The sequence below is a fragment of the Rattus norvegicus genome, chromosome 20, assembly GCF_021556685.1.
Source record: "Rattus norvegicus strain SHRSP/BbbUtx chromosome 20, alternate assembly SHRSP_T2T, whole genome shotgun sequence".
Taxonomy (NCBI): Eukaryota; Metazoa; Chordata; class Mammalia; order Rodentia; family Muridae; genus Rattus; species Rattus norvegicus.
In genome coordinates, this window is record NC_141553.1 from 50289878 (window position 1) to 50360574 (window position 70697).

Sequence of the window (70697 nt, forward strand, 5' to 3'; positions counted from 1 at the left end):
AAAAGGGCATCAGATCTCATTACAGATGGTTGTGAGCCACCATGTGGGTGCTGGGATTTGAACTCAGGACCTCTGGAAGAGCAGTCAGTGCCCTTAACCACTGAGCCATCTCTCCAGCCCGCAGGGTCTTCCCATCTTAAAAAGGAAACAAAACCCTCACAGGTGTGCCCAGCTGCTGGAGTTTTAGTTAATTCCAGATGTGGTCAAGTTGATAACCGAAAATGTCCGTCGCAGTCTCATTTGTCGCAGATATAAATTCCGGCCGTGCTGGGACACACGAGGCGGCAATAATTATTAAATTATGAAATGAATTAAGTCTATCTATTCCCTCTGGATATTGTTTTAATGATGGACATGGGGTAACACTTGCCCACCTCCCTCAGGCCTGTGATAGGGCAAGCAGGATGGCGAAGACCGCAAACACTATCTGAGATGGTTTTGGTTGGTCGCCTTTTGGTTTTGCTTTCCTATTTTGAAACAAAGCCTTTTGTGTCCCAGGCTAGGCTGGCCTCAAACTCTCAGTGGGCCAGGATGACTTCTGATCCTCTGCATCCCCTGGGATTATCCTGGGAGTTGAACCTGGGCTTCATGCGTGCTGAGCTTGCTAAGCAAGCGCTCACTAACGGAGCCACATCCTGACCACACTTCTTTCTTTCCTTTTCTTTACATGTAGTCTCCCGAAGTCTTCCGAACTCTCAATGGAGAATGACTTTGAACTGCAGATCCCCTGCCTCAAGAGGCGTGCATAACCATGCTGAGTTAAAAACCCACCACACCAGCCAAGCCGTGGCCGTGCATGCTGTCATTTTGTCTGTGTGTGATGTATGACCACGTGTACAGGAAGAGCTGAGTTACGGCTAGACACTTGCTGAGGGTGCTGGGAACCGATCTCTCTGGTCTTCTGCAAGAGCAGCAAAAAATCCTTTGCAGTCTTACTAGGTGGCTCTGGCTGACCTGGAACTCAACAGAGATCTGCTTGCCTCTGCCTCTGCCCTGCCCCTGCCCCTGGCCAGCCCCTGCCTCTGCCTCCTGCGTGCTGAGGTTAAATGCATGTGCCAAGATGCCTGGCACGATCACAGTAATAAGCGCTCTTCTCCTGACTGGGCCACCCCACAGCTTAACATGGCTGCTTTATAGCAGACCGCAGACCTATTGGATCGGGGCTCTAGCTTTATGGCCGCGTTCAAGTTCCTATTATCTTCATCACAGCTGTTATCTCCAAATATTGTTACAATCTCAGGTGTACTGGGGTTAGGACTTAAGCAGGGGAATTCTGGGAGACACAACTCAGCCACATAGTGTTCAGACAGGGACATTACGAACTGCCAAGGGAATGTAGAGCGCGCGCCTTGAATTGAAACACAAGACACTGGAGGCCTCTTGAGGAAACCAATAGATGGGGCTGGAGATGGTGCTCACTGATGGACGCAGTTTTGTGACGCATCAACCTTCCATCTTTCACAGCCTCACGACTAATGATTATTGTGTTTGATGACAAGTACCTTTACCCACGGAGGCGTCCGGGCAACTGACCGTTGTATGTGAGACAGTTCTCACTCTGTAGCCGGTGGTACAGCAGCCGTAGCCGTGAAGGCCCATTATGGGAAACTGATTTCCTTTTAATCGAGAGAATGAAATCTCTGGCCTGGGTGGAGGAGACTTAGATGCTCTGGTTGGGCAGGCCAGTCACCTAGTTAAGGCGGGAAGGCGGGGTCAGTCTCTGGAAGGCGGGGCCAGACCTCGGGAGGGCGGGGCCAGTCCTCCGGAAGGCGGGGCCAGTCCTCCGGAAGGCAGGTTCACATTAAGCCATAATAAAGAGATGGGAAGAGTAATTGTTCTTTTAATGGGATCATACACTTTCCTCCCCAGTCCCCACCCCTACCGCAGTTGATCCAGACCTGAGGTGAGGATCTTCCAGGTCTGCAGGTCTTCGAGTCAGAACCTTCTTTCCTCCTGTCTCTTTCAGATGCTGGGCACAGCCTGAGTATGCTTTCTCTAGTACTTTGGGCTTTCTAATTTTCTCTGAAGCTCCCTTCCCACCTCCTCATCTACGAGCTTACAAGTGTGTGTGGCTTTCTCTCTCTTCCCCGTTCCTCTTCTCCAGGCAGCGGCTGAAGCCCACAGCTTGCCTGACCTATTTTTACTGTTTTGGTTGCTGTTCTTGTTTTAACTCCCAATAAAGTTGTCCCACAGCTTCCTTTGGGGTTCATTCTCAAATGTCTTTATTAAGGAAACTAAGAACCCCACGGAGGGACACTGATTTCCCTGGTTACATGCTGCAACTCTGGCAGGACTCATCAGAATTTTTGGTTCTCTCAGGTTGGCCTTCAACTCATTTCGTAGCCCAGCCTGACTGCTAACGCAGCGCTTCTCAAACGATGGGTCGCGACCTCCTCGGGTTTGAACGACTCTTTTACAGGTGTCACAGAGCAGATACATACATAATGTTTCATAACAGTTGTGTTTATAAAAGGATAAAGAGAGGGGGGATATGTTCTATGGAGGTCTGGGTGAGGTATGAGATATCCCTTCCCACTGAGGGACCAGCGACAGGACAGTATAGTATAGAATAGAGTTTAATCAGGGCATGGGGGGTCGGAGTTAAGAGGGTATTAGGGAGAAAGAGAGAGAGAGAGAGAGAGAGAGAGAGAGAGAGAGAGAGAGAGAGGAGGCCAGCCATGAGCACGTGAAGAGAGAGAAGGGGGAAGGAAATGGGGAGAGAGGGGATAAACGGGGAAGAGGGTAAGAGCAAGAGAGGAACAAGAGAGAGGAGGGGGCAAGCAGCCCCTTTTAAAGTGAGTCAGGCATACCTGGCTGTTGCCAGAAACTGAGAGGGAGCATACGTGGCTGTTGCCAGGTAACTGTGGGGGTGGAGCTTAGACAGAATGTTAACAACAGTAGCAAAGTTACAGTTATGAAGTAGCAAGATGGGGTCACCACAACACGAGGGACTGTATTAAAGGGTCACAGCATTAGGAAAGTTAAGAACCACTGGTCTAACGTTTAGCAATCTGCCTCAGCTCCCTGAATGTTAGGATTTCAAGAACCCACTATTTACACTGGCAGCCTACAATGCGTGCCTTAAGTGGAAGAGCTGTCCCTCTGGGAGGGCCAGCTACTACCTGGTTGATCCTGTCTGCTGTTCTGTCTGTGAATGCCACATACAGTTTTGGCTACTTGTTTCGTTGAATTTCTTTTGTTTAAGGATTTATTTTTATTTATATACACGTGTGTATATATGCCAGAAGAGACTGTCAGATCCCTTGGAGCTGGAGTTACAGGTGGTTGTGAACCAGACTCAGGACTTCTCCAAGAGCAGCCAGTGCTGTTAACTGCTGAGCCATCTCTCCAGCCCAGTTTTTTTTTTTTTTTTTTTAAGATTTATTTATTATATACAAGTACACTGTAGCTGTCTTCAGACACACCAGAAGAGGGCATCAGGTCCCATTACAGATTGTGAGCCACCATGTGGTTGCTGGGATTTGACCTCAGGACCTCTGGAAGAGAAGTCAGTGCTCTTAACCACTGAGCCATCTCTCCAGCCCGTTTTCTTTATTTAAAAATATAGAAAGAAGGACCTGGAACATTTGTTCCAGGTGCCCCTGAGCACTGGGTCTCATTCCTCCTGTACGCTGTATTGACACTTCAGAAGCTTGAAGAATGGGAGCCACGGTCATGTTTACTTAGGGACATCATTAACCTGGAACGTTACTGAGTCACACACTGCAGGTAGAGGGGCCTGGTGTGCCCAGAGCAGCCAGTCCCTGCTGTGAACTGGGCGTTTAGACTTTTATTTTCCAAACCATGGTTACAACTCTAACTTTAGTCTGTGGGAGGGGAAAGAATTTCACACCAAATGCCTGGCTCTGTATTTCCTAGACTTTTCCCTGTAGACCAGGCTAGCCTCCAACTTGCAGCAACCTTCCTAGCTCACCTTAGCATGGACCAGGGATTATGGCCCTTGTTATCACAGGGGCTCTTGGCCTGGTTTTGTTTTCAGTTGGATTACACTGCACATAATCTACACATTCCTTTCTTTCCACTAGACACATTAACTATTGCAACTCTGTAAAGACCCTCCGAGGTATACTTTAGCAGGCATCACAACTAATTTCCTGTTTTATTTAGTTTTTCCCCCCTCGAGATGCAGTTACGTAAATAATTTTCAGTAGTTTCTAGAACAAGTGATCTGAGAGTAAGCACCCTGTGTGTGGAGCCTGAATATTTCTCCAGACTGGATGCTCAACTTGCTATGCCTTAAGTTTAGTTTTTCTTTCTATTTAGTCCTGGCTGTCCTGGATTGGAGATGTAGACCAGGCTGGCTTTGATGTAGACCAAGTTAGCCCTGAACTTCAGCTGTGTGTCACCACAAACAACTTTCTTGTTCTCTTTTCTAGTTTTTTATTTTTTGAGACAGGGTCTCATTATAGCAGCCCAGGTGGCTAATAAATCACCATGTAGCCCAGGCTACCCTCAAACTCTTGCTCATCCTTCTGCCTCAACCTCCTGAGTGTTGGGATCACAGTTGTGAAACCCAGTTCTTGACTTCATTTCTATGCGATGCTTTCCTTAATGTGTCTGTGTGCATATACTCCTTTGGGGGAGTGGATTCAAGACAGGGTTTCTCTGTGTAGCCTTGGCTACCCTGGAACTCACTCTGTAGACCAGGCTAGCCCGAACTGAGATTCATCCGCCTCTGCCTCCCTCCGCTGTGATTAAGTGCATGCACCATTAATAGCTTTGACACTTATAGACCACTGCACTTTGTCTTTTAAAAAGATTGACTTTTATTCTTTTTAATCATGTGTCTGTGTGTAAACAAAGGCACACGAGTGTGGGTGCCTGTAGAACTCAGAAGAGCACGTTGGACCCCCCTATAGCTGGAGTTTCAAGTGCTTCTGAGCTTCCAGCATGGGTGCTCAGAACAGAATCCAGGTCCTCTCCAAGACCAGTACCTTTTCTCAACCCTGAGCCCTCTCTCCAGCCCCTCCTTTACCATTTTTCAAACTATACTTGTTTTTTAAGAATGTGTGTGTGCCTGTATGTTGAGGCCTGTGCACAAATGCCACGCTGTGCATGTGGGATTCAGGGGATTGTTTCTCTCTTCCTACCCTGTGGATCCCAGGGATCAATTCCGGGTCAGCAGTCTTCATGACACGTGACTTTATCTGCTGAGCCAGCTCATGGGCACCGCTGGGGGGCGGGGGAGGGAAGCCCGACAACCTGAGTTTGCTTTCCCAGGACACATGATAGAGAGAACAGACTTCTGCTAGTTCTCTTCTGATCTCTATGCGCCCAGCCGTTGCACGTGTGTACGAACACGCAGAACATCAAGACATCAAAGTGAAAACGAACAAAAGCTGGCTGTGGCGCGGCACGACTTTAACCCCCGCCCCCAGAACGCACAGGCAGGCAGACCTCTGAGTTCATGGCCAGTCTCGTCTACACAGTGAGGTCCAGGACAGCCAGGGCTGTTAACAGAGAAACCCTGTCTTGGGAAAAAGAAAAAGAAAAAGGAGAGAGAGAGAGAGAGAGAGAGAGAGAGAGAGAGAGAGAGAGAGAGAGAGAGAGAGAGAGAGAGAGAGAGAGAATATGAATCAAGAAACCCCAACATTTATATTGTGTGTGTGTGTGTGTGCGTGCATGCGTGTGTGTATGTGTGTGTGTGTGTGTGTGTGTGTGTGTACACTTGCCACAGTAGTCATGGGAAAGTGTGAAAACAACTTGCAGAGCTGTCCCAAGTCCTCCTTAATAGGCCTGGACAACTCAGTTCATCTGTGAGCCATTTAATTTAGTTTTTTGATTCACAACATAAAATATCTATCTATCTATCTATCTATCTATCTATCTATCTATCTATGTTTCTATCTATCTATCTACCAATCAACCTATTTATTGAAGCTGTTCTTTGCTACTTTGAGGGTTCGTTTTTCCCCTTTATTTCCCCACCACACCAGGTTTCACCTTCTATCACTAGATAGGGAGAGAAAGAAGGGTGGGGGAGGGGGGAAATCCCTGAATCTGATTTCCTTCCTTTTGTTCCTTCTTTGACCATGGCTACTAACAAATCAAAACCAACCTCCCTAAACAACCACCAACCACCAACCCTGCCTCTCACTTATGTACCCTCTGAAAAGGTCCCAGAGTACAAACCTCACACAACGGCAGAAACTGTCTGCAGCCGACAGGATCGCGCCTCTGCTAGAGCTTGAGGCAAATCATAGTCATGAAAACATGGTTTTGTAATGTTGTGATTGTGAAGGAATCTAAGATTCCAGATTTCTTACTACAATCTATATCTGTCTATTCATCCATCTATGAATGGACTCACTATGTTGCCTAGCTCAATCTTAAGCTGGTCTCAAATGGTCCTCCTGCCTCAGCCTTCTATGTAGGTAGGGATTCAAGCATGTGCCACCACAGCCTGATTAAGTAATGGTTAAAAAAAGGGGGGGGGGGTTGGGGATTTAGCTCAGTGGTAGAGCGCTTGCCTAGCAAGCGGAAGGCCCTGGGTTCGGTCCCCAGCTCCGAAAAAAAAAAAAAATCAGTCGGCATCACCAGCATTGGAAGAACACAAAGTAATCCCAGTTTATAGAAATCCCAGCAGGAAGTAGGATCAGAAGTTCAAGGCTAGGGCTGGAGAGATGGCTCAGTGGTTAAGAGCACTGACTGCTCTTCCAGAGGTCCTGAGTTCAAATTCCAGCAACTGCATGGTGGCTCACAACCATTTGTAATGGGACCTGATGCCCTCTTCTGGTGTGTGTCTGAAGACAGCAACACATACAAGAAATAAATAAATAATCTTTAAAAAAAAAAAGATGGTTCAAGGGCTAGCCTTGAATACACAGCAAGTTTGAGGTCAGTTTGGGCTACATGAGACCTTGTCTCAAGAAAACAACCAACCAAAGAAAACCTGTCCCGTTTGAGTCAAGTGTGGTGACAAATGCCCGCTGGCTCAGTCTTCTGCAGCCTAGAGCAGGCGCCTTGAATTTAAGGGCGTCTTAAGGTGCACAGCAAGTTCCAGGGTGCCAGGGTTTTACAGCAAGAATGTTTAAACCAAAACAAAAAAATAAAAAAATTCTGTCAATCAACTTGGGCATGTCTCCTATCACTTTATTTTTCCTTTTAAGTGGGTTTGATTGGCAAGGAAGCCCTCGTCCTCCAGCGGCTGCTGCTGGTCTGTCTTTCCGATATGTCATCAGTGTAACGGAGCCTGCGTCAGGCCCGTGAGCGCCCCCCTGGGCACGGGGCCTTCGGGGCTGTAGAGCCTTAGGCAGCAGTCTCTGCTCAGAATGAGTTCCGGTTCAGATTGGCCCTTGTTTTCTCAAGGGCTCGAAACTGAGCGGGAGGGACTGGAGCCGTGTTTATGCTTCGTGGTGTTTTACCTGGTGGAATCGTAGCGTGCTGCTAACGAGGTTTCAGTTAAAACCAGAGCTTAATAGCTGTGTTAGGTGCTTAAAATCTCAGACTTATAAATCAGCCAGCCCTTCTCCTCGTGAACGAAGTGCCCAGGTGAAGTTTTCGTAGCTTTTCTTTCCTAGTCTCATTTTGGTGGTAGCAGATGTAGCTAGCTGGTAGAGCATGTGCTTGACTCGTACAAAGTACCAGTGTCCGCTGGGGAGATATGGCTCAGCGGTTAGGAGCACTGACTGCTCTTCCAGAGGTCCTGAGTTCAAATCCCAGCAACCACATGGTGGCTCACAACCATCTGTAATGAGATCTGACGCCCTCTTCTGTGTACTACAGTGTACTTATATATAATAAGTAAATAAAAGAAAGAAAAAACAAAGTCCCCATGTCTGAATAGCAATAAAGCCATTAAGGGAACACTCCTGGTCAAGAGACTAGAATTTCTGGCCTGGGTGGAGACCTAACATTCCAGTTGGGTAGGTCAATCCCCTGGACAAGGGGCCAACCCTCGGGAAGGAGCGACTGCCCCTAGGTAGCCGGGCTAACCTTAAGCCACGCTAATGGAGGGGGGATAATTATTAGACAAGAAACTACTGGGGTTGGGGATTTAGCTCAGTGGTAGAGCGCTTGCCTAGCAAGCGCAAGGCCCTGGGTTCGGTCCCCAGCTCTGAAAAAAAAAACAAAAAACAACAAAAAAAAAAACCTACTTTTTCTTCCCTGGGTGCTTGCCTGCTCCTGCAGACCCCACAGTGTACCCCGAGTTTGCCTTAAGGTTCATGATCCTGACTCAGAAACACTCGACTTTTCCTCTTCCTGTCCACCAAGTTTCTGCTTTCTGTTTCTTTGGCCTTCACTCTTACTCTAAAACTCCCCTTCCACTGCATGGCTGTGTGTCTGCCATCTGGTTGACCTGCATGCCAGCCTAACTGGCCTGGATCACCCCCCCCACACACACACACACACCTCTCCTCTCTAGGCATCTGCCAAAATGTATAGCTTGCCTGTCCTGATGTTTTTCACTTAAACTCTAATGAAACTGGCCTTGAGCTTTCATTGGAGTCTGTTTTTTGAGACAGGATTTCTCTAATGTAACCCTGTCTTAGATAAACTTGCTGTATAGATCAGGCTGGCCTCCAACTCAGAGATCCACCTGCCTCCGCCCAGGGATTGAAGTGTGTGCCACCACGTCCAGCTAAATCTGTGATTTTATTAATGAGACTAGGAATCCAAGCGGGAGCTGTGATTTCCCAGGTATCACTCGGTTCTATCCCAGAGCTGACTTTCTGTTTTCCTACAGTAGGCAATAATGTCTATTATCTGCCCATCCTTTCACTGATAAAGACTTCCCTCCCCCACGCCCTAACACAGTGGGTCTGTCTTAAGGTGTGTCCGTTAGTATTGTCCTGTTGTGCCCCTCCACACCACCCCTCGGTAACCACAGAGTCTGGATCTGGCAGCTTCTTTGGTTTGAAGTTGAAGACTTGGCAAAATTATACATCCAGCCGGCGAGAAATAAAGTAAGAAATGTCTTACAAGGAACAGCAAAATCTGTTTCCTTGTTTTAAGACCTAACTACAAAAAAGAAAAAAAAATCCCACTAAATATTGTATTGGCAACTATAAATACGTTTTAGCAGTGGCTGAAAACCTGGAATAACAGTTAAAACTATTTGAAACCTAATGTGTGCTATTGTGTGTCTGTGTGTGTGATGTACTTATATCCTTTGCTACAGTAAACGACGTGTAATTTTCACCAACACTCCCCCCATCTGATGGTTTTTCTACTGTTTGAAGTGGCCAAGGAAGCAATTTGCCCCTCGCAGTACTTAGGTTAAAATGAGGGGCTGGGAATATTCATTAGGGGTAGAGCCTACTTAGCATGAACTTAGCACACTCTGGTACTGAGGGAAACAAGATTTTTTTTCCTAAACCAGGTGTGCTTGAAATCTCGGGGTTTGGGAGGCAGAGGCAGGAGGGTCTGAAGGTTAAGGATTCTCTGCTAGCACGGAGATGTTAAACTGTCTCAAAAAACAAACAAACCAACAATACCAGTCAACCAAAAACCTAACAACAAAAAGCTTTCTAAATAAAAAACCTTCGGAAACCCCAGGTATGGTGGTCTACAGCTTTTATTCCAGCATTCCTGAGGGGGAGGCAGGTGGAATTCTGTGAGCTGGAGGTAGTTAGAGTTCAGCTACAGTTCCAGGCCAGTGAGACTTTGTCTCAACAACGACAACTAAAAGGTAAAGGTCGGGGGAGGCAGCCAGAGAAATGGCTCAACACCCACAAGGAAGTTTACCACCTTTTTTTGTAACTCTAGTTCCAGGCGCTCTAACTCCCTCTTCTGGCATATGTGGGTACTGCATGCACATGTGCTTTCGCTGAAGTCAAAACACTTAAAAATAAAAACTACACCCCACCCCCACCCCCAGCAAGCAGCTCTCCCAGAAGCTGGGAGGCCCTTTTTCCTTTTCTTTTTTTCCCCCCAAGGCAAGCTCTCAAAGCAAGGCTGGCCTGACTATGAATGTAGCCCAGGCTGGCCTCAAACCCATGATCTTACGTTCCCTACCATGGAATGCTGGGATTATTTGCAGGACTAGACTTATTTATTTTAATATTTTGGGTTTTTAGCTTAGTTTTTGTGTTTTGAAACAGGGCTGAAACTCCGTCTGTAGACCAGTCTGGCCTTCAGCTCAGAAATCAGCCTGCCTCTGCCTTGAGATTAAAGGTGTGTGCGACTAACGCCCCGATCAGATTTATTTTCGAGCACCTCCACACATGGGGACACAAGGTGGGAAATATGGCTCCGTGCTTTATGGACACTTTCTGCTCTTCCACTGGGCCAGAATTCATTTCTGTACCCACGTTCAGTGACTTAAAACAGCCCGTAAGTTCAGTTTTTCTGGTTTCCTTAGGCACCCCAACACTTATGGTTTACAAAACATGTACATACACATGAATCAAAAAAAAACAAACACAAAGTGCTCATAAAAAACATGAAACTAAGTTTCTTTTATAGATAGCAATGAATTCCACTTGTTAATTTTTTTCACACACCCTCTTTAAAAACACCACCTTTTGTTTGTTTCTGGGAACAAGATATCACCATGTAGTGAAGTCTGGCCTGGCACTTTGCAAAGAAAAATCCCACCGCCTGTCTCCACCGTGCTGGGAGCAGAGGTGGGCACCCCCCGCGGCAGCTCTGCTAATCACTTATTTGGGACACACAACTTGCTCCACTTTCCTTGAATGCTAAAACCAAAACCAAAACAAAACACCTAGTATTTGACACAAGCTTAGGTTTCTAACACTATGAACAAAGAAGAGATGATTTCTATTGAAGTTTTCTTAGACACCCCAGTTCTCACTGTGAATGGTTGGCCAAAGATAGATCCCGTCACCGTCCGGGATACAGTTCTTTCTTTTTAAAAACTGAACACGGTCATTTTACATTCTTAAAGCAACAGGGCAGAGCAGCTTAAATGCAAAAACGAGCTTAAATGCTACTTTCAACTCTCCCTGACTCTTCAGGGAAATCCTGGAAAACTCAACTAATGAAATGCAACGTCTCCTTTTATAATTCTAATTATAACTGTCACATTAAATTGAAGGTGGGGGTAAAACTTCTGCATCTGTTAACGCAGCCGAGTGGAGTGCTGTACTGTGCGTGTTATTTAATGCACAAGTGCAAAAGTCAAGTTCCCTAAAGAAATCCAAGTGCTTCCACTTTGTCTCCGGGGAATGTATAAATTAACCATTCTCCCTCCCTCCCTCCCTCCTCCCTATTTTAAATGTAGATAGGGCGGCCCAAGGCTTTTGAATTTGAAGGGCCGCTATCTCGGGCCCATTCTTTTCATCATCCTGTTTTGAATGACACTGAGCACGTATAGATTCTCCCATAAAAGCACCCCCAGGATGCTGGGCTTCTTTCGCCAAGCTGCCAACTAATTTTGCATAGCAATTAGTACGGACTTCTCCAAGTCCGCAACGCAAACAACACTCCAGAACGTTTCACTGTTCCTGCGAGGTTTTCGATCACCCAACTCCGTGCCATTAGTATTTCAAACCAGAAGGGGAGGAGCTTGGGTAATGATTAAATTCCCAATTTGCGTGGAGACACAGTAATCCCTGACTACACGTTAATTCCAACCCTCGGCCGCGACCCGGCAGCTAGGAGCCAGCATGTGCGTCCTTTTAAAATCTATTCTACGTATTCACTGACCGCGCCGGGCCGGGCCACATGGTCCTCTCTCGCAGCCAGTCAGCTGTAGGCAGCAGATGGGATCATTTGCATTTTTCTTTTTATATTTTTTTCCACCGGTAAATTAAAGGATTAAAAGAATTTTTTCTTACGTCCTCATTGTTTACTAAAAACCACGCACGCGGCTTAAATGTTGACTTGGGCTTTTCTCTCCCCCGCCCCCACCCCCAAATCCCCGAAAGTTGGGGAACTGCGAGGGGTAGGTTTCTAATTTCTCAACTCGGATTCTGCAGCCTGGGAGGCTAGGAGACAGTCGCTCTCAACTAAGTCCGCGACTGGAGTTTCCCTGTTTTCCGCGCTGAGCCCCTGTGGGTCTGAGTTGGTGGCGTGAGGGTCCCCGAGCGCGTGTTTCGCTCTGCAGCCTCAAGCGGCAAAACTTGGGCTCTCGGAGCTCAGGCTTTACCGGAGAGGGCGGCCACCCTGCCGGGGGAGTGGCCAGGGAGCCCCCAGAGCCGGGGTCGCTGCAGCGTGCCCCACCCGCGAATCCATGCGGATCTGGAGGGGGGGAACGCACCCTGAAGTCTTTGTGCCCGGCGTGGCGCGGGAAGGTCCGCGCGAGGGTGCAGCGCCACCGCCGAGCGTCCCAAAAGCGGGGGGGCGCGGGCGGAAAAGACACGCCGCGTCGCCTCACCCCCCTCCCCCTGGGGTGAGAGAGAAAAGTAGAGAAAGAGGCTCTGAGGCCACGCTCTAACCGGGAGAGCACGTAGCGGAGAATGCCGCGGGGCGCTTTCTCGTGGGTGCGAGCCGCCCTGATCGGCCGGCAGCCGGCGCGGGCCCACGTGGAGCCGCTGTGCAGGCCGAGCGCGCCCGCCCCGCAGCGCGCCCCAGCTCCCCGCCGCGGTCGCTCACGCCCGAGCGCCGCCGCCGCCGCCGCCGGTCCCGCGTGTGCCCCGCTGAGGGGGAGGGGCGGCGCGGTGGGGGCGGAGGGCTTGAGGTTCCACTGCAGCGGGGGCTCCTGTGTCCTTGTGCGGAAATGACACACGGAGTCCCGTCACGTCACGCGAGAGCGCAGCGCACGGACACACACAAAGAGAGGGGAAAATACACGGCGCCCGCCCGCCCGCCGCCCCCAGCCAGTCGGCGGGGCCGCCCCGGCCAGGCCCTGCGCGCTCGGCCCCCACTGCGGCCCGCGCGCCCGCCCCCCGCACGTGGCGCCCGAACTCGGCGCGGGCCCCGCTCCGCAAAGTAGCAACTCTCGTCCCAGGTGAGTGCGGGCCCCGGCGGGGGCCGCCCGCGAGCGGCTCGCCGCCTCCGTGCGGGCTGGAGGGGGAGCGGGCGCCCACGGGCTCGTCGCGCCCCATTGTGCCGCGCGCCCCTTTGTGCCCGCTCGGAACGCCGCGACTCCATGGCGTTCCGGGAGCACGCGCGCCGCGGCCGGGGAGGAGGAGGAGGGAGGGGAGGACGCACGGTGGAACGGTCCGCGCCGCCGCCGCCAGGCCGGCCCCACTCGCGCCGCGCGCCGGCTCTCCACCCCCGGCTGGCCGGCGATGGAGCAGCCGAGGGCCGCCGGGGAGCAGCTGCGCGGCGCCGGGTCGCTCGCGCTAGACCGGCCTGTGGCGGGGATGGAGGGGTGTCAGGGAGCAGAGAGGCGGGGAGCCGGAGGCCCCAGAGCCGCCGCTCGGAGGGACGCTGCCCCGGGGAGGCTGGGGAGGGAGCGAGGCCGCCGGCGGCCGGGAGCGGGTGGGGCGAACCCCGCCGCCAGGGGGCGCGGCGCCCTCCCGGGCCGTTCCACGGCGCTCCGTGGTTCCCGCTGCCCTGCTGGAGGCGGGCCCAGCGCGGCGCTCTGGGTGTGCACCCCGGCGAGAGCGAGGCCTTCCTGGCCGGCGGTGGAGGCGGCCCGGAGAGCTCGCCGCCCCTCGTGACTTGTGCCCGCTGTGATCGACGTGATTTCCCACGCATACTTGGCTCGGGCTGGGGCTGGGGCTGTGCCGTGCGGAGTTGTGAGGGCCTTGTGTGCCGGGACCGGCTCATCTGAGTTCTATTTTTCTTAAGTTTTTACTGGAGTAGAAGTTTGATCACTCAGGTGGCCCACTTGGGAGTGTTTTGTCGGTGGAGGCCAACCAGAGATGCTCTGAATTAGGGATCACTTTTAGGAGGCAGAGAACTTCCTTTTAAAAGTAACTTTTGAATGTTTCCCTACAAATAACGCGTCACGGGGTAGAGGGGACGGTACCAGGAATCTAAAGACGGCAGAAAACCCAGGCGAGTGGAGAACGTGTCGAAAGCTTGTAATGTCCAAGATAGAGGTTTTAGTTTTTTCTCTTTTCCGGTTCCATGCCTGCGGTTTTTCTTTTTGTGACTATTCACTTTTAATTTATAGGTGTCTGAGTTTTGTTTTGTTTTGTTTTTTTAAGTTTTATTTTCCGTGTATGTGTTTTGATTGCTTGTTATACATGCACCGTATCCATGCCTAGTGTTCTGGGAGGTCAGAGGAGGACATTGGACTTAAAGCCACGTGGGTGCTGCGAACCCAACCCACGACCTCTGAAGGAGCAACAAGTGCTCTAAAACGCTGAGCCATCTCTCCAGCCCCTACTTTGTAGTTTCATGTGTAACCTTACAGGACTTAAGCTTCCTCGAGTACTAGGATTTGGCCAGTATATTTTTTTTTTCTCTTTCTTTTTTGAGACAGTCTCTTGTGGCCCCTGCTGGCCTCAGACTTGTTTGTTACATAGCCTGGGTGATCCTGAACGGATTTTCTTCCACCTGTCAAGTTGGGATTACAGGTATGCACTACCGCACCCAATTTTTTGGGTACTTGGTGGAAATCAGGACTTTAGTTATGCCAGGCAAACATTTTGCCAACTGAATTACATCACCAGTCCCAAGATTATCATTTGTACATTTTTAAAAACCTAAACATATATATATATATATATATATATATATATATATATATATATTCCCATATCAGACACAAGACACACCTACAACCGTTATGGGCTTTGCTAGAGATTCTTTTTGTTTTTGTTTGTTTTGTTTTTTTGGTTTTAGTCAGTGTCTTACTGTGTAGCTTTGAATGGCCTGGAGCTTGGTATTTTAAGAGGCTGGCCTTGGAGATCCACCTGCCTGGGCCTTCCAAACGCAAGGATTCACACCTGGCTCGTTGTTGTTTGGTCTTTTTGAAACAGAGTCCCTAAGTTCGGTCCTGTCCTTGAATTGCTATGTAAACTAGGCTGGCTTCAAACTTAGAGATCTGACTGATTCTGCCTGTGGGGGGTGAAGGTGGGGGTGGGGGAAGGTATTAAAAGTGTCCACACTACCTGGCTTTTGTTGTTTTCTCAGACTGGGTCTCACGCTGACCACTAGCTCAGGGATCCACCTACCTGTCATCCCCTTCTCTCCTCCCAGTATTGGGACCAAGAGTGTGAACCATATTAGAGATGCCATCTTTGTGAAGTTGAACGGTAAAGTTAGTGTTCTTTCTCCACACACACAGAACACCAGTTAGCCAAAAGACAGACTAGCCAGCATTCCAACGGTCTGTTAGAGAGCGACAGGTTATCTGGGAACCTTTTTGGCACCAAAGGTGGGAGCAGAATATTTCAGAAGAGGAAAATTGGACCCAACCCTGACAGGTTTGATTGGGTGAGAATTTAAGATCCTGTAGGAGCCCCTGTCTACAGAACTGCCTAGAAAATCCCTAAAGCAACAGAAAGGGAGCCACATGTGTTCAAGAACTGCATCGGTACCAGCAATAATTCTTATAGGAAACTAGGGAATGGTATGTGTATGTGTTTTAATTTTGATAAGGGAGGCTACTCTAATCATACTATACCCACTACTGACCAGTATAGCTTGGCATCTGTTTTAGAATTCATTTCTGGGGCAGTAGAACTTTACTATTCCGTAGCATTTAGAGGGATATATTCATGCTATGTTTTTAGCCCTAGGCTGACCTGGAACTTACAGTGCAAACAAAGCTGGCCCAAACCTTGCAGCATTCCTCCTGTGGCTGCTTCCTCAGGGCTGGGATTATGGAGTCACACCTATTTGGGTGGTGGTGGTTATTTAAGACAGGGTTTTCAGGTAGTTTAAACTGGCCTTGAACTCACCGTACAGCCAGACGTAACCTTGAATCGCCCTCCATTTATGTGCATACATGCACATGTGCCCCTGTGTTGCCTATGGAGCTCAGAGGACTGCTTACAGGAGTGAGTCCACTATGGGTTCTGGAGAGTAAACCCTGGTCGTCAGGCTTGGTGGTAAGCACCTTCACTTGTGTAGCCATCTCTCCTAGATAAGTCACCCCCCAAAAAAAATTCATTGGCAAAAATGGATGTGTTTGATTTTGTGAGCATCGTCTTGCATTCAGCCCTTTTCCTTTCCAGAGCTGACAGGACCTTCCTCCCTTTCTAGAGAACTCCAGTGTAGTATTGCTTTGAACATCATCTCTGCCCAAAACTTGCGAGTTCTGGAACTAGGTTGCACACAAGTCAAGCCAAGAGCTCTGCATTTTAGCATTCTGTCTCTAGTGTGTTGAGCAGGGTGCTGTTTCTTTAGGAGTGGTGGTTCGTGTCTGGCATGTTAGAACTTTATCTGGAAAGCAGACTTACACATACTTGTTTTAGAACCAAGCAACTGCTTTATTACAACTCTCACACTTCTTTTTTATTTATTTGGGGGATGGGGTTGAGACAGGTTCTTGTCATGAAGTCTCCAACACACAGTTCTCCTTTGTCTTCCTCTTAAGGAATCACAGACAGACAGATCCATGCAGCTGAGTTCAGACCTTCTTTGTGCTCAGGGTCTTTCTATGTAGTGTATGTAGGTCAGGCTGTACTAGAACCCATGATTTCCCATCTCTGCTTACTCAGTGCTGGGATTCCATCACTCCAAGGCTATCAGCAAAGATTTCTTAAAACATACATGTATTTAAAGTCAGTGCTCTTAAATTTGAAGGGAAGATTGTTTGAAACAGAGGCTTACTCTGTAGACAGGCAGGTCTTGAACTCTTGGCCCAGATACCCAATCCGGTCAACTCTCTTAACATTTTTTGTTGTTTTGTTTTGTTTTGTTTTGTTTTCTGCCAATGGCCCCTTTCTCCTTTGCCCATCTTATTTTTGTCTGTGGGTTACCACTTCGACAGCTGCATAAGTCACTCATATGCAAGGATTGTTGGTTTGAGCATGGCGCAAATACTGGACCAAAGCTTGCCTGGCGCAGCCAGGCTGTGCCCAGAACACTAATTAATTAGCTCATGTGCTCCCAAGACCTGACACTTGAAAAAGTGGACAGCACAAAGGGAACTCTGCTTTTGACTCTTTGGAAAGTGAGTCCCCTTTGTCTGGCTCCAGAGTGCACGTAGGAGCGTGCTGCCTTTCCCTCCCTGAACCAGTTTTGGATGCCAGGTCGGAGGGTGAGCTCTTCTGAGGCTAAAGAGACCTTACACAGAACCGGCTAGCAGACAAAGATATGACATTTAGGCAGACTCAGAAAGCTCAGGGACCAGCGGATTACACCATGGCTATTGGGCATGTGGGCCAGCAGGCAGGGCTGTGTGACGGCCCTTCCATGTCTGCGGGATATGAGGTTGTGCTCTGGCTGCAGACAGAAGGCAGCGACAGTTACAGCTTTAGTAAAATTCAGGGGCAATTGCTCTGGTTTTCTGAGGACTGGTGTTTCTCAAACTGCATTCGCAGTTGTATCTAAAAATAGAAACAAATTGCAAACATGTCTTGCAAATCCCATGGGTAGGACACCGCTGCCAAGAGTGCTGTTCTGAGAGAGCGAGGCTCCCAGCTGACCTATGAACTCGGAGACAGACCCCATGAGGGCAGATGGCATGGGAACAGTCTCCCAGTCCTCGGGAGGACATTTGATTTCACTTCAATCCAGCTTGCTTCTTTCACTTATAGTAGTAGTAATAATAATAATAATAACAATAACAACAACAACAAACTGTAAAACTTTAAGATGTTTGATCTGAGTTTACAGTTCTTTTAAGAAAAAGAGCTAAAAGTTAAAAAACAAATCACTAAAGATTGTAAAGCATTGCACACACTTTTTTTTTTTTATAATTCATTTATTGTATACACACCAGAAGAAGGCATCAGATTCCATTACAGATGGTCCTGAGCCACCATGTGGTTGCTGGGATTTGAACTCAGGACCTCTGGAAGAGCAGCCAGTGCTCTTAACCACTGAGCCACCTCTCCAGCCCTGCACACACTTTTAAAGTCACGCAGTACTATGGGATTGGAAGCAAGGGAATCATGAGCTGTCTATCTGTTTGTTTGTCCGTAGGTGCATGAGTGTCATGATGCGTGAGTAGAGGTCAGAGGACAACTTTCAAGGAGTTGGTCCTCTCTTTTCATCGTAAGGATCCGATGGACTGAACTCTGGATGCTAAACACCTTTTCCCACTGAACCATCCAGTGGCCTTAAACTTTGTAAGACATGTTATGGAGCGCTATGCCAGGCTCTTCCACATCTGTCAGTCAGTCAGTCATTCAGTCTATCTGTCAGTCTGTCCACCCACCTGTCTATAAGTCGGTCTGTCCTCCATCCGTCCGTCCATCCATCAGTCCACCTGTTGGTGTGTCAATCTGTCTGTAAGTCAGTCAGTCCATCTGTCAGTCTGTCAGTGTGTCCGCCCACCTGTCTGTAAGTCAGTCTGTCCCCCATCCGTCTGTCCATCCATCAGTCCACCTGTCAATCCGTCTGTAAGTTGGTCTGTCCATCTGTCTGTCGAGACAGCATCTCACTACAGATCCCCGACTGGCCTCTGACTGACTACAGCCTGGATGCTCCTCAGACCCAGTAAGGCTCTGCTGTGCATGGCCGCCATGTTCTTTAAGCTCGTGATCCTTTGCCCAGCCCTGTGAGGTGAGGTGGGTGTGCTCCGTTTCACAGAAGAGTGAGCTGAGTTTTAGGCAGGTAAGGGACTGTATGAGTACTAAATGCTGAATGCTCTCCAAGGCTGAAAAGATGGCTCCGAGGTTAAGGGCAGCAGTGTCTCTCCCAGAGGATCTGGGTTTGGTTCTTAGTACCCATGTAGCGGGATTCCAGTTCCGTGGAATTTCTTTTTTTTTTTTTTTTTAAAGATTTATTTATTATATATAAGTACACTGTAGCTGTGTTCAGACACACCAGAAGAGGGCATGAGATCTCACTACAGATGGTTGTGAGCCACCATGTGGTTGCTGGGATTTGAACTCAGGACCTCTGGAAGAGCAGTCAGTGCTCTTAACCACTGAGCCATCTCCCTAGCCCCTGTGGAATTTCTGAACTCTAGTTGCCGAGCCATTACGCCAGGCCAAATTCTATTTTCTTTTTTTGGAGTCAGGGTCTGGACCTTGTAGCTCTGGCTGGCCTTGAACTCAGAGAGATCCCCTGCCTCTACCACCCAGCAGCTGGGATTAAAGGCATGCACCTAGCCAGACTCCACTTTTTTAAGATCGGGGTCGCTAATCTCCCTCCCTTGGTCGACAAGTTCAGGCATCTCGGCCCATGGGGTTTAGGAAAGTGACAACCAGTCACCTAAGAAAGTTGAAGTGAGACCATCAACCTGGGACTCCACCCAACCCTTCTCGATCCCTGGTCTCCATCACATTTTCTAAGTGAGGTCCAGAGGGTGACCCTTAGGTCCCCATCCACACAGTAAGAGGTTGCGTGAGGATTGTGTGTAAAACCCTAGGAATGTGAAGCTGGCCATGCAGAGACCTTCTTAGCTAAGTGGTTTCACGAAGACAGGTCTCAGAATGGCAGCTGTGAGAGGGTTGAAGGAAGCTTTTAATTTTCATTAAGTCTTTCAGATCCTTAAGTTTGTTCTAGTGACGCCATCTTTGAAGTGCTTGGAGCACTGTATTTCCCAGTGAGGAGCCACAGTCCCCATTATCTGGGATTCAACTTCCTTCTTAGTTTCTTTCTTTTTTTTTTTTTTTGTTTTTAAAGACTTATTTATTATATATAAGCACACTGTAGCTGTCTTCAGACACACCAGAAGAGGGCATCCCATTACAGATGGTTGTGAGCCACCATGGGGTTGTTGGGATTTGAACTCAGGACCTCTGTGGAAAAGCAGTCAGTGCTCTTAACTGCTGACCATCTCTCCAGCCCCTGTTTTCTCTTCGAGAGGGTTTCCCTGGGTATCCCTGGCTGTCCTGGAATTCACTCTGCAGACCCGACTGGTCTTGAACTCAGATCCACCTGCCCCTGCCTCCCTAGCGCTAGGATTAAAGGTGCGTGTCATCATGGCTTTACACCTGGAAGCAGACCTTGAAGTGAGGAGGAATGGCCAGGTCAGGCGGTGTGGATCAGCCTGCTGGCAGTTTCTGATTAATAGGGTAGAATGCAGAGCTGGGATTGAACCTTAAGTTTCACAAAGCCCTCAAGAACTTCCTGTCTCTGGGTCTGCTGCTTGTCTTGCGAACCGGGCATCTCTGAGGAGCTGCCCCTCCACTCAGGCTCTCGTTTGTCCTTTCTGCCAAAGTCTCTTCGGAGAACTCCAAAGCTATGGGTGCTGGGCCGCTCTAGCACGCGCTGGCAACACTGGGAAGCTATTCTTCTGGAACCTAGGGGCCAATTAGGGAAGCGACAGGTCCTGGGAGGGCTGGCTGGAGGACTTGTTTGTCATCACCCTCCGACCTGGTTCCCTAATCAGATTCCTGCTTAGCTTGTTCCTTCCTCACACTCACCTGGCCAGCCTTCCGAGGCTCCCCTCCTCCTCAGCTTCCAGCTCACCTTCCCCCAGATGCTCAGCTCCCAGGGATCTCCAAAGAAAAGGCCACACCTAACGGTCTCACTGCTGACCAAAGACATTCTGACCTCATCCTGCCTTTTGATATTGTGACGTGGATGCTAACATTTATAAAGTTCACAGTGAAGGCAGGCACCATCAACTGACGGAACAAAAGCATTTCATTTGTTGAGCCATATTCACAGTGCAACCCACGGGCCACGGGGTGGAGGTCTCTGCCAGACTATCTGTTCCTGATCCAGCTGCCGATGCAGTGGGGAGGAAGGGATGCCGCTTGCTTGCCTTTAATCCCAGCACTGGGAGAGCAGAGGCAGGCAGATCTCTGAGTTCAAGGCCAGCCTGATCAACATAGCGAGTTCCAGACCAGCCAGGACTATGTAATGAGACCCTATCTCAAGAACAAAGACAAAACAAAAAGGATCCCCCCCCCCCCCAAACGGGACTGGAGAGATGGCTCAGCGGTTAAGTGTACTCACGGCTGCTCTTCCAGAGGTCCTGAGCTCAAATCCCAGCAACCACACCGTGGCTCACAGCCATCTGTAATGGGATCTGATTCCCTCTTCTGGTTGTATATAAAAACAGATAAAATAAAAATAAACAGCTATTTTTTAATATATATGTATTCACTTAAAAAAGAAGAACTGCCAAACAATTATTTTCTGTATCATACTTAACTGTAGAATATTTAGAAAGTAGAGGAAATTCTGAAGAAGCATCCACAATCCTGCTAATTGGAAATAATTAGCATTTTGGCATATTTGCCTCTAGCCGCTTTGTGGCCTTTTGAAATTACATCGTGGGGATATTCCCAGTGAACTCTGAAGCACGGTGCTGTTAATTGGGCAGCCTCATAATGAAGAATTGGTTTTGGATTCTTTGCATAATGCAGTGCCCGTCTCTTCCTTCCGGTCGAGGGCTGGAAGTTTTCTGCTTAGGAAATGTGTAGACCTTGACTTCATAGCTGGAAAGAGCAATAGCGATCAGAGTCCATTTAGTCCAGGGCACGTTTGGTCGCACACTCTCTTTTACATGTTTTGTAAGGTTCGTCTATTATTAATAGGCTAGTGGGGCTCTCCATACCAGTGTTTTCCTCAGTAGAGGACAGCTATGAAATGAGAGCAGGCATGAGTGTGTGTGTGTGTGTGTGTTGTCTCTCTCTGTGTGTCTATCTGTGTGTGCATCTGCGTCTCTGCGTGTCGGTCCCGCCTTCTTCCTGCCAGTTCTCCGCTCCTGACCTTTGCTCTGTTGACCTGTTAAGGGCTCAGAAGTTTCTAGCGTTTGAGGACGTGTGGGTAAGAGGAAGGTCTAGTCCAAGGTCTTTACAATAGGAATGTGATAAGAAAGCTTGTTACGTCTTAGTGAACATTGACAAAGCTATTTCCTGGGTGGATTTCCCCTTCTAGTAGTAACTTTGATTTAAAAAAATAATTAAAGAATAATTAAGAATAATTAAAGAAAAAAATGCGTGGATCTGTGTATAGTTTGCTTCTGACTCTGTGTAAAAATATTTTGCTATCAAGCCTGACCATCTTGAGTTGAATTTCTGGGACCCACACAGTAGAAGGAGAGAACCAAGTCTCACAAGTTAACCTCTGACCTCCACATGAGCCCTGTGGCACAGATGCAATCCCCCCTCCCCCAATATATGAATGAGTAAATATAGATGTGATAAAAATATTTGCAGCAGGGCATGGTGGTCTCTACTGGTAATCTTCGTCACAGCATTTGGGAGGTAGAGGCAGAAGTCAGGAGTTAAACAGTCTCAAATAAACAAAACATCTCATCTTGGTGAAGAGACCATGGTCGCAGAAAGCCCAAGGCAGGAGGATTAGCCCAAAGTCAAGGCCATTCTTGGCTATATAGCAAATTTCAGGCCAATATAGGCTACAGAGTAAGATTCTGTTTTAAAAAAGGGAGTGGGTTGTATATGTTGACCCAAACCCAGCATTTGGGAAGCTCATTATCCACTGATGAAACACCAGGACCAAAGGCAGGTTGGGGTGGGAGGGTTTATTTGGCTTACAATCACTGTTCATCTTTAAAGGAAGAAGTCAGGGCAGGAACCTGGAGGCAGGAGCTGATGCAGAAGCCATGGAGGGGTGCTGCTTACTGGCTTGCTCCCCACGACTTGCTCAGCCTGCTCTCTTTTAAAACCCAGGACCACCAGCCCAGGGATGGCACCACCCACAATGAGCTGGGCCCTCCCACACCGGTCATTAATTAAAAATGCCTCCCTGCTGGATCTCATGGAGGCATTTTCTCAATGGAGTTCCCTCCTTTCAGATGATTCTGGTTTGCGTCAAGTTGACATAAGACTAGCCAGCCCACGGAGGCAGGAGTTTATAGAGTTCAAGCCACAGCTCCACCCTAAGTCAGAGTTGGGACAAAAGCTAAACATTTGATTTTTTTTAATTATCTTTAAATAACTAATAAATAAAGCCGCTATGAGGTGACATAAGAACATTTTCACAGTGTAGCTGTGTATAAGAACATTTTCACAATGTAGCTGTGTACGGTCTGTCTGTATATTTGTGATGCACACAGTAGCCTGGGATGGTCACCCGTCACTGTGTGTGTGGCCAACCCAACCAGTCCTCTGGGATTACAGGCATGTACTACGATTCCTGGCTTCATGGTATGTGTGTGCACGGGAGCGTGCAGGTGTTTGCGAGGGTGCGCGTGCATGCAGGCGCTGGTTGAATTGGCTATGCAGCTGGCCTTGGACTTCTCGTCCTCCTGCCTCTTATGTCGGACATGCCGGGACTTCAGGCCTAAGTTACCGTGTGTTATCGCCATGTCTGGTTCACCTGGTGCTGGACTTCCAACCCATGTCTCAGTGCTGCTACAAGCACGGTACTGATTGACACCCCCAACCCTCTGCTGGACACAGGCTGCTCCAGGACACCGTGAATCACAGGCGCCCTTGAACTCAAGATCCTGGCATTAGAGGTGTGCACCACCACGTTCAGCTTGATACAGTTTTTCCCTTTCCGTGTTCGGACATTTCTGCCCCATTGAGCGACAGCTGATTGTGTGTGTGTGTGCGTGTGTGTGTTCTAAAACTGCTGAGGAACCAGGGTTTGAAAAGGAGTACGCTGGAGTGAGAGGCTCAGGCGGGGCAGCAGAAGAGTGTGGTGGTGGGAGCTGCGGCGGCTCTCCTCCGTAACCTGAGTTTTGCAATTGGAAGGAATGTTGTGGCATGCTAGGCATCCCGGCTTCTATGTCCACCCACAAAGAGCATGTAACCTTCCACTAAGCAGATGACCGGGAAGTGGAGGTAGCAATGTGACACACATCTCCGTTCTCCTAGCCTGGGGATGCAGGGAGTGACCTGCCCAACCTCTTCTTGGAAGCTCCCCGAGTTGTGGGGGGGGGGGGGTAGGGAGGTGTCTTTTTTTTCCCCCCACGAGCCTGTATCCATCGTCCTACCTTTCCAGGTAGCTTTCTTACAGCCAGAGGAGGTTTGGACTGATGACTGCTGGGCCTGAGTCTGGAACTGGGTTTTGTGTTCCTCAAAAGCACTCCTTACAGGACAGTCAGTGCGATTCCTGCTTCCTGCCCGCCTCGGTGGGAAGTTCACACTTAACTTACTTTCAAGTCTGGTTCTGCCTCTCATTGCTGTGGGACACTGAACGAGCTCCCCGCCTCAGGACTCTGTATTGGTAGATATATTGGTTGCCCTGGGCCAAGGCGGGTCAGGTATGTGGAACAACCTCCCCTCCCCTCCCCCCCTCCTCAGGAAGCAGAAGTAGCTTGGGGTTTCCAGGCCAGGCCAAGCGGGAGATCAGCTTTTTGCTGAGTGACGTCTGCACTAGCCTAGCCTCTGCTGTGGTCCATGTAGGAGTGGAGAGTGCTTTGTAAAGCGCTCTGCGCTCTGCGTGTCTTGAATGTCCAGGAAGACCGGCAGCCCGTTTACCTTTTGCTAAAGCCTTCTAGGTCCTTCCAGGTTCTCCCGCCTGCAGCTGGTTCTCTCGCTGCTCCTCCTTAGTCAGCTTCACGTCTAGGTGCTAAATTCTCTGGTGTGGTTTCACATGGTTCCGGGCTCTGGCTCACTGAATCTCGTTCGGACAGATTCCACAGGCAGCTGGGACTACTGGTCCCTTGCCTGGCTTCCTTTGCCTGGCGTCTGCCTCTTGGGTCCGTGGTGCTCCCGGTGTGACTAGCATATTATAGGTAGGCAGATATAACGGCGAATGATCCGTCTTAAATTCCCTGTCTTCTTATGCGTGTGACCTTTATGATTTTTACTTAGCCAGAGTCTTTGTGGGGCACTTACACCATCACTTCTTATCCCCCCCAACTCTCTGCTGTCTCCTTCTATTCCTACTTTTCCTCCCAAGAATATAATTTGTAGCTGGGCATGGGAGTCCATGCTTCTAATCTCAGCACTCGGGGATACACACAGGGCCAGGCTAGGCTCCTTATAGAGATCAAGGCCAGTTTGGGCTGCAGATCATGATCCCGGGTCAAAACAAACCAAGGCATAGTTTGTAGAAAGTCTCAGCTTCTGACAGTCTGTCACTCGGGTCTCCTTAGCTCTTTTGTTCACCTTTGCCCTCCATTGGAGGGAATGGGTCATGTGATCGTGTGGCGGGGCAGGCTTGGTCATTCCCATGACCTGAAGTACTTTTTCTGATCTGTCTCCTGGCTTGGTAATAATACCTGAGCTTCTGCATGGCACTGCCAACCTCCCTGACTGCAGAGGAACTCCCAGCTCAGCTCTGATGGAAGTTGACACTAAAAGCCATCTCTGGTAAAAATGGACCCTTAGAAGTTGACGTTTGTTTTTCTGTCAGTATCACTTGGGAATTATTTTTAATTCCAGATAAATCTGACTTTAGTCCTCTGCCATAGTGACGCACAGATGAAAAGGCCTGACTCCTGTGTGACTGTTGCTGTCATTAGCTATTTGTTTGCCTGGTGTTGTGCTGTGCTGTGCTGTTTTAACAGGGTCTCTATCCCTAGCTGTCCTGGAACTTGATGTGTAGACCAGGCTGGACCTGCTACACATTCACCAAAATTCACCTGCCTCTCTTCAGCATGCTGGGGTTATAGGCTCGCACAACCATGCCCAGCCTACCCACCAATTTCAAAGTTAGTATTCTGTGACTAGAGCAGCTAGACACTCTTTCTTCCCATCTGCGTCTCTCAGGACAGTGTGTTGAACACATGCCGGGCCATGGCTACCCCGTGGAGTTGGTTTGTGATAGGCTGTAGTGGCATTTCCTGTGTAAATGTCTCGAGATAGCCCCCGAGCCCCTGTTCCCACTTCCTCAGATCCTTAACCCAACCCAAATGAAAACTGTGCCCCTCGTTACCTGTATTGGTTCTGGAACCACAAATCCCCAGTGCTGTATTAAAGGACGGAGTATATACAATCTTTTTTCAGACGTCACTTGGAATGGTGTGTTTTTGTAGAATTTGGGGGCATACCAGAGACTCTCTGGTGGTCTCCGTGATGGCGTGAGCTCTGCCGTGACTGGTGCAGTTGGACAAGGATGGTTCTGTCTTCAGAGTACTAACTCCTCCTCCTCTGCCTCAGCCATTGCTTGGTCTGTTTGGACTTCCTTCTGTGCTGCTTCTGAAGGAAGAGCTAGACAGGTGTTGTGCAGTGAGACTATAGTGGGACCCCAAGTGCACTTTAACATTTTCTTTCTTTCTTTTTTTTTTTTATTTTTATTTTTTAATTCATTTATTATATATAAGTACACTGTAGCTGTCTTCAGATACACCAGAAGAGGGCATCGGATCTCTTTTTACAAATGGTTGTGAGCCACCATGTGGTTGCTGGGAATTGAACTCAGGACCTCTGGAAGAGTAGTCGGGTGCTCTTAACCGCTGAGCCATCTCTCCAGCCCTTGACATTTTCTAATAACCTTATAAAACCAGGTGAAGTTGGGAGAGATGGCCTCGTGGTTAGGGGCTCTGGCTGCTCTTACGGGGGATTTAGGTTCAATTTCCAGCACCCACGTGATAGCTCACAAGTGTCTGTCATTCTTGGCCCAGGGGGGTCCCATGCCCTATTCTGGTCTCGGTGAGTACCAGACACTTGCAATCAGAATACCCATACATATAAATAGAATTAACATAAAAACAAGCAAAATTAATAATTTTCCTTAGCTTAGTAAGTCTAAATTATTTCAGCATGTGATTAAAAAAGATATTTTAATATATATAATATAATATATATATGTATATATGTGTGTATATATATATATATGTATATACATGTGTATATACATATATATATATATATATATATATTTCAGGGGCTGGAGAGATGGCTCAGTGGTGAAGAGCACTGGCTGCTCTTCCAGAGGTCCTGAGTTCAATTCCCAGCAACCACATGGTGGCTCACAACCATCTGTCACGGGATCTGGCGCCCTCTTCAGGCAGGTGGATGTATATGCAGCAGAGCCCTCATAGGTTAATTTCAGCATGTGAGAAATGAGATGTTTTGCATTGTTTTTATTGGACTGTCTGAATATGCGTTGACTCTAGCGAGTCTCCTATTGGCTGCGTCCTGAGTATGTAGTCCCATGTGTGGTCACGTCACTAGTACATGAATATCTGCAGTGCTGGTTCCTCAGCTCTGTTTTTTTTTTTTTTTTTTTTCCCCCCCGGAGCTGGGGACCGAACCCAGGGCCTTGTGCTTGCTAGGCAAGCGTTCTACCACTGAGCCAAATCCCCAACCCCTTCCTCAGCTCTGTTTATTGAGACCACGGCCTCCCTCCTTCAACTTTTTTTGTTGTTGTTGTGGTGGTTGTTTTGTTTTGAGACGGGGCTTCTTGTGTAGCTCTAACCGGCCCGGAACTAACTTTGTAGACCACATTGGCCTGGAACTCACAGAGATCTGCCTGCCTCTGTTGCCCGAGAATGATTGGATTAAAGGCGTGTGCCATTGAGACCCCCCGCCCTTCTCAGCTTTCTCATTTCATCCCTGGGCAGGGATGAGGAAGAGACCATCCACAATGGCGTCTTAGAAGGTTGGTTTGCATGCTCAGGAACATTACTAGTAAGTGGCTCTCAGTCAGCACCGTGCTCATACTGTCTTGCAGCGGGCTTTCAGCAGGGGAGAGGCGCGCTTCTGTGGGTCTGGCACACAGGGTGCCTTGGCTGCACATGGTGCTGTCACCTTTAATCCCAATACTGGAGGCAGAGGAAGCGGCAGAACTCTGAGTTCAAGGCAAGCCTGGTCTACATAGGGAGTTCCAGGCCAGCTTGCTACATAGTAAGACCCCAGATCGATCTCTGTCTCTCTCCCCCCCACCCCCTGTCTCTCTCTCGTTTGCTCTCTCAAAAAAGGTGGTCAGTGGGTGGGTGAGTGGGTGGGGGACACACTTACTTAAACCCGTGTCCAAGCCTTTAATCGTTGGTCCCAAAGCTGGGCTGGGGGTGAGGGAGTTTCTGTGTGCGTAAGGATCATTAAGGAATAAATCAAGCAATAAACCAAGACCTTGTCTTTATCTTTTCGTTTAGTGAAATAGAAGATGAACTCAACTGAATTCAGTGAAGATGTAGAAGAAGGTAAAAACAAAAAAAGTTTTTAATTGAATGTTTCCGAATAGGTTTTGTATCATATGGTCCCAGATTTAAAAAGTATCTAATGAAAAGCCCTCCTGCCCGTGGCTGGCAGCCCCTCTTGTCTACACACCCGTTTCCAATTGCTTTTTAAAAATTTCGGAGAGGTAATATCTCGGGGTGGGGGTGTGTGTGGTTCAGTTTAGAGTCCTTGGCTCTAGGTTGGTCGGTTAGAGCTGTCACACGTGTATTACCCATTTATCCCCCACATTTAAATTGACACATGACGGGACTGTACAGCATTGGCAGGCAGGAGGGAGATGGCATTGATGGGAGGTGCCTCCAGTCAGCAGAATCCTTTCAGTGCAAAAGTGTAGCCCGCATGCCTGCCACTTAGAGCCCTGCCGCCCTCCCAGCGGCCCTGGCCTTCCCTACTGAGTGAGCCCCGTTTCTTCTCTACCGTAGTTCTAAAAACTAACCCCGTGAAGGTAGAGGGTGGTGACGCTGCCGCGCTGGACTGCTCCCGGAACTCCAGGGCCTCTGAGAAGCACCCTCTGGACAGCGTCCTCACTGCCCTCCACAATTCCAGCAAGCGGAAGCAGCTGGGCAGCGACGGCCAGGCAGACTCAGTCCCCGGTGAGAAGAGGAGGCGGTTGATCTCCGAGGTGAGGGCCTTAATCCCTCTGGTCCTGGGTGGAGCTCTGCACTCACGGGCATCGACGCTTGGGTCTGAGGAAAGGCTTTCCCTTAAGCCTTCTGACATCCAGCTTCCCTTTTTAGGAGGTCGGCAGAGTCTTCATAATACAACCATGTTGAGGGACGTGGGGGGCAAAGGTTTGTTAATGTCAGGAAGGGTTCACAGATGGCTACCGTGGCTGTACCTGCAAGGCCGGTGCCGGGAAGCTGGGGCAGCAGGTCTTTTCCTAGATGAAGTCAGTCATTCATAGATACGGAGGATTGCTCCTGAGGAACTCAAGTGAGTCTTCTTTCTGCCACAGTTTCTTCCCCTCTCTTGAGGCAGGGCTTTGGTTGTCTTCAGGCTTACAGAGATCCACTCGTCTCTGCCAACGAGTGTTGGGTTTAAGGGATGTGCCACCGTGCCTGTCTGCGTCCTCACTTAGTCCTAGGAACAGAACTGAGCCTTGCGCTGGGCACCGCTCACCACCGAGGCACACCCTGGGTCTCTGTGCGCTTACTGTATTTGAGACGGTCTGTCTCATCAAGTTGCCTGCTCTGGGCTTTAACATACTTGATAGCCCAAAAGGCCTGGGACTTGCCACTCCCCTGCCTCAGCCTCCTGAGTAGCTGGCATTCCAGGACTGTGCCACTTGGTTCTCTTGGCTACATTTTCTTCTTCCTCCTTCTTGGCACGATTTTGCTGCTTTAGCGCTGGCCTGTAGACTCCTTACGTAGACCAGGCTGGCTTCACACTTGCAGAACACCGCTTGCCTCTCCCTGCCGTGTTGGAATCTCTACCACCACACCCGGCTGTGCCATTTTCTAACCTCATGGGAGCCTCCGACTCCTAATTCAGTCTCAGGGTCCCCCGAACCCTTTCTTTCTTGTCTCTCCAGAAGGCTCTTTGCCCACTGCAACCTTGGTACAGAATCTTCTGTTGCCATTGTACCTCTGATTCCCTGTACCTCTAAGGTGTGAGCAGGATACCTTCAGTTCTGCCCCGCAGCCCTCTAACCTTCTCCCCTAGCTCGTCTCTATTCATCACCAACTTACGGATGCGCCCTCCACTAGGCAGCCTAATGACGTCTGGGAAGGTGCAAAGAAATAGTCACTAAGAAAACCTGAACTGGGGCTAGAGAGATGGCTCGGTGGTCAAGAGCACCGACTGCTCTTTCTGAGGTCCTGAGTTCAAATCCCAGCAACCACCTGGTGGCCCACAACCATCTGTAATAGGATCTGATGCCCTCTTCTGGTGTGTCTGAAGATGCTACAGTGTACTTATATAAATAAAACCAATAAATAAATCTTTTGGGGGTGGGGGGATAAACGAGGATAAAACTGGACCTCAGCAACAGCCCCAGCAGCAGAGGCTTGGGAAGTTCCTGTTGTGTTGAACTTTACTAAGGGCCATCTGCCTCTCACAGCCTGCAACCTAAAATGTACTCCGTAAAGTGGCAGGGACTGAGGAATGAGGCTTAGGTGGGTGTCCCTAGCCTAGATGGAGCCTAGGTGGAGAACACCTTTAGTTCTCGGAAAAACATTTTCCCAGACTCCCATACCTAGCTCCAAAACTTCTACCTTTAGCCCCACCCCCTTGCCATCTTGCTCCTTGGGAAGCAGCAGCTGTGCATTCTAGCCTGCATGTGCACACAACCTGGAGTTTCCGGTCCTCATCCTCGGAGCGCCAGGGATTCAGCTCTCTCCTTTTCACTCATTTTCCCAGACAGGATCTCGTGCTGCCCGGGTTAGCCCTGAACACTGAAAGCAGAAGACGAACTTCTGCCTCCGGAGTGCTGGGTCCATAGGTGTGGGCCAGCACGACTGGTTTACCTGTGCTGGGGATAGAACCCAGGTCTTTGTGCATGCCAGGCAAGCAGTGTCCCAGCTGAGCTACATGCCCAGCTGTCTTAGTTCCATTGCTGTGAAGAGACACCATGACCGAGGCAACTCCTATGAAATGGATGCATTGGGGCCTTGCTAACGTTTCAGAGGGTTAGTCCATTATCATTGCAGTGGTGAGGACTATGGTTCCACACAGCCAGGCACCGGAGCAATAGCTGAGAGCTATAGCCTGATTCAAAGCCCACTCCCCAGCGAACACACTTCCTCTAACAAGGCCAATAATGTATTGGCCATTCTTACTCAAAACTACCACACCAGCCCTTAGAAACTTTTTATAGGATTCTTTATACAGATGGGCCTTTTTACATTTATACCCTAGCCTTCCTTCCTTCTCCATTTACTCACCTAGAGTGTGTGTGTATGTGTATGTGTGTCTGTCTGTGCGCTCGCGTCTTCCCTGACGTGCGTGGAAAGGAGAGAGGACAACTTGTAAGGAGTTGTTTGTCTCCTTCCTCCGTGTTCTGTGAGTGGAATTCAAATCCTTAGTCTTGAAGGCAGGCACCTTTAGATTTTATTATATTTCATGTGTATCAACTTTTTGCCAGCATGTATGTCTGTATTCTATACGATTGCCTCCTGCTCTCGGAGGCCAGAAGTGGGCATGGATTTCCTGGAACTGGAATTCCAGAGACCAAAGCTTGGACCTCTGGAAGAGCTGCCAGTGACTTGTTCTTAACCACCGAGCCGTCTCCCCAGTACGTGAAGAAGTTTTAGCTTCTTCCTGCAACTTCCGTTTTCTTTCCTTGTTTTATTAGCTTCAGTACGATGTCGAGCAGAAGTGATGAGAGGCGGCTGTGTTTTCTTCCAGATGATGTTAGGAGGTTCTAGTTTCTCACTCTGGACTATCAAGCTAGTAAGCAGAGGCAGGAGGATCATAGGACAAGCTGGGGTACATAGAGCCATGTCTTTATATTATAAGACCCCATGACCCTGACCCAGGACCTCATGTGTTCCAGGCAAGGCTCAGTTAGCACTGCTCTGTAGCTTAGGCAGCTGAGAGCAGCCCTGGCCTTGAGTTCCGGCTTTCCTGCCCCTACCTCCAGAATGCTGGACTTATAGGCCTACACCTTTTCAAGTGTTTAAACAAGTGTTTATGAAATGTACCTCTGAAATCATCTGGGCCGACTGGCTTCAGTTTTGGAAGACTCATTTTGGAAGTCTAACTGATTCATTTTCCTAGTATGTTCAGCTGTATTCAGATTGTCTGATTCTCACGTTAATATTAACAGACTGTGTCTTAAGGAATTGACCCATTTATTCTTTTTATCAGATTGTCTCCTCCCAAACTGTAACTATGGCACAGCATTCCTTTTATTATGCTTTCAGTAACCATGAGATCTGTAGTGATGGCTCCCTGTTTCTCTTTAAATTTTTGGTCTCATAATTAAGGCTGGTCTCTAAGTCACCATACACCAAGGTTGACCCTGAACTCCTGAGTCTCCTGATGGTACCTTCCAAGTGCTGAATTGTAGGTGTGTGCCAACATGCCCAGCCTTAGATCTATCTGTCTTTTTGTAACGCCTTATACTCTCAGAAATGCATATTTCTATACTTTAATCTTAAACTGGTAAGTTGTATTTTTATTTAGTTCAAAATATTTTTTAATTTCCCTTTTTGATTTTTTTGACCCCTGTGTTTTCTTTGACCTATGTGTTCTTAACTTTGAATATTTATTTCTGGCATTGAGGATTGACCATAACTCCTCATACATATTAAGGAAGAGCACTGTACTGCTGATGTGCACACCAGCCTAAGTCTGGTCATTGAGTCACATGATGGTTAGTTTTAATTATCAGCTTGATCTATAATCATCTGGGCAGGGAGTCTAAAGGAGGGATCTTCAGGATTAAGTTGGTCTGTAGGAATGTCTGTGGGGATTTATCTTGGTTATGTTAATTGCTGTGGGAAGAACTGCCCATTGTGAGTGGAGCCATTCTCTAGGCCGGAGATAACAAACCGATCACGTGGAACTGGAGTTTAAAAACAAAAACAAAGAATCTTTGGCTAAATTGCAAAGGGTTACTTTGGCAATCTCTCTGTTACATTTAGGTAGTATGTTGCCACTGTTGCAGTTTACTCTGAAGTACTCCAGAGAGCATGGAGCAATTCCCCTTCCATGTCGCTATAGGAGTACTGTGGTTACAGAGTAGCTGCCGGGTTGGGCTTTTAGGTGAAATCCATTGTCAGACTTTTCACTGCTGAGCATGCCTGGCCCTGTAACTGATTCCCGTTTGTTGTTTTTGTTCTTAGTTTTGTCTCCAAGGGTTTTGTTTGTTGTGTTGTTTTGTGGTTGTTGTTCGGTTTAATGTTTTGTTTTCTGGAACAATCTTGTGTTGCTGTTTTATATTTGGTTTCTGAGACAGGTTTTCTCTGTCTTGCTTTGGATGTCCTAGAATTTGCTTTGTAGACCAAGCTGGCCAGATCTGCCGACTTCTGCCTCCCTAGTGCTGGAATTAAAGATCTGCCACACTACCGCCCCACCAGAACAGGTCTTGTTGCTGTGTGACCCATGATGGCCTTGAACTTGCTTAATATTCACAATGTTCCTGTCTGTCTTCAGAGTATTAGATTATAGACATTTGTCAGGATGCCTGACTCTTGTTAGGGTGTGTGTGCGTGTGCCTGTGCGTGTGTGTGCGTGTGCGTGTGTGTGTGTGTGTGTGTGTGTGTGTGTGTGTTGTTTTTTGAGGCATGGTTTCACCATGTAGTCCTACTGGCACCTACAGCCCTCCTTGGTATATGCTTACTATGTAGACCAGGCTAGTTTAAAAGTCATAGAGATCAACCTGCCTCTCCCTCCCCAGTGCTGGGATTACAACATAACTGGCACTTTTTAGTTTAGTTTTGTTTGTTTGTTTGTGTGCTTGTTTATTTTAAGATAGGGTATATTTTCATAGCCCTGGCTGTCTTGGAATCACTGTGTAGACCAGGATGGCCTCAAGCTCAGAGATTCTTTACCTCTTCTAGGTCCAAGGCAGGCACTACTGACCTGGCTTTTTGTTTTGTTTTTGTTTTTTCGTTTGTTTGTTTTGTTGTTGTTGTTGTTAATTGAGCATTTGTGTGATTTCATTTTCTCTCTTTTATCTTATCAATTCTTTTTCTCCCCAATGATGCCCTAGAATGCAATGTACACTTAAAACATTTTTTTTATTTTTATTTTTTTGGTTCTTTTTTTTTTTTTTTTTTTTTTTCCCGGAGCTGGGGACCGAACCCAGGGCCTTGCGCTTCCTAGGTAAGCGCTCTACCACTGAGCTAAATCCCCAGCCCCAAAACATTTTTTTTAAAAAAAGGATTTATTTATTTAGTATATAGTGTTCTACCTGCATGTGTGCCTGCAGTCCAGAAGAGGGCACCAGATCTCATTACGGATGATTATGAACCACCATGTGGTTGCTGGGAATTGAACTCAGGACCTCTTAACCACTGAGCCATCTCGCCAGCCTGACTTAAAGCTTTTATTCAAGGTCAGTAGCAGGAATCCAGGTGCACGTAGAGCACTCATGCACGTATCCCATGGACTACTGTGTTGGGTAGCTATGAAAACATTTTGTCTTACTTTTACGTTCATTTGTGTGTAAGTGCTCATGCTCAGCAGAGCACATGGTTTTGGGGTCAGAGGGTAGCTTGCAGAGGGTACCTACCATGCTTCCATCCTGTGTGGTCTAGGGCTAACACTAGACAGAGGCCAACATCCCGCTTTGCTCTCACCTGTCTAGCAGACCTGTGCTGCTCCTCTGTCCCCAGCCCGAGGTCCTACCTTCTCCTACTCCCCCACCCTCCTGTTCCCTGTGCTGCTGGAGTTTCCCCCTCCTCAACTCTCACAGGCTCTGATGAAAACCTGTGCAGAGGACTACACAGTGCTCCAGAACATTCCAGAGTAGCTCTGTTTTTAATTCTGCTGTCATGGTTATGGGGGAATTTTTCTCTGACATTTACTGAAGACCTAGGACTTTTGAAGGTAAAACCCACAAAAATGTAGATGAGCTCTGACAGACCTGCCGGGGTGTTTAACTCTGAGGCGTGTCCCCCTGACTCATCACAGTCTGCCTTCCCCTCCCTGCCCTGCTTCCCTGGAGATCTCTGCACTTGACCGTCCTCAGTGTGGCTGTAATTCTCCGTGTTCACTCCAGGTTCAGGGGGGGTCTATGTTCTTTCCCTGTCTGGATCCTAGGAAAGTCGCTTGGTTTTAGTTTGTTCAAGCTGTTTACTTGTTAAAATGATTTAGGACTTCCAAGCTCTGTGCACAGAGATTGGGATTTCCAAAATCACTCTGTTCCTTCTGTGACCAAACAGTAAGTAGTCGGTTGTGTGGCTGTATCTCATCTTGTTTACCCATTCATGCACTGATGGACATTTGGGTCGGTCCCATTTTGTGACTGTCAGGAGTGATATGTAAATAAGACAAGTTTTTTTTTGTTTGTTTGTTTTTCGGAGCTGGGGACCGAACGCAGGGCCTTGTGCTTGCTAGGCAAGCGCTCTACCACTGAGCTAAATCCCCAACCCCAATAAGACAAGTTTTAAAAGTGTGTGTGTATATGTCTGTGTGTGTGAGTGTCTGTGTGTCTACGTGTTCAAGAACAGGGCCTCTGTTTTGGAAGTCAGCGTCTGGTGGTGTGTCTGTCCTCCCCTTTCCCCTTGAGACAACTTTCTTCATTGTTCACCTCTGTGCACAACAGGCTGGCTGACTGAGAGCTATCGGTGCCTCCGTCTTGCCTCAGGATTTCAGACTCAGAAACCCATGGTCTGAGATCATGTTTAACTTTTGATAGGTTCTGGGGATCTTACCTCAGCTCTTCGAGGTGCCACAGCAAGTGCTTTACCCACTGAGGTGTTTCCCAAACCACTTTTTGGGAGATATTTTTTTAAAAAAATCTATAATGCTTATGGAAGAAAATTGAATTTTTTCACATCTTTAAGCAATTTTTGTTTTTTTGGTTTTGGTTTGGTTTTTTTGAGACAGGGTTTCTCTCTGCAGCCCTGCCTGTCCTGGAACTCAGAGCTCCATCCGACTCTGCCTCCCTAGTGCTGGGATAAAAGGTGTGTGCCACCGCACCTCACTGCCTTTAAGCATTTCTGTAAAGGAATACTTAGAAATATCCGACCATTCATGCTAACCCCAACCCTAGCTTCATCCCCAGTGATCTGGGGAAAGGCGCCATGTGGCGCCATGTATCGGTTGGTCGTTCCCAGTATGGTGACAATGGCTTCCTCCCCACTGTCACTCATGTAGGAGGCAGGTAAAACCCACAGAGTGGTTAGTGGGACCTGTGTGAATAGTTAACCATTTGCTGCTTCACTGCCCAGAGCACCTCAGACAGGGGTGGCTGAGGCAACAGTATTTGCACAGGGGGGGACGGCCACACAGGAAGAGCAGCAGTGTGAGAGGCCGCCATCGCCTTTCTTTGTAACTTTCGTTTGTTGTCTGTGGGTAGCATTGGTGCTAGGGCTTGAACTGAAGGCCTCACATACGCTGCCATTTCCTTTTTCTTCCTTGTGGTGCTGGGGTTCATAACCAGGGCCCTTGGGAGGCTAGGCCAGAGTCCTACTGAGCTGTCCTGGGCCCTCCTCTGCTGTAGCCCGAGCTGTCTTGAGATTCCTTGTGTAGCTGAGGATGATCTCGAACTCCTGATCTTCCTGCTTCTGCTTCCCAATGCTGGGATTACAGGTGTGTCATGTGTCCTGTTGGGGTTGCAGCTTCTCTCACAGCTTCTCTGTCCGTCTGTCTGTCTCTTGAGTCAGGCTCTGTAGCTCAGGCTAGCCTAGAATTTCGGCATCAGTCTTTTAACTGGTTAACCATCACAAGTGCTTTCTTGTGTACCTCTGTGGCTGACTGGTATTTGCTTTTTTGAAAGTGTGTGGAAGTTTATGTGTCAGTGAATCAGAATTCTCAGGACCCTAGTGACTGGAGAACAGCTATTGGATTTTTCGAGTGTGGGCTGAGTTTCTAAAATAGCACACCAGTCTAGGTCAGATAGGGTTAGCGCTTGGCCTTTTCCTGGAGTTCCTGAGCCTTCTGGGTGTGGTAGTGGGGCTAGGCAGGGAACATAAGGTCTCTTAGCACGTTGACCATCTGGGGAGTGGGGAACGGAGGCTGGCAGGGGCTCCTTGGGCACAGTGACAGTCACCAAGTCTGACAGAGCTAAGGTTTATCGAGCGAGTGTCTAATGTGCATATAGCTCTGGGTTCAGTCTTTATATGACTGGTTCTATAAGTCCAGGGCTATAATTCCTTCCCTCAGGAAGCAGAGGACGGCGTTTGAGGTAGTTTGGACTGTGTAGTGAGTTCGGGTGCAGCCTTGTTTCGAAGGAAAGGCGCTTGCTTCAAAGCCTGGTGACCAGAGTCTGCTCTCTGGAGCTCACATGGTTGGGGACAGCTCTCCCACAAGTGGCTCTCTGGCTTCCACACATGCTGTGACTACTGTACATACATGCAACATGCACAAAATGAATAAACTGATTCTTAAAGGAAAGCTGGAGAAATGAAATCTTTTGCAGGTGCCAGGATTGTTTATATAACATCAAAGAGAAGCCTCAGAAAAGCTACTGGGGAGAGACAGCTTAGTCCCCAGCACCTCTGACCCAAGGAAAACCAGGCAAACATGTAGTACATGTACACACATGCAGACAAAATACCCCTACACATAAAATAAAAAAGTGTTTCTTTGAACATAAGTAAAAGGGAATTTAATTTTTCTTGTTTTTATTTTTAATTTTAATTTTTTTTTCTTTTATGTCTCTGAGTACACTGTAACTGTCTTCAGACACACCAGAAGAGGTCACCAGATCCCATTACAGATGGTTGTGAACCACCATGTGGTTGCTGGGAATTGAACTCAGGACCTCTGGAAGAGCAGTCAGTGCTCTTAATTGCTGAGCCATCTCTCTGACACTCTTTTGGTTTTCATTTTGTTTTATTTGAGACAGGATTTCTCTGTGTGGCCCTGGCTGTCCTAGAACTCACTCTGTAGTCCAGGCTGGCTGGCTTCAAACTCACAGAGATCCACCTGCCTCTGCCTCCAAGTGCTGGGATTAAAGGTGTGCACCACCACACCCAGCTAAATAAAACTTTTTTTTTTTTTTTTTTTTGGTTCTTTTTTTCGGAGCTGGGGACCGAACCCAGGGCCTTGCGCTTCCTAGGCAAGGGCTCTACCACTGAGCTAAATCCCCAACCCCTTAAATAAAACTTTTTGTTTGTTTTGAAACAGGATTTTTCTGTGTACCCCTGGCTGTCACGGAACTCAATCTGTAGACAAGGGTGGCCTCAAATTAAGAGAGATCCACTTGCCTCTGCCTCCCGAGTGTTGGGATTAAAGGAGTGCACCACCACCACTCTGCTAATAAATCTTTAACAACAAACAAAAAAACCAAAACCCCCAGTTTTCTTCCCCGAAACCGCAGCTCTAAGCCCCTGACCTATGGCAGTCTTGACATGCCTTCTACAGGTATCAGAGGGAAGCTAGCAGGGACTATCTAGGAAGCTGTCTGATGTCTTCTGCGACACCGCCCATCTCAGTGCCACCCCCAAAGCCCAGGTGGCCATCCATCGCTTCTACTCTGTGGAAGGAGGCAGAGCAGAGACTGTGGAAGTTGTGTCTCCCTGAAACGTGCCAGTGCTGACCCCTGTGTGTGTGCACGTTGAGCCTGTCCATGCTGACCCCTGTGTGTATGCATGCTGAGCTTGCCTGTGCTGACCCCTGTGTATGTGCATGCTGAGCTTGCATGTATGTGTGTTCATCACAGGCAGGCCTGGTGCCCTTGGAGGTCAGAGAGGGGTCAAATACCCTGGAGTTATAGACAGTTGCAAGTTGCCATGTGGTTGCCAGGACTTGAACCCTGGACCTTTGGAAGAGCAGCCAGTGCTTTTAACCACCCAGCCATCACTCCAACTCCCTGACACTTCTGTTTTATGAGTAACAGTTTTGGCAGAGTCTAGTCTGACAAGGACTGTGGGAAGGAGGACTCTGCCCTCCCTGGAATGGGCGTAGTAGCATAGGTAGAGTTTTTATTGGTGATCATATTTGTTCTTAATTTCTCTCATTGATTGATTGATGTGTGTTTGTGTGTGTGTGTGTGTGTGTGTGTGTATACATGTGTGTACACCAAGGCATGTGGCATGTATGTCAGGCTTGGTGGCAAGGCCCCTTTACCTGCCGAGCCAACCTTGTGAGCTTGGTAACCATCTCTGTTACATACGGGGAGGCGGTAGTCAAGAGCTGTCCCAGCAGAGGTTAGCTCTGTTCTCCCAGGGCCTTTTGTCTGTGTCCGTCTTACGCTGTGGCTGGTCCTTCAGTTGGAGAGGAGAAATGCCGTCCCATCCCTGCTACACCCAGTGACTGCCGAACCAGCTGGGGGTCCCTGAGATGCCCTGCAGAAACAGGCAAATGATATTTGCAGTTCTCATTAAAAGCAGGAATACTGAGAGCTTTGTGCTGGCTGCCTCGCCTGCCTGGTCGGGAGCTGGTGAGGTGGTGAGGGCTGCAGGGGTGCTTGTGAGGTGACACGGGAGTCTTGATGTGGACTCCTTCCAGGTTCTGTGAGCAGCATCAGGAAAGCCTGGAGAGGAAGCACCGTGCGAGGCGGAGTCTGAAGTGACTCCTTCCTAGTATGCCCAGGGTCCTGCTAGGTTCCCATGTACTTGGGCGTTTCTATCGGCTGCAGGTGGAGCAAACCCAAGATACCCATCGTTAAGTGGGTCTGGGCACTTGTGGAGAATTCTGTTGAAAGGGCAAGGTATGCACTGCCCTCCATGCCGTGATTCCAGAAGAGCGGCGTTAGCCTCCTGCCGTATCACGGTCACATTAATTTTCCACTCCTGCTTCCCCCAGGCATGCTGCCTTCTTGGCCTTCCACTTGGCTGACTCCCTGGACACTGTTTAAGCTCATCCGTCACTGGACTGAGTCAGTAATGTCTCTAAGATCTGGGGTCTGGTGGTACTTACTGCACCAGTGGCCCTGTCCCTGGTGTCTCCCCAGGATGTCTGCTGCCTGTCACTTGCATGGCAGCATTGTCCTCTTCCTTGGTCCTCAGGCCTTCCCTTGTGAATGAAATACCCGTCAGGATCAAGGCAAGGTACTGGCATCAGCCAGAGCTGTGCCACAGAGTTCCCATATGGCTGGAAGATGCACCTTGGAGAATTGGGAACTGTCAGCCAGAAACCGTGTGCCAAGTAGCACAGATTTAAAGATTCCTTGATATTCCTAGACAGCTGAGCAGAGATTTTTATCATCAGCAGTAAACAGAGCCAACGCGTCATCGTCTTGGCAGCGTTCTCGGAATTAATTGAGCAGAGTTGACAGGACCCCGGTGTAGGGGTGGCTAAGAGCCTTCCCTCGGATGCTTGTGTCTGTGTTGAATTGTGTGTTCAGGGTTCTGTGAGTGAAGAGCATTGCCCTCTACTGGGACGCCTGACTTTTTATGAAGCAGCGTAGGAAGACGTGTTTCCCCCCATAGTAGAGTTCCCATCACGTTTGGTGGGAATGGCATATTTGTGTAAAAAGACTAAGGCTGGGTTGAGAACCGAGAGGGGATCTGCGGTGTGGGGATGGGAGAATCCAGATTTAGTTCAAGGTTGGTCCTAGTCACTCTCCTGGGAATCTTAGCCCGCACCTATCTTCTGTGTTGTCTGGAATGGAGTCTCCCTCCAGAACACTCACTGTGCACTATGTGGCCCTCTGATGACCTTAATGCAGACTTCTGTTTCATCTATGTGGGTGGGAGTGCTTGTCAGGAAGCAAGCACAGCTTTTCAAGAGTTAGCCTGCAGGTGCACACTTTAATGCCAGCACTCAGGAGGCAGAGGCAGGCCAGAGCTCGGAAAGCCAGGCTTCTACAAAGAAACAAAACCAAGCTGGACAAGCGACTCTGTGGCATTTAAAGTTTTATTTTTAATTATGTTTATGTATCTATGTGTGCCTGTGGGGTTATGTATGTATGTGTGTGTGTGTGTATGTATGTGTCTGTGTGTGTATGTATGTATGTGTCTGTGTGTGTATGTGCGTGCATGAGTGTGTGTGTGAGTGTGTGTGCGTGCGTGTGTGCGCGCGTAGGTGCACGTGCATGTGCCTGTGTGTGTATGTGAGCCTGTGTGAACATGTATGTGTGTGTATGTGAGCCTGTGTGAACATGTATGTGTGTGTATGTGAGCCTGTGTGAACATGTGTGTGTGTATGTATGTGTGCCTGTGTGTGTATGTATGTGTGTGTGTGTCTTTGTGGGTATGTATATATGTGTGCCTTTGTGGGTATGTATGTGTGTCTTTGTGTGTGTGTGTGTATGTGTGCCTTTGTGGGTATGTATGTGTGTCTTTGTGGGTATGTGTGTGTGTGTGTCTTTGTGGGTATGTATGTATGTGTGTCTGTGTGGGTATGTATGTGTGTGTGTGTCTTTGTGGGTATGTATGTATGTGTGTCTGTGTGGGTGTGTATATATGTGTGTCTGTGTGGCTATGTATGCACATGGTGTCTGAGGAGGCCAGTCTGATCCCCTTGGAGCTAAAGTGGTTATGAGCTTCTTGAAGTTGGCGCTGGGCACCAAACCCAGTCCTCTGCAGGTGTGCTCTTAAGTGCTGAACTTGATTGCTTCAGGCACACCCCTGACTGCCAGAATTACTTTGAGGCAATAGAACTTAAGACATAAAATTGCTAAAAATCTAATTTGGTCTACAGAAGTTGACGAGTAAGATGTAAGAGTTGGCCAGGGCAATGTACACACACACACACACACACACACACACACACACACACACACACACAAACGTCTTTTACTTTGCTCAGTTGTGGGGTAGATCAGAAATGGCTTCATCGTTCAATAGGTTGGGAGAGAGGAGGAGGAGGAGGAGTCACCAGGAAGGAGCAGAGAGGAGGGCAGGTGCAGACACAACCTCTCCTCCCTCCAAGCAAGAGAGCCCTCTGCTCTCAAGAAGTAAGATGTGTTAGAAGAGTAGGAGGGATAGATGCCACTGACCTTTGTGTCAGCCTGTACAGACCCACCACAAAGCAGTCATTCGACTGCCATCATCAAAAACCCCTTTGTGTTCCTGACCCTATTACTCAGCAGACAGAGGAGGCAGGAGGAGAGGGAGACCCCATCTTTGAAAACAAAAGACCACCACATCAATGTGTGGTCGGCGCAGGAGGCTCGGAGCTCTGTTTTCTTGGGGCTGCTTATGCCTTACTGCCTCTGCCTGGGTAAACCTTATCTCTCGAGTATCCTCTTATCCTGTGTTTGTGTCCTCTACAAAGAACTCACGTTCAGTTTTGTGCTGGAATTAGTTATCTGGACTTACAATTGACGCTGATCTGCCTGGGTGAGGTAAAGTGAGGTCAGACACTGTCTTCTAGGCCCCGAGACCCCTCCAGTATCTGGGAGCTTAATGCAGACCCACAGCTCCCAATCTGTTTTAGCAGAACCCACACCATTGTGGACATTACAGTTTCGGCCACACCGAGCTTATCGGCTGTGTTTTCCCAGGTATGGAGGGAGGGAGCATCCTTGGCTGCCCCTGAGGCTTTCTTGTTCTTCCACTTCAGCCACTACCTGCTAGTCGGTACTTCTGTGTCATTAAACTCTCAGATAGATATCCTAGCAAGTTCCTGGTTCAAATTAAACGTTTGGCAAAATTAGTTAATACCTTATAACTGAGGTCCGTTAATAGTACAGGAAGTACATACATGGTGTGGGGTCGTGGCTTGTGTACGTGTGTCAGTCGGCACTACAGTCTTGGGTCTCTGTTTTCCCTCTGTCCCTACTGCCCAGGCACCCACTGGTTTCCTTTCTGGCTACACTGGATGCACTTTCTAGAGTCTTTATATAGTGACATTGGATAATCTGGCTTCCTTTCACAGTTATTTTGGGGTTCATCAGTTCTTTCTTTCTTTTTAAATATGGATAGCCTAGAGTGGCCTCGAACTTCCAATGCTGCTGCTTCTACGTCCCAAGTATTGGGACTTCTAACACATACCCACCTTTAAAATGAGTCTGTTCATTTGGTCTGATGGTTGTTTAGTGGGGCCAGTGGTGGGGACCAAACCCCGAGTCTTTTGCATATTGGCAAGCACTCTAGCTCTGAGCTTCCCCTCTCTGCAGCCCTTTTTTCTTTTTGACAGCCATAGCCAAGGATTATAGATAAATGCGTTAATATCCAGCTAATGTCTAAGTTCAGATGTAGGTCATCTAAAATTCTGTCATCTTTTTGTTTTGCTTTGTTTTGTTTTTTAGGCTGGCCTAAGACTCACAGCAAATCCTCTTATCTCAGCCTCCTGAATTCCTGGGATATTAGTTAAAAGCCACCGAGCCTGATCCATTTTCAGTTAATTTTGTATTGAGCTTGAGGTTTGGGCTAAAATCATTTATCCAATCCTTACTACATACAGATATCCGTCGTTTAGAATTGATTGAAAACTCGCCTTTTGCCCCCATATTGCCCTTGATTCCCTATCACAAGTCACTTGTGTTTCTGCATAGAGAGAAACCTGTCGCTTAAGAGGTCTAGATTGAAACAGGTGCAGCCACTGAGGAGGGCATCGAGGTCAGGAACAGTGATGGAGATTGGTCTGAGAGAGCCTTTGAAGGGTGGCTTGAGCTTGTGTGAGCATGCTGTGTGAGGGGAGCAGTGGGTGAGGGGAACAGTGGGCGTGTGCTGCTTTGGGTGGAGGGGGGAGTCCTCCCTAGCCAGCATTCCCATAGACGCTCAGGACGGGTGTTCATCTATGGCACTGGGTGGGTGCTGGCTGAGGAGGTACCCTGCTATAACAGTCGTGATACTGAGGTGTCCCTCAGAATCTTCCCTCCATGGACTCTGGGAGCTTCTAGGCCAGCCTGTGTCTCGTGTGAATCAAGAGTAAGTCCTGGCAGCCACAAGTGCCCAGCCTGCCACTGTGTTCCTGCTACTGTGTGCCTCGTGGTAACTTGCTCCCAGAAGCTGCAGGCTGAACCCACCATAGCCAGGAGCCACTTTTTCCGTCTGAGAGCAGGGAGGGGTGGGTCAGGATGGGGCCTTCTTACGGTTGGGCAACCATGGGATCTCTTCATGCTCATTTGGTGTCTCGCCTGTTGTAGAAGTTCTTGCCCAGCCCCTTACCAACCTGGCACAAGTATTCTGCAAGAGCAGGAGCCTTTCTGAGTCTAGCCTGAGCCCTTTTCTCAAGGAGTAGGTTGGCCCTCAGATGTACTATGTGTTTGTAGTATGTTCCTGTCTGGGTAGAGCTTATGGACCAGGAAACATTGACCTTGGGTTTTCCGTGCAGTCCCGGCCCAGTGTAGTGCAGTGTATCAGAACACACACCTAACCCCCACGATGGTTTCTGTTTCTTAGGCACTCGTGGCAGGCATGCGCAACCGTGAGAACAGTTCACCCTGCCAGGGAAATGGGGAACCTGCCACCAGGGGCCGGGGTGGGAGCTGTGTGTGGCCTGCAGAAGAGGAGCCTTCCACCGAGGCCACCGCTCCTTCCTACAAGAAGCCCCTGTACGGCATCTCCCACAAGATCATGGAGAAGAAGAACCCTCCCTCGGGAGACCTGCTCAGCCCCTACGAGCTCTTTGAGAAGGCAAACTCTAGTAACAGCCCCTCCCCTCTGCGCCTGCTCAACGAGTCTCAGAAGCGGGAGTGTGGTGTCGGGGCTGCCACCGATGGGGACTCCAGTATCTACTTCTTGATCCAGAAGATGTTCTATACGCTCAACACGCTCACGTCCAACATGTCCCAGCTTCACAGCAAGATGGACCTGCTCTCCCTCGAGGTAGGCCGCATCAAGAAGCAGGTGAGCTCTTCAGAGCTGGTGGCCAAGTTCCAGCCTCCCCCCGAGTACCAGCTCACGGCAGCGGAGCTCAAACAGATCGCCGAGCAGAGTCTGTCCTGCGGCGACCTGGCCTGCCGACTGCTTGTGCAGCTCTTCCCCGAGCTCTTCAGCGACGTGGATTTCTCCCGCGGCTGCAGCGCCTGTGGCTTCGCCGCCAAGCGGAAGTTAGAGTCACTGCACCTCCAGCTCATCCGCAACTACGTGGAGGTCTACTACCCCTCTGTGAAGGACTCGGCTGTGTGGCAGGCCGAGTGCTTACCACAGCTGAATGACTTCTTCAGCCGCTTCTGGGCCCAGCGGGAAATGGAAGACAGCCAGCCCGGTGGCCAGGTCACCAACTTCTTCGAAGCCGACCAAGTGGATGCCGGCCACTTCCTGGACAACAAGGACCAAGAGGAAGCTCTGTCTCTGGACCGAAGCAGCACCATCGCCTCGGACCATGTGGTAGACACACAGGACCTCACCGAGTTCCTAGATGAAGCCTCCTCTCCGGGCGAGTTCGCTGTGTTCTTGCTGCACCGCCTCTTCCCGGAACTGTTCGACCACCGGAAGCTGGGAGAGCAGTACAGCTGCTACGGTGATGGCGGCAAGCAGGAGCTGGATCCCCAGAGGCTGCAGATCATCCGCAACTACACAGAGATCTACTTTCCTGATATGCAAGAGGAGGAAGCTTGGCTGCAGCAGTGTGCCCAGCGCATCAACGATGAGCTGGAGGGCCTGGGTCTGGAGGGAGGCAGCGAGGGCGAGGCCCCGAGGGACGACTGCTACGACTCCTCTAGCCTGCCGGACGACATCTCTGTGGTCAAGGTAGAGGACAGCTTCGAAGGCGAGCGGCCGGGCCGGCGCTCCAAGAAGATCTGGCTGGTGCCCATTGACTTCGACAAGCTAGAGATTCCGCAGCCTGACTTCGAGATGCCCGGTTCGGACTGCCTTCTGAGCAAGGAGCAGCTTCGCAGCATCTACGAGAGCAGCCTGTCCATTGGCAACTTCGCCTCCCGCCTGCTGGTGCACCTCTTCCCCGAGCTCTTCACGCACGAGAACCTGCGCAAGCAGTACAACTGCAGCGGCTCCCTGGGCAAGAAGCAGCTGGATCCCGCCCGCATCAGGCTGATCCGCCACTACGTGCAGCTCCTCTACCCCAGAGCCAAGAACGACCGCGTGTGGACCCTGGAGTTTGTGGGCAAGCTGGACGAGCGCTGTCGGCGCAGGGACACGGAGCAGCGCCGCTCCTACCAGCAACAACGCAAGGTCCATGTGCCTGGCCCCGAGTGCCGGGACCTAGCAAGTTATGCAATCAACCCCGAGAGGTTCCGTGAGGAGTTTGAGGGGCCCCCGCTGCCTCCTGAAAGGAGCAGCAAAGACTTTTGCAAAATACCCCTGGACGAGCTGGTGGTCCCCTCACCCGACTTTCCGGTGCCTTCCCCTTACCTGCTCTCAGACAAGGAGGTACGCGAGATCGTGCAGCAGAGCCTGTCCGTGGGCAACTTCGCTGCCCGGCTCCTGGTCAGACTCTTCCCGGAACTCTTCACAGCCGAGAACCTCCGACTGCAGTACAACCACTCCGGGGCTTGTAACAAGAAGCAGCTGGACCCCACGAGGCTGAGGCTCATCCGCCATTACGTGGAAGCTGTCTACCCCGTGGAGAAGATGGAGGAGGTGTGGCACTATGAATGTATACCTAGCATTGATGAGCGGTGTCGCCGCCCCAACAGGAAAAAGTGCGACATCCTCAAGAAAGCCAAGAAAGTGGAGAAATGACAGGGTTGGGGCTGCCCAGGGACTTGGGTCACCACAGGCTGAGCAATGGGTGCCCTTGGGACTGAGCCTCGCTCTGGAGCCCGCGCACGGTATCCACAGACAGGCACCTTATGCCAGTGGGGAGTGGGTTCCTACATTTGCACACGTAAACACCTACCCAGCCGCAAGAAAGAAGCCTTGAATTTGGTCTTTTTGTATCCATGACTTTGTTCTGTGTTCCCTGGTGGCACAGCGGGAGTTTGGGAAGGGGGGTTAGCCAAGCTGTGAAATCAGAGAATTGGTAGGGCAGGGTCCCTTCACAGGGCTGGGGTGCCCTCCCTAACCCTTACGATTCAAAATTCAAATTTAGACTAGATGTGGTAGCCCACATCTCTAGGCGGAGCCCATCCAGGGCTAAATAATGATACCCTGTCCAAAAAACAAATGACACAAACACAGCAACTTGTCTCTCTCCCCATCTTTTACATCTTCTATTTTTTTTTTTTAAACTAAAATGAAATTTTGAAAGAATCATTAGGCTCTTTGGGAGCCATTTTATTTAGGAAAAAAAAAATCTTAAAATATTTGAGATGAGATGCCGTAAGATTTACTTCAGTTGCTGGGATTTTTAAAGATGATTTTAGATTTATGCTTTTTTTTTTTTTTTTTTTTTTTTTAAAGAAATGCCGTATTCAGGCATTGTGGGTAACTGGCTTCAGGTGGCATAGTGACTAGTTTTGCTAATCCTGTGTTTGGCATCTGGTTTTGGAAGAGTCCAGAGTCCCCTTAGGCTCGGCAGAAGGGATGGATCCTAAACAGTGTGTAGCCCCTTTCTTACTACGTGAGCCTCCCTTCTGCTGTGGCCCCTGAGAGGTTTCCTGTGACTCAGCCTGTCCGCCCCGCCCTGCCGTGTGGTGCTCACGTGTAGAAGCGAACACTGGAAGATGATATGAATGTAGATAGGTGGAGGCACGGGTCTTCACGGCCTTCGAGTGTCTCCCGCAGCCCCGTTCCCTCTCCACACAGACGGCGTGGACCTAGAGGACGCATTGGAACGCAATGCGTAGGGACGTTTCTGTGTGATTTATGGGTGAGCCTTGGGGCTCACCAAGAACTGTTTACTTTCCATGCATTTGTACAAAGTCCATGTCCCCAGACCTCAGTGTTAGCTCCCCCATGAGTAGCACGGTCTTGAACCTCTGAAGCCCAGGGCTGTTTGGCAGGTGTTGGAAGGACCCAAGCCACCTCAAATGGAGTACCCATAACCCTTCCCGGTCCCACCAGACCTCTTCCCTCAAACCTTGCAGGAAGTTCTGCCGTCCTACCCAGGCTCCCCCAGCATGGAGTACGTTCCCTGCTGGGGCCAGATGCCTGAGAAGGAAAGGAAACAGTGTTTCCCAAACTGAATGCATCTCATCCTTGACCTAGAACATTAATTGAGTTGCCCAGGGTAGTCATGAAACCCTTGGGGGACATTACAGATGTGATAACTTTAATGGCTTAATATTTTGCTACCTTAATATGCAGAAATGATAGGAATAATCTATGAATTTTCTCATAAAGATAAGAACTTTTAGTTCTAGTAGACAACATGGTATAATTTTGCATGTACCCAGTGGGCATTTAAAAAAAAATAACAGTTTTCAGTACTATAAAGCTTCTATTCATGTCATTTTCAGATTATTTATGCTATAACTGTAAACCTAAATTATTGACCTTGAGAAGTGCACAGACTTTGTGGCACTCTGTCACATGCCCACCCCTGCACACCTATCTCCTTATGAGTGAGGTGAGGGGCCCCACAAACGGGGCAACCTTCTTGTGCCCAGGAAGAAGGTAATGGGGCAGCCAGAAGACTCCCCTTCCCCCCTCACTTGGCCTCTCTCTAATGCCTTAGTCACACACATATATACACACACATGCGCACACACATGCACATACACACATACACCCATGCACACACAGGCACGCACGCATGCACACACACTGCCCCAAAGATGGCCGTGGCACTCTCTCACTGCTTCCCCTAGCTGGAGAGAATTCCATGGGATTTGTTCTGGTCTTGAGGATGCTAACCAAGAGGATTCCAAGCCATGTGAAAATCGTCCCACTCTCTAGAAAGTGGAGCGTGGCCCTGCCGCTCAGAAGCACGGTGGGTCACTGCGTTTTTTAGAAGTCCTGTCTACTCACAGGAGAGAAATGGCAGGCTCTAGGAACCGAGCGGGACTTTCCATAACCCAGAGCGTGTTAAATTCTGGGAACCCGTATTTTGGTTTCCTTAGTGCTTTAACCATGTAGGGCTCCTCTTCACCCCCACCCCCAGTCCCATCGTCCCTTTCAGTGAAAAGAGCTGGACACTCTGGGAGCTGTTTCCTGCCCCTGCTGGACTGTATGGTCCTCACTTCCCCATCCGTACAGGAAGCTCCAGTGGGCATTTTTTTTTCCATGAAGCAATATAATATAAAATACTTATTTTTTCAGAATTTAATGGGTCTCATAAAATCTTGTTGGCAATTGCTTTTCCTGTCCCCATCTAAATTCTCCGTGTTTTAGATTATTTTTGCCTTGTATCCAGAGGACTAGAGATTAGCCCCGACATTCTGATGTTCACTAAAATAGTATGTCACGGTAGGTGGTAGTGGTCTTGGTTTTCTCTGTTAGTAAGCTGTTAAAGAATGTCTGAAGATACTCTTGAATGTACAGTGTTCGAGTCCTGCTTTATTTAGTTCATGTGGCCGCGTCTGTCTGATGGCGAAACGTTTGTCAGGGAATCCATGTCTAGTGTTATTAGTGCTCAATGTCCTTCCCCTTCAGTGCTGAACCCCGAACCTTGCTCTCCTTTTAAGTTAGGGGGTGAGGGGTTCACATCAGCAGCAATCATCAACTGACCAATGGGATCTACTTAGTGGCGACTGGATTTGGCTTGATCACGCCACAGTGTGGGCCACTCGGGTTCTGGTAGAGATTGCCTCAGTTTCTACCATTCCCCCAGCCATTGCTTCTTACCTGATCCAGGGGGACCTGGAGACCCCCCCCCCCCGGTTGGAGGTCACTGGGTCATTCTGAAGTGGGGATGGGGTGAGGGCCCCGGGGCTGTCACTCACCGCTGTGGGCAGCCCTTGCCTCTTGTAGATCCAGCCTTAATGTCTGACATCCCAGGAAGCGCAGACCCTGCACAAAGTGGATATCAGAGTGACTACTGTGAGGAGTGATATAACAAGAATAGTTTTACCAAAGAGAACGAGATACCACGTCATGTCTGCCTGTTACACTGATCTGAGTGCACCCTTAGAAAACTGAATGTACCACAAACCCAGGACATTTTTTGGAACTTGTATGCTCTCTAGCAACTTTGTGTGAATTTTTATACAAGCACTGTTTTATTAATTATATAAAATATAAAAATAGAAAAACTGTGGTCTCTTTATCATTTCATTTCTTTAGGCCACTTAGAGTGTGTCTGTCCGCCTGTCTGTGTCCCTCCCTCCCAGTCCCTCGGGAGAATGTGCGTGTTTGGGGACTTCAGTGCCTGGATGCGGGGTGCAGCTCGCACGGTTTGGGCCACAGGCAAGTGGCAAATGCTTGTACACAGAACACAAGATGTGGCACTCCTCCATCGTCTCCTTCCTGGCCTGGTGCCAGCCCTGTCTGGACCAGCAGGACATCCCCTCCCTCTGACCCCAGTTGTCCCACTGTGTGTGGCTTGGGATGTAGTTTCTCAAAGCCAACCTGGTAACAAAAAGATTCCTGATTCCCCTCTGCTGGTTAAGAATCAGTAACCGTTTAAAAAACAGCATGTATCAGGCGGGGGGGCGGGAGGGAGATGTCCTGTTGATGTTGCACACCGGTCTCAAGGTGCCGAAGGGATAGCTCAGTGGTTAAGCGCACTGGCTTCTCTTCAGAGGACCCGGGTTCAATCCCAGTACCCATATGGCAACTTAACACCATCTGTGATTCCCCACAACCACACACTTCCTCCAACAAGGCCACACCTCCTAGTAGTGCCACTCCCTGGGCCAAGCACACACAAACCACCAAAAGGTTGTCTTGGCAGGTGGGAAGAGGATGGGACAGGTTCCATATACTTGTGTGTCATGATGGCTTGGGATTTTTTGGTTTTGGTTTGCTTTTATTTTTGAGACAGATTGGCCTGGAATGCACTAGATCAGTCTGGCTTCAAACTCAGATCCTCCTGACCAGGTACTGGGATTAGGATGTGCACCATTGGAACTGCAGAGATAGGTCAAAAGATAAGAGCTCTGGCTGCTCTTCCAGAAGACCCAGGTTCAATTCCCAGCACCGACATGGCAGCCCACAATTCTAGCTCCAGTTCCAGAGGATCCACCCAATATCCTCTTGTGACCTCTATGGACACACACGATAGGTAGATTGGATGGATGGATGGATGGATGGATGGATGGATGGATGGATGGATGGATGGATAGATGGATGGGTGGGTGGGTGGATGGGTGAGTGGGTGGATGGATGGGTGGGTGGTGGGTGGATGAATGATTTCTTTTTAAAGCTGTGCACCACTACCTTGCTGGTTTTATTGGGACAAGGTCTTACATATCTCATGCAGATACAACAGAGGCTAAACTTAAACTGACCCTCCTTCACCTCCATGGGCCCGGGACTACAAGCTCAATTTAAAATTTTAATTGGCTTAGTTTACATTTCTAGATTTGGAAATTTTGTTCCATAAAACAGGGTAAGAGGAAGCCGAGGTTTTGTGGTCAGGGAAAGGCTGAAGAAAACAGGGAAGACTGGGCACACTGAGAAGGAACTGGATTTGGTGGCTCTGACTATTATCTGAGCATTTGAGAAGCAAAGGCCAGATCCCTGCAGAGAGGCTAAGGCCCCAAGAGACAAGGAGGTGAGTGCAGTAAGGGCCCTTGCTGCCTCTAGAGGGGCTTCATCCACTCAGGAGGCCAGAGCTCCTGGGCCTGCTCTGTAGCTCTGACCAGCCCTGCCTCCATGGGTTACTAGTTGAACAGCCCATTTCAGCCTGGCAGGAAAGTCCTGAGAGTTAGCAGCACAGACCCTGACAGGTCTTGCCTGAAGCTGATTTGCAAGATGTGCGTGTTTATGACCAGATTGGACCTTGGCTGCTCCCTGTGCAGTAGGCAGCCAGGCCATTGCCACGTGTGGCGAAGCCAGGCCTGAGGCACAACCGCAGGACCCCCTGTTCCTCACAGGCAGCCATGATGTTGGTAGGCAGCTGTGAGATCAGACCAGGGCTTTGGCTTGTACTGTTTCTGCTGCAAGGCGGCGTCCATCCTTGGTTTCAACGAGCTGAAATCTGGCTGCTTGGGAAGAGGGAAGAGACAACGCACTCCAGTACGCAGAAGGCCGGTGGCCATGGTGGTAATACAGCGCTCAAAGTTGGCTTTTTGACCTCTGATTTCTCTGCTTCAGAATCGAGAACTAAGAGGTTTTCCCTAGGACAGGGTTCCTCTGTGTAGCCCTGGCTATCCTGGAACTCCTCTGCAGAGCAGGCTGGCCTTGAAGGCAGAGATTTGCCTGCCTCTGTCTCCTGAGTGGGAGATTAATGGTGTGAGTCACCACTACCTATCTCCCCCCACTCCCTAAATGTTGATATTGTATACTGTTTTTTTTTTTTTTTTTTTTCCGGAGCTGGGGACCGAACCCAGGGCCTTGCGCTCCCTAGGTAAGCGCTCTACCACTGAGCTAAATCCCCAGTCCCTGTATACTGTTTAATAGTCACTTTGAGGGGTTGGAGATTTAGCTCAGTGGTAGAGCGCTTGCCTAGCAAGCGCAAGGCCCTGGGTTTGGTCCTCAGCTCCGAGGGGAAAAAAAAAGTCACTTTGATTTCAGAAGCAAGTATGGCCTCTCTTTAGGAACAAGTGTTCGCTTTAGAAAAAATCTTGTTTGCCCTGGCTGCAATCTTACACTGTCTATCTTGGGGAATAGTCGGCGTTGGTGCAGGCCTGTCATCCCAGTACTTGGGAGGCCGAGGCCAGGGATCCTGAGTTAGAAAGTTAAAGGGGGTGGGGTGGAGGTGGGGTGCGGGGAGCTAGAAATTATACTGGCAGCAAATGAGAAAGCTGGCTAATGCCAGGGGCCTAGTAAGGCAATGAGTCTGCGAACACCCTGGAGTAGTGTTCACGGGAAGGCAGCCAACACAGCAAGAGTGTTACCTTTGGCAAGGGCAAGTGAGAGAAAGCTGGAGAAGTGTGGCAAGATGCACTTTGGGGCAATGGGTTAGACGGAGCTCCAGACACACCAGAGGAAAGAGCGAGCAGCGAGATGCATAACAGAGCTGCTATAAAAGTCCTTACAGTAAAACAGTGAAACAGTAAAACATAAAAACGCATTCACGCAAAATGATCCCATTTAACCCGAGTGAAATGATTGTCCGAATCGCAGAGGACGACGTGGAAACGTGTGCCGAAGTTGAGGGGGCAGGGAGCGGAGTGGGCGGGGAGGACTCAGAAGAACCGAGAGAGGGGACAGTGGGCCGAGGTGCTTCGTAAGGAAAACCTCTCACGGGCGGGCGTTGGTAAATGTTTAACAGTTGTTGCTCTGAGGGGGAATAACGAACCCTGATCTGCAGTGTTTGCTGATTTCCAAAAGCTACTCTGACTGATTGGAGCTAGCGAGCTAGCCATGGGACCCGAAAAGCAGTTCGGGAGCTGCTCCCGTCCCGCTCTCCTGGAAACACAATGTTCCAGTCGCTGCTCCCTGGAGACCACGCGGTCGGGATTTCGATTGCAAAGCGGACCTTCACAGAGCCAAGGTAAGGCAGAGTTCCTTTTCCTTGCTTGGAGTACACACCGTGCACCCTTTAGGTAAGTTCTTGAACATCCACCGAACTGAAATAAATGTTTTTTTAGTTTCTTGAAAAATAGGTATCCCAGCATGGGGGTGCACATCTTTAATCCCAATGTTGGGAGTCAGAAGTAGAAGGATCTTCGTGAGTTCAAGTCCGGCTTGGCCTACATACAAGCTCCTACCATGTGAGGTCTTGAATTCATGTAGGTCACCAGGCACCTTTCTGGCTGTGGAGAGTTAAAAGTTTTCAAATAGAGATAAACTTTTCTGGGTTCTCCAAACCAAAGTGGTGAAAAGCTTTGGGTTCTAGAAGCTTCACACCCAGACTCAGATCTCAGGAAGTGACGGAGGGCAAACAAGAGCCCATCGAGGACAGCCAGCCTCACAGGGACAGGGCCGAGTCTCCTCTTGGAACCGATTCTTCCAGGTGCTAAGGCATGGCTCCTCAGAGATCACAGACAGACCTCAGTGTCTGACCACACACCGTGCACTGTGCAGTGAGCCCCGCCCTACTCTGCTTCGTGTCGATTTAGCTCTTTGTGTAACACTCTCGTGAGGGTTAGAACTCTAGTCCATCCTGATAAGACCCTGTGTATTTCCTGTGTCTACCTCAAACTAAACTCTTTATTCTCCTGAGCCAGGAGTTAAGCATTTTCAGTAAAGGGTCAGATAGTAAGCAGTGTATGCTTTGTGGGTCACTGGTCTTACATGTGTGTATATAGATATACATATGTGTACAAACACAATGCAGACCAATAGGAGAACGTTACAAAATTTCATTTTATATATATGGGTGCTTTATCTGCATGTATGTCTGCAAACCACATACATGTCTGGTACCCACAGAGGCTGGAAGAGGACATCGAATCCCTTAGGCGGGACTGGAGTTAGTGATGAGCCACCATGGGGGTGATAGGAATTGAATCTGTGTCCTTCAAAAGAGCAGCCTGAGCTCTGAACATAAAATGTCAAAGCCATTCTTAGCTTGAAGGCCATTAAGCCAGCCTCTCTGGCTCTCTTGATTTATCTAGCAGCTCTAAAAGAAAGCCTTCCAAATGGATTCTAAGTAGCCCAGTTGGAACTAGGGGGACAATTTTACTCCTTCTGGACTAAACCAAAGAGAACCAACACTAGTTAGTGTTCACCAAGACGGCTGGTAAAAGCTAGAGCTTATCTTGTCATGACCTGAAGGGCGATCTTGACTCTGCTGGCTTTGGCCATGAGATGCCTGAAACGTAGTCCCTATACTGGGGAAATATTCAAATGAACACTAAGGAGCCAGGTACGGTGTTACACGTCTGCTCTATCATCCTCACTCTTGAGAGTTACAGGTAAGAGGATCAGCCTGAGACCAGCCTATCAGAGACTTCATCTCGAACAAATGTAACCGTTGTGGTGGAACCTGTCTTTCTCTAGTACTCAGGAGGCAGAGGCAGGTGGATCTTGGTGGTTTTGAGGCTGGTCAGGGGTACACAGGGAGACCCTGTGTGTCTGTTTGAATAGGTGTAGCCACAATAGACAGACTCCTATGTTTGAATGCTTGGCCACAGGGAGTAGCACTATTAGGTGTGGCCGAGTTGGAAGTGTGTCACTGTGGGGGAGACTTGAGATCTCACGTGCTCAAGTTATGCCCAGTGTGGTTCACAAAGTCTCTGTCTGCTGCCTTCAGACCAAGATGCAGAACTTCAGCTCCTTCAGCATCATGTCTGCCTGTGTGCCTCCATGTTTCCCGCCATAATAATGGACTAAACCTCTGAAACTGTGAGCCAGCCCCAATTAAATGCTTCCCTTTATAAGAGTTGCCATGGTCATGGTGTCTCTTCACAGCAATAAAACCCTAAGACACACTAACAAACAACAAAACAAAACAAATACCAACAATAAAACAAAACCCACAAAGAAACAAGGCCAATTTATTTTACAGTGACTCCTGAGGTAGTTAATGTGGGAAGTGGTAGGCAAGCTGTAATGTCCTCTCTGGCCTGGGCGCCTCCAGAATCCGTCTCTGCACAGAACAAGAGGGCTCTCAGGGTGCCAGGTCTAAGGGAGCACAGGCCAGCCCAAGAGGGACCCCCACAGATCCCAGCTTCCACAGAGTGCTCCAGTGACCCCACAAACGACAGGAGAACTTTATTTTAGTAAAAACGTCCTCTTTTTATGCTGCCCGTCCCCGACGTTAGGGCGGCCCGTGGGAAGAAGCGATGTTTATTTAGACGCAGTCTTTTTAGGCACCTTTAAGCTCTTCCACCGACGCAGCACCACACGGTACTTGTCGTTCTCAGTCTTCTCTTCGTAGACGGTTTTCAGGAGAATCCGCATCACCACCTCTGTTCCTGTCTCTTTGTTCTCTCCCATGAGGAGATCCAAAGTATCTCCCACCTTCACCTGAGAACACAAGGAAACAACCTTTAGTCCACTCTGGGGAACCTAGGCTTGCTGTCTCTCTAGTCTGAACTGCGTGGCGGGGTAGGCATACAGGAGGGAGCTCAAGCACAGTCGCTTCCTTCTGACGTCCATGACTGGCCTGCAGATGGTCTAGGCTGGGAAGGTTCTCAGTCAGGTAACTGAAGGAGTCCTGGGACGGACCTGTCTGTCTGGGCAACACTGGTAAATCACTGAAAAGTGGGGCATAACCTTAGCAAGAGAGTGTAAAAGAAAGCACTGGACGCACCAGGAAAGAAAACAAGCACTGATTTTTTTAGCCAGGATGCCCTAAAATGGAGTGGGACAGTTTCATAGACATCAGTCCCCATGGCTGGCTGCAGAGAATTTAAAGTAGAATCACAACTTCAGTGTTGGCTGCCCCGTCAGAGAGACGAGCTTTAGACCACAAAGGTGAACAGCACACAAGAGGAAGAGCTGGCTCCAGGGGCTGAGGCCAAACTAACTTACCAGAGGACTTGCGGCTAACGCCTGTCACCCTGGAGTGCCGTGTCATCTCCAGGGCCCAGCTGCAAGGACTTAGTCCATGTTGGGTGCATGGGAAATAGCTGGTCCAAATAGCTCATCAGGGGATCTGGCCAGGAACTCAAGAGGGGCCAAACAGCCTGGCCACATGCTGCTGTTTCTGCCACAACCTAACAGAAAGAGGATGGCTCTGCCCCCCAACTGCTTCCACTGACCTAAAGTGACTCATGTGGGCCGCTGACTGCTGAAGGGACTGGGGATTGCTTAACAGTGATCCCTGCTCTTGTTGCCTGTAACTGCACTTCTAGGGGACATGACACCCTCATCTGGCCTCCCGGGCACCAAAGCATGCCCATGGTGCAGACATACATGTGGGCAAACACCGGTTCACATAAAATACATTATTTAAAGATTTTAAAATATGTACAACAAAACAAGAGACCAAGCCTCCCCTCCCATAAACAAACGCACAGCCCAGAAACTGGCATATTTCATTCAAACTCAGTTACGAGTTTCAGATTTATTTCATGTGTGGAATTTTGCCTGCATGCATGTCTAGGAACCATGTGCATGCCCGGCTCCCTAGGAAGTCAGAGAATGAACAGATCTCTTGGAATTGGGATTACAGGCAGTTGTGAGCCACCGTGTGGTGCTGGGAATCCAACCTGAGTCCTCTGCGAGAGCAGCCAGCATTTTTAGTTGCTGAGCCACCTCTTGAACCCCTAACTTAAAAATTTTGAAACCATTTATTTTGGGGTGTGGGGCACATGTGTGGAAGTTGAAATTGAACTGTGGAGCTGGTCCTCTCCTTCCACTGCATGGGGGCCGGGGTGGAATGGCAGTGTCAGGCTTGGCAGCAGACACCTCTGTCTGCTGAGCCATCTCAGCAACCAAACGTTTACTTAGGCTGGGTATGGTTGCTCATGGCTATAAACCCAGCTGAGGCAGGAGGATTGCTGCAAGTTTTTAGTGAGCTCATATTATAGGGAAAAAAAGGAGGAGGAAAGAGAGGAGGAGGAAGGAGAGAAGGAGGAGAAGGAGAGGAGGAGGAAGGAGGAGAGGAAGAAGAAGAAGAGAGGAAGAAGAGGAAGAGGAGGGGGAGGAAGGAGGAGAGGAAGAGGAGGGGGAGGAGAGGAAGAAAAGGAGGAGGGAGAGGAGAAGGAGGAAGGAGAGGAGGAGGAAGAGGAAGGAGGAGAGGAGGAGGAAGAGGAAGAAGGAGAGGAGGAGGAAGGAGAAGAGGAGGAGGAGGGAGAAGAGGAGGAGGGAGAGGAGGAGGAGGAGGGAGAGGAAGAAGAGGAAGAAGAGTATAAAGCTGGAGAGGAAGGAAGTCGGGTGCGGGCTCAGAGGTTAGTGGAGAGCTGAACACCATCAGACACACTGCGCACACACGTGCGGGAATGCTGTAACGGGATGCTAGCGTGAATTATTAATATGCACTAATAGGGAAAGGACACGTAACGGCATTTCTCCCCTGAAGGGCTCCAACAGCGTTTCCTCTGCCCATCTGACTCCAGGGAGGTGAGCTGGAGACGGAGAGGGAGCGCCATGCTCTGGCTTCTGCAGCCGCCATGTCAAACAGGGCTAACAGCACTGTGCACTCCGGACCCCTAGTTTGCAGGATACACAAAAGCTTTGCTCGGTGGCCGGTGGGGACCGACAAGCTGGACCTCAGGGCCTGGAGCCAGGCACTGGTCTGCGGAGCAGGCTGGGGAAGCAGGCATGCTTTATTTAGTCCATCCACGGCCTGGTCCTCTCAGACACAAAGCAAGACTGGCTGGGATTAGGGCCTGTTTCAAATATCTACATTTCAAATCTGCGCTTAGCTGCAGTTTCTATGGCTACCAGGCCTCCTAGTAACAAGGCAGCGGAGTGTTAATACTGGCCTCTGCCTTTGCTGACCCTCAGGAGAAGTCTGGAAAGCGGCTGAGACAACAGAACACCCACGGCAGGATGCAGCAGAGCAATTAGGCTGAGGTTAACAATACCTCAAAGCAGGGGAAGAAAAACAGGCTCACGGAGTTTGCAAATGAGGCTGCAGGCAGGAGGGTGTTCAGAGGTAAGGCAGCCCAGCCACAGTCCAGGGAGCGATGGCGCAGGCTGCAGAGCCCATCTGGAGCCCGGGCTTTTGTGCCACTCACTGAACAATGGCTGCAGCGTCACCCTGCACCCGCCAGCCCAAGGTTACCAGAGCTCCCTGGCCTCAACTAACAGTTGAGACAAGAATGGCGGCAGCCTTCCCTCTTTCTGTCCATGCAAGCAGCAGCAACGGACTGCATGACCTCCAGGGGCAAGCACTCAAGGAGTCTCAATGTTCACGGATGCCCACATGACACACTTAATGTCCACACCCCAAGGCACCTCAAAGTGGCTCAGATCCTGCCCAAGCAGGTCTCTAGAACATGAAAGGAAGATAAAAAACCACCCTTCAAACTCGTCCGCCTCCTCAACGCTAATAGGTTAGGCTTCTAAGCAAGGCCTTAGGTTTGAAGTCACGCTCTAGCCCCAGACAGGTGGCATGTATCTCAGGCTGGCCTAGGAGTCACTCTGGGGCGGCAATACCCTTGAATTTCTGACCCTCCCGCCCTGCTGAACCCAGGACTTCTTTCACACGCTCTGCAGGCATCCTGCCAGATGAGCTGTGTCCCTAGTCCTGCTCTCAAACTCCACTAAAGATGTCTTACATCTTCCTTGTATGTTGTTAAGTGATAATCTGATAGTCAAAAACATGGCAGACCGTCCTTTAATCCCAGCATCCAGGAGGCAAAGGCGGCAGATTTCTCTGTGTTCAGGCCAACCTAATCTACACAGTGAGGCTCTGTCTCAAACACAGAAAACTCATTAACTGGATCTCAGAGGGACGGTGAGACAGCTCAGCACCGGCAGAAGGCCTGACCTGAGTTCCCGTACCTTAAACCAACATGGAGGGAAGGAAGCCACTCTTTCACATTGTCCTCTAGCCTCCACCCACATCGATGTGTGACATGCCTGTCCCTACACTCCCCGTTCCTGACTAATCCATGTTTTAACAGCTGGAAAATAGACAGCGTGAAGACAGTTAACGGGGAGAGCTGGAGCGCAGCTCAGCGGCTCCGTGCGGGTGATGCTCTCACAGACTTGGGTTTGGTTCCCAGCACCCACAGTGACTCACAGCCATCCTCAATTTCAGCTTGGGAGACTTGGTACCCTCCTCTGGCCTCTGTGGGCAGCAGGTACAATTATGCACATATCTGTAGGCATTTATATACATAAATTAAATTTAAAAAATAAAATTCAAAATATAAAAGGCATGAAGAAAACTACTACGGGAGGGGAGGCGGCTGAGCAGTTAGTCGTGAGAGTGTCGTGCCAGCTCCCTGCAGCTATTGCGGACGCCTCTGGCTTGGTTCCCAGCAGTCAGTGTGGTTCATGACCAACCTGCAACTCCAGCACCAGGGGACTTCTGACTTCCACAGGAACGGCTTATGCCTGTGCACGTAAGCAGGACACTCAAACACACAGAATAAAATGCATTTGAAAACAATATATCCCATAATAATCTATTATAAGATAAACAGGAGTAATATTTAATTTAAAATATATGGAGCAGACATTAAAATATGCAGACAGTGTTTTGTTTTGTTGTGATGTGCTCTTGGCTGGCCTGCAACTAGATGAGCTGTGCAGACTTGGCTGGCTCAATCTGTGGCAGTCTTCCTGACTCTGCCTTCGCGTGTGTGTGTGTGTGTGTGTGTGTGTGTGTGTGTGTGTGTGTGTGTGTGTGAGAGGGGGGGGGGGAGATGCACAGACAGAGACACTGTTGTTACAAAGCTGCAGCCCTGAGGGTGGACACTGGTCTGTAGTTGGTTCCCACCAGAGGATCAGGACCTCAGAGGACCTTGGAGAGGGAAGACACTAGGGCCCAAGGGGGAGTTGGGGACAGCACCGACTAGCAGAGCTAGACAGGGTCATGGGGCCGTCATGGCGCTGGAATGCTCACCGTTCTGCTTTTCTTCCACAGTTTTTCCCCGTTCAGTCTGAGTTCACCTTTGTAGAACGCGTCTTCTACTTTGCTATTAAGGAGAAAAAACTTAAAATTGAAATGCACTCAACAATCACAGCCTTGAGAAAAACGGCCGTTGTCAGTGTCTACTTGGTGAGTCCCCACAACACCCTGAACTTGAGGGAAAGTTGAGGCACAAAAGGGAAAGTGGCTGTCACTTACAGCATCTGAACGGGGGACCAAAGGGTACTCCTGATCCCGGAAAGGCTTGCTGCTCTCCGGGCAGGTGCTGCGTGGGGCTTTACGGTGGTTTTAGAAGAACTGCATGGCAGGAGCTCAGTGAGTCACAGTGGTCAGAATGAGTGGGTGCCTCCTGCCCCGCAGCCGCCTGCATTGCACCACACACGGACCTGCCCGTGTGCACTGGGGTCGGGTAACTCCAATCTGACAGCCATTCACCTTTGACTTTAAGCCCCTGGTGACCAGAGGAAGATGATACACACGGCCCTTCCTTCTGGTGACCTGACTCCAGATGACTGACGTCTGGCTCAGCTTACTAAAGGCAGCAGCCAGAGCTCAGGCCCTAGAGGGGTTGGCCAGATGTTAGGTAGCCCAGCACTGACCAGGATGCTCCGAGTGGAGCCCGCAGTCTTTTATGTTCTGTGGACGTAAACAGTAAGCTACAATTAATGACGCCACAAAAAGTCGCAAATTACACAAAGAAGTCTTGAATTTGCTCTTACCTCACATATACCCCACTAGTGACAGAGAACAAAGAGGGGACAAGCGGCTGGGTCACCACTAGAAGCCAGCACCCAGCAGAGAGAATGATGCACTAAAGGAACCTCGACACCCACCCCTCCACCCATGTGCTGCATGTGACACAGTGTTTGTAACAGCCTAAGAGCCTACCACACGCTAGGCCTAGGTACAGGGCTCTACATAGACCTTAATTCTACAGCTTGTATCTGCAACCCCAGCACTTGGAAGGCTGAGGCAGGAGGATTTCAGTGAGTGTGAGGCCCTTAGGAACTAACAGCATGGGCTGTAGAGTGGCCATAGCTTTAAAAGGGAAAAAGGGGGTTCGAAGGTGGAGCCCATAAAGCTGCAAGGACAGAACCAACTCCACAAGCTGTCTTCGGAGTCCACGAGATAGGGAGTCCGCGCGATAGGTTATGCACATCCTGCTGTCACACACGGATGTTTAATGCATTAAAAAGGAACCTGGCCATTACCGTCTAAAGTAGCTTCTCTCAGTCCTATTTCACAGCAGGGACATTTCAGTAACATGCACAGGTTGCTTACTAGTAGTCTGAAATACTAGTAGTCTGGCCCGAGAGCCCGCTTTTGTCTCTTGAGACGGCCTCTCAATACGCAGTTTAGGTTGGCTTTGAACTCAGTCTCCTGACCTCGCCTCTCGGATTTTCAGACTGCAGGCACACTCAGTGCCTTAGGTCAAGCCTGCACTCTTTTGTGTGCATCTGTGAGAATGCCATAGTGAGCCTGTGCAGGCCAGAGGACAACCCCAGCAAGCAGCTCTCTCCTGCTCCTTTCTGGGATCAGGAACCAGAGTCAGGTCGGCCTGTCTATATGTGAGCGCCTTTCCCACTGAGTCACCTCAGCGGCCCAGAAACTGCATTCAGGTTTAGAGTGTGTGTGTGCGTGTGTGTATGTATGTGTGTGTACGACTGACTGACTGTGGGTCCATGTCTGTCACGGCACGCCTGTCTATGGGCAACTGTATGAGTCAGTTCTTTCCTTATACTCTGTGTGGATCCCAGCGGTAGAACTCGGTTGTCAGCCTCCACAGTGGTACTCCTGCCCACTGAGCTAACATGCTAGCCCAGAACCTGCGTTCTGACCATCACCCCCTATCCCCCCTGTTGATGCTGGGATGTGCTTTCTCAAGCTGCAGTATATGGGAAATCCCGGTGTCTCTGTAGCTATGTATCCTTTCTATTAAGGGGTCATTGCTAGGGATAGAGGCTGGGTTCAGTGGAAAAACGCTCGCCTGCCATGTGCAAGACCCTGGGTTTGAGCCCCAGCACCGTGGAGAAGAAAAGAGAAATCTGTCATATAATCAATGGCTCACAGCACACCAGTTGTGTGTGTGAAATGCAGTTTTGTCATCAGTAAAGTGACCTGATTGGAATAGGTCACCTGTAAAGTCCTTTCACATGTTCCGTTATTACTCGCCATGACAGACTGGTACATGGCCCCGCACTAGGCAGACGGGTGGTTCACGGTGACACACGTGTCATACTCACTTTCTCCCAATATCAAGGCCTGTCTTCAGGATGACGTCGTACCGGAAAGACGGCACCACCTTCTCCAGGTCTTTGTAGTCCTTGACCACACCCGGCTCCTCCTCAAGCTCCTCCCCCTGCTCGCTCCTCTCCAGGTGACTGGTCTCCTCATCGGAGTCCTCTTCATCCGCATCTTTCTGCACAGTCTTTTTAGAAGACTTTTTGGAGTTTATATTGCTTTTGAGTCGTACAGAAAATGGAAGAATACACTCTGGAGATACTAGGAGCTCTGGGAGTCGCAGAGAGAAAATGTTACTGAAAAGTGCTTTGTAATTTGATGTGTTTAACTTGGTGCTAGAAAAATATAAGTATCGGTTCCACGAAGCACAAGGTTTGTGTGAAGAGGTCCCTTGAATCACACCCCAGAGTCTGGTCCAGGCATCTGGCTTTCTTACAGCACCCGTGAGCAGTCTGACACCAGGCACAGCCATGCTGCTTGGGACCTGCAACGGAGAACAGTTGAGCATTGTCACAGGTGTGTGGAGAACAGTTGAGCATTGTCACAGGTGTGTGGAGAACAGTTGAGCATTGTCACAGGTGGTGCCGCAGAGCTGTGCTTAGCACACAGGCATGAGCAAGCCACAGGCTCTGCATAGCTAGCACCGCATTCCCGCCGCCCATGCGAGGCTGGGCCAGTGCACCAGGCTGAGAGCCAAGCGCACCATGGGGAGCTCTCTAGTTGTAATCAACCTGCTTGCTTGCAGGACTGTCTCAGGGGTCCAGTGAGGCACAAAAACTATGGGAAACACTGCCTTGGTTCTTCTTCCTCAAATAGCTCTGGGTATTGACTACAACTGAAAAATATTAACAGTAGTTATTGATGGTTTGTTTAAAAAAAGAAAAAGGGCTGGACGTGGTGATGCACACCTTTCATCCCAGCACTCAGGATGCAGAGGCAGGAGGATCTCTGAGTTCAGGCCAGCCAGGGCTATACAGAGAATCCTGCCTGGAAAAACAAGAACACAAACAAACAAACAAACAAACAAAGGAGTTCATTAAACCCACAGTGAATCTCCCAACCTTATTTCAACCTAGATCCTGGCAAGTCAGAGCTAGCAAGGAATGAGGAGAACGGAAAGCTCCACATGTCCACGTTCCGCATCTCCTTCCTATTTGGTAGAACTCTGCAAGGGTGGGGGGAGGGGGCTGTAGCCCACAAACTAGGCAGTCATCCTGGATACCCCAGAGAGCTATCAAATCCTAGTTACTACAAATGCAACAGAAACCATCTTACCACAATGGTGGCAGGCCTTCCAGAATAATCAAAATGTAAGTGGTTCGCTCGCTCTTCCTCTCTCTCCTTCCCATCTATCCACCCACCCACTCATCCATCCATCTACCTACCCACTCATCCATCCATCCATCCATCCATCCATCCATCCAAACATCCATCCATCCAAACATCCATCCATCTATCCATCCATCCATCCATCCATCCACCTACCCACTCATCCACCCATCCATCCATCTACCCATCCATCTATCCATCCATCCATCTATCTACCCACCCACCCATCCATCCATCCATCCATCCACCCACCCATCCATCCACCCACCCATCTATCCATCCACCCATCCATCCATCCATCCACCCACCCACCCATCCATCCATCCATCCATCCATCCATCCATCCACCCATCCATCCACCCACCCACTCATCCATCTATCCATCCATCCATCCATCCACCCACTCATCCATCCATCCATCCACCCATCTATCCATCCATCCACCCACTCATCCATCCACCCACCCACCCATCCATCCATCCACCCACTCATCCATCCATCCATCCACCCACTCATCCATCCATCCATCCATCCATCCATCCATCCATCCATCCACCCATCCGAGACAGGACCTCACTACTTAGCCCTGGCTGTCCTTGAACTCACTCCATAGGCCGAGCTGGCCTTGGATTCAGAGATCCACCTACCTCTGTCTCTTGAGGCTGAGATGAAAGGCATGTGGGACCACATCAAGACCATGCTTTGCTAATGAGAGAAAGGATTTCATAAGCTTAAATACATACATATATAAACCTTGACAAACTCGACGGTCTGAGACCCACTTCCTTTATTTCCTTGATAATGCGCCTCAAGATTTTCCTTCCTAATTCCCACCAATTACGAGGCTGAAACAATGTCTGTGTGGCGCACAGACAACACACAGGCGACCGCTGCGTCTAACTCTTGGGTAAGCTTTAGAGGGCAAAATAAGCACAGGCCCTGCTCATTCCGCCATCCTTGGAGCCCCAAATAATTCCTGGATGACAAGAACTTCAGGGTTCGTGGGTTTTGTGTTTTTGTTTTAAATGTACTGTCAAAGGAATGGCTAAGCAAATCTGGGTTTTCTTTTCTGACATTTTCTTTTTCCAGCTTTATTGACTTTCTGTGCATGAGTGTTTTGCCTGCATATATGTATGTGTCCCATGTGTACGTATGCCTGGTGCCCTCAGGAGTCAGAAGGGGATGCTGGATCCCCTGGAACTGCAGTTACAGATGGCTGTGAGCTATCATGTGCATGCTGGAGACCCAACCCTGGTCCTCCACAAGATCAGAAAGTGTTCCTAACCACTGAGCCAACTCTAGCCCCATTAGTAAAAGAAAAATAGAGAAAAAGGTAAAAATAAAAAAAATTTAAAAAAGTATATATATATACTTTATTTACACATCTGTTTTGGCTGCATGAATGTCTGTACACCAACTGCACGCCTGGCACCTGTGGCAGTCAGGAAGGTGTAAAATTAGAACCAAGATGACTAAACTATCCTCTGGGTGCCGGGACTTGAACCAAGACTCTGTAAGAGCATCAAGTGCCCTTTTTGTTGTTTTGGCTTTTTGAGACAGGGTTTCTCTGTGTAGCTCTGGCTATCCCAGAACTCATTTTGTAGGCTAGGCTGGCCTTGAACTCACAGAATCACCTGGCTGCCTCTGCCTCTCAAGTGCTAGGATTAAAGGCATGGGCTACTGCACCTGTCCATCAACAAGTGTTCTTAACCACTGGAGCATCCATTCCTAGCCTCTTGTTTTGGATTTTGAGACAGGGTCTCATACTGAAGTCCAGGCTGGTCTGGAACTCACTACATCGAGCAGACTTGTCTCAGATGATGAGGGATCCTTCTGCTTCAGCTTCAAAGTGCTGAAATTACAGACACAGGCGCCATGTCTGGCAAGAAATGATAGTTCAGTGTATTCCCATTTAATAGAGACCTACCCCCCCCCAAAAAAAGTGTTAATTTTGTAGAAATCCTGAACGGCACAGGAGTGGGAGGACCTGCCGCTTCACCTGAGGAGAAATCCCCAGTAGCACCTGAGCCAGGGAGAGAGGACAGTCTTGGTGGTCGGGGAGAGAGGACAGTCTTGGTGGTCGGGGAGAGGACAGTCTTGGTGGTCGGGGAGAGGACAGTCTTGGTGGTCGGGGAGAGAGGACAGTCTTGGTGGTCGGGGGGAGAGGACAGTCTTGGTGGTCGGGGAGAGGACAGTCTTGGTGGTCGGGGAGAGGACAGTCTTGGTGGTCGGGGAGAGGACAGTCTTGGTGGTCGGGGAGAGGACAGTCTTGGTGGTCGGGGAGAGGACAGTCTTGATGGTCGGGGAGAGGACAGTCTTGGTGGTCGGGGGGAGAGGACAGTCTTGGTGGTCGGGGAGAGGACAGTCTTGGTGGTCGGGGAGAGGACAGTCTTGGTGGTCGGGGAGAGAGGACAGTCTTGGTGGTCGGGGAGAGGACAGTCTTGGTGGTCGGGGAGAGAGGACAGTCTTGGTGGTCGGGGAGAGGACAGTCTTGGTGGTCGGGGAGAGAGGACAGTCTTGGTGGTCGGGGAGAGGACAGTCTTGGTGGTCGGGGAGAGAGGACAGTCTTGGTGGTCGGTCTCCATCACAGGTCCTGGTTTGGGGCCAGGTGAGATGGCCCAACAGTTAAGGGTACTGTCACCCACCCAGTATGACAGCCAGAGTTCAATCCCCAGACGTGGTGGAAGGAGAGAAGTGACCCCTGCAAACTGTCCTCTGACCTCTACACTCTCGAGCGTACATAAAGGAATAAACGTTAAACACCCCTGCCCCACAGCACGCTGCTCTCTCCTCCCAGGGATATCTGGATGTGTCTCTTTCTGTACCCATCACTGGCCGCATTTTTAAGGATTTGTTCACTTTGATTTTGCTCCTGTGGGTGCTGCCTGCACGTGCATCTGTGCCTGGTGTATGTGAAGCGCCCATAGAGCCCACAAGTGGTTGTTCTTGGAATTGCTGTGAACCACCATGTGGTTGCTGGGAATTGAACCCAGGTCCTCTGGAAGAGCAGCCAGTGCTCTTATCCATTGAGCCATCTCTCCAGCCCCACAGACAGAAACATGTTTATTTATCTATACTAGGAAACCTAGCTGAAGATACCAACTTAAATCATGTTCCTCTGTGTGTGTGTGTGTGTGTGTGTGCGTGTGTGTGTGTGTGCGCGCGTGTGTGTGTGTGTGCGTGTGTGTGTGTGTGTGTGTGTAACAAATGTTTCAAAGTACTAAGCCAAATGTTACCTTTATTAGCCACTCCCTCCCTCTCCTCATCATCTCCACCTCTCAGCAGGCAAACATCCCAAACAATGAAGCCTAGACAGAAAATGTATAAAGATCAGAAAAGTCAGGGAAGGCATTAGTCTGGTTTTTGCTAGAGGTGATGACCATTTGTAGATGCTAGCAGAGAACAGGTCCCAGAGGAGGAACCTAGAGTTCAGAAATGGCTGGGAGAGCCCTGGGTAGGGAGTGGGGTATCTGAAATGTGACCGACCAGGTTCTCGAGCTCCTCTTAAATCAGAGCAGTGAATGTTGGGTAGTTACACCCCATTTGAAGAAACAGGATGCTGGTTGAGGTGGAACACGTATGCATTTCAGCACTTTGAGAATAAAGGCTCAGGAGTTCAAGGTCAGTCTGGGATCCAAAAACAAAACAAACAAATGGTCTAAATCAAACTAAAAAGCCCAACTGAGGAGGAGGAAGGCACAGGGCAGCAATCTCAGCTCTTAGACACGAGCACTGTGTCTAAGGCCAGGGGTCTCACAGCAAGCTCCAGGTCAGCTAGAGAGGCACATGTAGGAGAGCTCACCTTAAGCAGTACACAAAACAAACCAGGGCCGGGAGGATGGCTCAGTGCTAACTAACACACTTGCTCTGCAAACAAGAACACAAGTCTGAGTCCCCCTCCCATGTGATAGGCCGGGCACCGCTGTGCATGCCTACGATGCAAGCTTTGGGAAGCAGATGTTGGGAGAGCTCACTAACCAGCCAGCCACCCAGCCTAGTGACGGTGGTGAGCTTCAGGTTCAGTGAGACCAGGCTCAAGACAATGAGGGAGACAGTGATGGAGTGATAGAAGCCTGACGACCTCACCTAGCTTCTCTCTCTCTCTCTCTCTCTCTCTCTCTCTCTCTCTCTCTCTCTCACACACACACACACACACACACACACACACACACACACACGATTCCTTTTCCTTTGGTCTGGCCTCCTGGTAGCACCAATAAGTCCTTTGTCTTCACCACCCCACGACTCCTTTTTAAGGTAAAGGTTTCATTTATTCTAGGTGCTTTAAACTCACCCTGTAGCAAAGGCTACCCTTGAACTTTTGATCCTCCTGCTTCAGCCTCTAGTACTGGGCTCACGGGATTACTAGACTAGCACACTTGAGCAGAGTTAGCTCAGAGGACCCAGGTCTGCTGTTTGCACAAAGGCCTTCTGCCAGGCCTGTGCTCACTAGTGTCTGCAAAACTGGGCTTCAGCAGAGCTCCCCACATTCTCCAAACTCAGAGGTGACTTGCTAGACTCGCTATCCTGAAACTGTGCTCTGATTTACACTGGATACCTGGCTTTTCTCCTGGATGCCCGCTGTAAGCTGTGGAGGAATGACACGCTTCCTGCATGACGCCGAGGCGGACTTATATATGACACCAGGCCTGGTTTCCTTCGCTTTGCCCATGGCTCTCCCTTTTCCTCACTTTGCTTCATAAACCCACACTGTAATAAACCATAGCTGTGGGGTTGTCTGGACTCAGGCCTCCAGACACAATGTCCAATTAAGTGTCTGACATGACCGTCCCCAGAACCAAACTCTGGATGTCAGAACTGCTGCCCCTGGAGTCTTCATCTGTTAATGGAACGTCTGTCTGGTGATGTTCCAAACAGAAGCTAGTGGTTTTTCTTTCTTTTTCAACATAAGGTCTCGTTATATAGCCTTGTTGTCCTTGAGCTCATAGCCCTCCTCCCTGGGGCTCCCACAAGCTGGCTTACAAGCAGGTCACACCGTGTCCCGCTCCTCATGACTTTCCACCGCCTTGCTTTGAGACAGGGTCTCCGGTAGCCCAAATCCTGCATCCCAAGTGTTAGTGACTGGAGGCTACAGGTGTCCACTCCTGGACAGTTCCTTTATTCATGTCAACGACTGCTGTGTGTATATATGGTGTGTATAAGTCAGGGTGCAGGCACACCGCAGCATTGCGTGTGGAGGGCAGAGGGCATCTTTCAGGAGTCAGGACTCTTGAGCCAAGGTCTGTCATTTCCACCACACTGTATACTCTAGGCTAATTCTCGTCTCCGTCTCTCATCTTGGCAACAGAGTTCTAGAGTTAAGTACTCACACCACACATCTGGCTTTATGGCATGGGCTTCAGGGAGTGAAAAGGACTTCAGACTTGGCATGGTAAGAGTTCATGCCGGCATGAACTACCAGGCAAGGCTATTAAACCAGCTTCTCCAAAGCACTCAGAGGAAAAGAACATTTCTGGGCCTGGTAGGGCGGGATGATAGGAAGTTCAACGGCTGCTTTGACCTCAGAATGTGGCCACAGCCGGCCTGGGTAACTTAATGAGAGCCTGCTTCAAGAGTAGAAGAATTAAGAAAGGTTTTACTGTAAACCTGGTCCAACGGCCCATGCCTGGGAAGGTGCTGGAGGTGGGGGGGGACGACCCTGTTGTTTTGTTACACAAATATGGTCTCAAAGTACCTTCCACAAACTTACATATACACCCAGAAACTAGTCAGAACAGCTTCTTTCCGTAGTGGGCATCAGTTAAGTTATAAACTTGAGTCATGCACCAGGGCTTAAGTGCCTGTTATCTGCTCAGCCCTAAATGAGACATTTATACCACACCCCTCATATAAAATCCAAACTAAAACAAAACCTGGACAATGACAAAATGTCTGTCTTACTCGGTCAGCTTCAGACCCTGCCACACTGACACTGGTCTTCAAGGTCCCCATACACAAGGGACCATTCTTAGTGTGCCTTCCTTCTGTGGCCATGACTGAATTAGAGCTGGGGTGATATATAAAGGACAGAGGTGTATTTACCTCATGCCTCTAGAGTCTGGGAGTTCAATCAACTGCATCTAACCCCCTTCTCCCTGCTTCTCCACGCTTTAGAAGCTGACAGCTGATGAAAGGACTTTCTTGCTGCATCATCAGATAGAAGATAAGGACAGATGACTTGTTTTCATAAAAAAGCCACTCACTCCCTTAAAAGCCACTTGTTCCTTCTTCACGACCCTGCCCTTCCTAGAGGCACTGCACCAAATTGCCAACACATGAAACCTGGGGGACACACTCTGACCAAACCAGGGACCTTTGTTCCAGACAGGCCTAGGACACTCTCACCTAGGTATCTGCAAGGGAAGTCACCTTCAAGGCTAGACTCAAACACGCCCTCGGCGGGGCCTACCCATTCCAACTCTACTCCACCTGGCCAACCAGTCCCCTTTACCACATGTACACCACCTCCAGAGTTAATCACAGGCTGCTGCTTAATTTTCCAGATGTTGTCTGCACGTGCATACAGTCCACAAGACTTGAGTTCTTCGTCCCTGTTTTATATCTCTCATGCACAGAAATAGTGCCTGGTCATTAAATTAGAAACTTGTAGAAGCTGGGAACGTTGTTGCTAGCCTATAATTTAAGCATCTGGGAAAAAGACAGGAGCTCAGGTGTTCAAGGACATCCTCCACTATAAAAGTGAGTAAGATGCTAGCCACGACCGGGCCGTCTTTTTTTTTTTTTTTTTTTTTTTTTTTAAAGAGCTTGTAGAATAACATGAGCGGATGAGCTCAGCAAAGAACTTAGTATCTGGACTCCGAAAGTCTTATATACCTAAGTCTGGAGGTGACTTGGGCAGCATGAGAGACAGGGTCCATATTACAAAATCTCGCTGGCGGCAGTTTGCACTAGAGTTTGCTAGGAAAGAAAGCGCGTGAGGTTCGTTTCGGGTGAGATTTGTATAAAGCTATAGACTCTGTTAATGAAGGCTAAGGCTGCCAGAAGGGCAGTATTTAGGACACAAAGGCACAACTGCCCTTGACCTGCACTATGCTGAGAGTGGATGCACGTTCCTCAGCCGTGTAACCGCTCGTTAAGTAAGACCGGGGCCTGGCCTCCAGTTGGTTAGGTCTACAGCTACGAAACCCTTCCCTTCTGCGGACGTCGGAGGCGGACTTCTAATAAAGATCGGGTTCCCCTGGAACCTTCCCATCCCGAACCTCCTTAGGTCGCTCCCCCAAGGTCAAAAGAAACTGGACACTCCACACCGCCCAGCCCCGAATCTGTGTGTCTGCAGGCAGCTAGCTGCACCCAAGCCCTGGGACGCATAGCGTGGGCCAGCTCAATCCCCTCGGTCCCGGGGTTCGAGGGGCAACCCGAGGCAAGCCCGACTCTGCGGAACCGGACGCGCTCGCC

At 49.4% G+C, this 70697-nt stretch overlaps 2 protein-coding genes across 17 annotated transcripts in view; one reads left to right on the forward strand and one right to left on the reverse strand.

Annotated features, from left to right (window-relative positions):
• Window positions 1-12743: 12743 nt before the first annotated feature.
• Bend3 (BEN domain containing 3) lies at window positions 12744-49419 on the forward strand. The gene is given in 4 exon segments (NM_001447197.1): window positions 12744-12874; window positions 27851-27898; window positions 28358-28557; window positions 43784-49419. Coding segments are annotated over 3 exon segments (2481 nt in total). The 5' UTR covers window positions 12744-12874; window positions 27851-27861; the 3' UTR covers window positions 46028-49419.
• A 5277-nt stretch (window positions 49420-54696) lies between these two features.
• The window catches only part of Mtres1 (mitochondrial transcription rescue factor 1), a 16174-nt gene continuing 173 nt past the window's right edge, over window positions 54697-70697 (reverse strand). The window contains exons 1-8 of one of the 16 annotated variants that reach the window (XM_087598306.1): window positions 70116-70697; window positions 66518-66589; window positions 64968-65133; window positions 63929-63986; window positions 61955-62436; window positions 59685-59757; window positions 59123-59173; window positions 54697-55186 (exon numbers count right to left, since the gene is read on the reverse strand). The exon at window positions 70116-70697 is cut by the window's right edge and continues 116 nt beyond it. In XM_087598306.1, the coding sequence (XP_087454432.1) occupies window positions 59168-59173; window positions 59685-59757; window positions 61955-62424 (549 nt within the window). In that variant the 5' untranslated portion in view covers window positions 62425-62436; window positions 63929-63986; window positions 64968-65133; window positions 66518-66589; window positions 70116-70697 and the 3' untranslated portion in view covers window positions 54697-55186; window positions 59123-59167. 16 annotated transcript variants of the gene reach the window in all.